The following is a 72,089-nucleotide window of genomic DNA, read 5'->3' as shown; positions in this document are numbered from 1 at the left end:
CCTGATAGGGTCCCTCTTTTGGCCTGCTGGGCATGATGTCTTGTGAAGCATTTGGTCTGGTGTCTTTCATATTTTTAGTGGCCGTGGTCAAATAATAGCTTTTGCTCAGTGGTGTGCAATTTGTGTCCTAAGGCACTTTAAACACACACACACACACACACACACACACACACAACTTCGGCTTAGTAGATTTTTTATTTTATTTATTTATTTATTTATTTTAAAGATTTTATGTATTTATTTGACAGACAGAGATTACAAGTAGGCAGAGAGGCAGGCAGAGAGGAGGAAGCAGGCTCCCTGTTGAGCTCCCTCTTGAGCAGAGAGCCCGATGCTGGGCTCAATCCCTCGACACTGGGATCATGACCTGAGCCAAAGGCAGAGGCTTTCACCCATTGAGCCACCCAGGCGCCCCAGATTTTTTATTTTTAATCCCAAATGCTTGCTTTGTGTCTCGGACTTTCCATGAATTCCCCACTCCCCTCCTGCTTCCTGCCGGGCCCACCCACCCAGTTTCTTAGGCTGCAGTTTCTTCCCTCTACAACCGCCTGCCTTCGCTCTTCCTTGCTGCAAGACCTCTCTCCAGGCACAGTGACACCTGGCAGCGAGAGAAGAAATGGTCTACTGCAGCTGGGAAATATTTCCCAGCGATATCTGCAGTACTAAAATTTCAGCCTCCTGTCAGGGAAAGAATGGAGCCTACTCCTTGCGGGAAGGAGTTTCTCTTTCCAGGCTGAAAAACACGTCAGCAAAGAGCACACAAAAAGGATGAGGAAAACATTGGATAATCAGGCTTTCCTCATAGAATATCGTTAGCACAGGAATCCCAAAGTCATAGGGTTTCAAAGGGCCTTCAGGGGTCATTTAGTTCAATCCCCTGCCGCCAGGCATGATGGGATCTGAAGTCTTTTAGACATGTGCTCGTCCATATCTGATTTTAAATGGCCTTCCGGGAGAAAATTCCACAGCTTCTCTTGGTAACCAGTTCTAGTTCATAATAACAGCGATGAAAATGAGGATGGTTTACTTAGAGATGTCAGTCTGATGGCATTACTGTCAATTTATTGAGAACCTGTGGGCAGGGCTGGACTGTTGCACATTTGATTTTTCCAAGTCGGTTCCTCTTTTCCAACTCTCATTTTAGCCTTCATTTCACAGCCTCAACAGGCCAAAGGCCCTTTCTTTCCTGCTCTTAACACAGTTCTCTTGCTGCTTTTTGAAGTAGTTTCTTTTTGTTTGGGCCTTAGGGGAGAGGAGGCCAGCTGGCTCCTCTCTGCTCTGGGTTATCTTTTGTAGACGAAATTGTTCTTGTTATTTCTGATGTGTCTGAAGTTTGTACTTTATTGCATATTCCATAGAACTGGCATTATTAATGGAAATCACAACAAAAAATTAAGAAAGAGCTGCTCATGATCTTGCCACATCAGTGGCTCAAATATTTCATTTTTAGGGTGTTCCTTCTAGTATTTGTCCATATGTATATTAAACTTCCAACATCATTTTTATTAGATAAAAATTAATGTTCTGTTTTTCAAAACTGAACAATTATATGTTAAGTATTTGCTTTTTTCTCAGAACTATTTTATAAATTAATGCATACAATTACTGTATTGGTTTCCCTATAACTCTCATAACCATTCTCTTCTTATTTGGTCATTTAAATAATTTCTACTTTTTAAAAAGAAAATAAGGAAATTGAGGGCAAATAGAACTCTCCAGCAAGCCCAAAAGAGTTTGGAACGAGCAGACACAGACTTCCAGATAGCTATTAGAAACATGTTCAAGAATCTAGTGGAAACAGTAGGTAGCATGTGTAAATAAGTACAGTTTCAGTATATACAAAAAACAAACAACAACAAAACACCAAGGAAAATGGTAAAAGGAACCAAATGGGAATGTTAGAACTGAAAAATATGTATCAGAATTGCTTTTAATAGCTGGGAAAGATCTGCAAATGTGAGGAAGGCTAACAGAGATTATACAAGCTGGAAACAAAGCAGAAATAAGGATGGAAAACCAAGAAAAGTACATCTGAGACCTTGGGACACTATCAAATGATCTAATAAGTACAGAAGGAGTCCTAGAAAGAGAAGAAACAGAGAACAGGCAGAAGGAATATTTAGAGAGATAATGGCCATGAGTTTCCCCAAACTGAGGAAATAGAACAACCCACAGGTCTAAGAATCTCAATGAACCCCAAGCAGGATAAATTTGGAAGAAATCACAGGCGAACAAAGTCAACTTCTGAAAAACAAAGAGAAAGGGAAAATTGTAAAATTAGCCTGAAGAAAAAGACAGAGAACTTATAGAATAATGGCAGATTTTTTTTTGCCAGGAATAATGTACATAATGGACATATATCTATATATGTCTATATATTCTGTAAAAGATTATTGACTATTTAAAACACAATAATAAAAATGTACCGTGGGACTAAGATGTTTATAGAAAGTATGGAAGTAACTTATGTGCCAGATTCACAAAGGCCAGGAAGGGTGCTAAATACTAGATGGTTGTAAGTTTCCTGAATTATTTCTAGGGTAATTTGGCATTATTTTACTGCTATAAACGAAGATTCACGTCTAAATTTCTGGATCTACCATTAAAAAGTAACACAAATTATATTTTTTTAAATAGAAGGGATAACATGGAATACTAGAAAAAACAAAACAGAACAAAACTTGAATAACTCAAAAGGTGGGAAATTAGGCAGAGGAAAAAAGAGAAAAAAGACATAAGAAAAAATATGAAGATTCTACCTTAAATTCTACTGTAACAATAATGACACTGAATGTAAGTGAACTAAATGTTCTTTGTAAAAGACAAAGAATCTCAGATTATATATGGGAGCAAGATCCAATTATATGCTGTTTATATGAGGCAAACTTTATTTAAAAAAAGGTTGATAGTGGGTGGGCACAGATATACTATGTAAATAGTAAGCATAAGAAAGTTGGTCTGGTTTTAATACAATCAAAAAAAATAGAACATATTACAGGAAAACTACCAGAAATAAAGAGGAAAACTTCATAATGATGATGAAAGGTTCAATTCATCAGTAAGACAAAACAATCCCTTAAAAGTGTATGTATCTGATGAGAGAGCACCAAAATATTCAAAGCAAAATTGGTAGCACTAAAGGAAGAAACAGACAAATCTGCTGTCATGTAGGTTATTGAAAAGTCCTGCAAGTCCCTTTGTATTCCTAACTCATACATGCACATATGGACACTCCCAGACTGATAAAAATCTCTGGGACTTTTGCAGGTGGCTCATGCTTTTAGAGCGATGAGAGAAGAGGAGTTTTGGCCATGACGTGAGCAGAGGAGTCCTGTACAGACTTCTGGAAGGGGTCACAGTTGTGGAAAAATATGGATACTCAGATCTCCTAGTCTCCCTTTACCCTCAGCAATGAAGGAACCTCCCATTTCCCCCAGTGATGATGATTTACTGGTGCACAATAATGTAGAAAATGTAGGAAAACTTTTGTTATTTTATTCTCTCTGGCCTCCCGGATTCCTCCCACAGACTTATTTTCTAGGTGGAACATTCTATGGTGCCCCCGGGAGTCTGAGCAACTAGGGCCCTGACAATCTGGGGCTAACCCGTGGCAGCCATTGGTGCCATACTGGGCCTACTGTTGGCTCCAAAGCTTTTCCCCAGGCCATTCTGGAAATGCTGTGCAAGTGTGAGGGGACTGTTTGAAGGAGTGAGTTTGATCCAGCCCTTGGTGGTGCCATCCACTGCGCAGGAGTGGGTGGTATGGGCTTTCTTGTAGGGAGAAAGAACCTAGTATAACATTTAAGAAAAAGTAAAATTTCTGAGTTCAGGGATATTAAGAGATATTTTAAAGCACTAGAGTCCTTTTCGAAGAAGGCCAACCTTGAGACCAAGTTATCGGTAATGCTGAGCCTTAAGGCAAATAATAAAAAATGGAAAACATTTCTTCTTGAGGTAAAAATAGACTTGTCAGTAAAAGAGTAAAGGCAAGAGAAATCAAAATGTCTGGGATGAGAGGTGATGAGGGTCAAATCACAAGGATGCTCAGTTGCTACCAGATGAATCGGAAACCATTTTATACCAAGTGGCTGAGGCTAAGACATTTGTAAAGTTCTGTTAGAAGAGCAAAGAACAATTAAATGACAGCATTAATTAAAGTGTGGATGAATATGCCCATCTTCAGGAAAGCATAACTACTTTCAGAAGGATCAAAAGGATGCAAGGAGTAAAAAACTCAACTCAGTGGGGATCCTGGCTGGCTCAGTTGGTTAAGCATCTGCTTTCTGCTCAGGTCATGATCCCAGGGTCCTGGATTCAAGTCCTGAATGCTCAGCAGGGAGCCTGCTTCTCCCTTTCCTTCTGCCTGCTGTCCCCCCCACCAGCTTGTGCACACTCCCTCTCTCTCTGTCTCTTGCTCAAATAAATAAAACCTTTAAAAAAATTTCAACTCAATGAACAGAAACAAATGGCTGAAGGTTCTAAAGTCCAGTTCTCAAACTTTTTGGTGTCGGGATTCTTTCCATTCTTAAAAATTACTGAGGACCCCAAAGGGCTTTTGCTAACATGGGTTGTATACGTATTGATATTTACTGTATTAGGAATTATAATGGGGACAATTTAAGGATAGTATTTATACATTATTGCATTTTTTATAACAATTAGCTATACAATTATTTGTGATTTATGTATTTATTATCATAAGCCTCTTACGTTTTAAAAATAAATCAAACCTTTTAAAGAAAAATTGAAAAAAATTTTCAAAAAACAATGAGAGGATTGATGTTATCCTACATATTTACAATGTTTTTTAAAAGTCTGTGTTTATGGAAGATTGTTGGATTATAACTTGTTTCTGCATTCAATATGTTGCCGTATGTTGCATAACTCAAACATATGAAGAAAATCCTGTCTTACACAAATACTTATCTGGAAAGGAGGAGTATGTTAATGACCTTTTTAGATAATTGTGGTATTCTTCTTTGTTACTATACTAAATCTTGACAATTATTTTTGAAAGGGTAGTTGCCATGTGGAATGTGAAATTTTCATGCTCTGTTACATTCAAATTAATAGTCTCTCTTGCACTTTGAATACATTCTTTTTTAATCTATGCATGATTTTGTGACATTATGTATTGGCCATTTGAAATATATTGGTTCGCTGACTTATTTGAATTTTCCAAATGTTGACATATTTCATTATAAAATGTCAAAATATTTTACTTGTTAATAACACCACTGATTTAATCAGAAAAGTCTTTTTTTAAGTATTGGGAAGCTGTCAAGCTCATGTAACAGATACAATTTTTTTTCCAAAATTAGAACATTCATTTGAAAACTTCAATTTTATCATTGACAAAAAATACCGTCAGTTGTTTTCCTGGAAGTGACAGGCTTGCTTTCTATATTTTCAAGGAAATGTCTGCCAAATACCTAAGTCTGTATAGTTTGTCAGTTTTTCTTTCAAGTAAAAATAGTGTTCCATGGAAAAAAGTGGCTAGTTCAGCTTGCAACTCAATCAGTTGCACACATGCTTTTCCTCCAGATAATCATCCTATTTTAGCATGAAGTTGAAGTGTTTTATGTTTTGTTCCCATTTTGTTCAAGACATTAGAGCAAAATGTATCAAAGGGTCACACTTTTGGTAAAATTTGTAGGTTTTGTTTCTGCTTCATCAAGTCCATTCTTAAACAGAGCTGGCTTAAAAATTTTTTTTTTTTGGAGGACAAGGAGTGTTAGAGAGGAGAAGGGAGTTGGGGTAAATTGGAAGGGGAGGTGAATCATGAGAGACTATGGACTCTGAAAAACAATCTGAGGGGCTTGAAGTGGTGGGGGGGTGGGAGGTTGGGGGTACCAGGTGGTGGGTATTATAGAGGGCACAGATTGCATGGAGCACTGGGTGTGGTGAAAAAATAATGAATACTGTTTTTCTGAAAATAAATAAATTGAAAAAAAAAATTTTTTTAACCTGAAATTTAAGGTGATAAAGAATACAATGACTACTGTGTACAGTTTAGTGTCTTACCTTGATACATGTTAGAGTGTCACCAATTTTCCCATCATTGTTTCTGTATCAGTGCAAATGTCACCTGCAAAAAAGGAAATAATATCTTAGTTTATTAGTATAAAAATAGCCTTAATCTCATAGCCCCTTTACAACAGTCTTGGGGACCCTGCAGGTCTCCACGGATCACGCTTTCAGAACCACTGCTCTAAAGCATGGGTGGCAAAAGTTCTACATGAGAAGGAAAGTCAAATCAAGACTCTGATTATAAGGCTGCTGAAGATAGTAGTTTTGGCTGTTGTCCTTTGAAAAGGGCTTGAATGATCCATAACCAGTCAATGTGAACTTCGAGAAAATTGATTAATGCTGCCAAGCGAAATGCTTTCTTATAAATCCTTGAAGTAAAAAATACCCAAATATTATACATATGTGTGTGTGTATATATACATATATATACACACATATATACAGATACATTTATTTATTTATTTAAGAGAGAGGGAACATGAGTGGGGTGAGGAGCAGAGGGAGAGGGACAGGCAGACTCCGCCCCAAGCCCGAGTCCAACGTGGGGCTCAATCCCACGACTCTGAGATCAGTACCCCAGCTGAAATCAAGAGTCGGATGCTCAACTGGCTGAGCCACCCAGTTGTCTCAGCAAATATATATTTTTAACCACCTTCAGAAGAGAAAGCAGGCACTAACAGATTATATCGCAACTCTACAAACAAACAAACAAACAAACAAAAATTCATTGTCAGAATCAGAAAATGCAGAGATTTACTTTGTTTTACTTTGATTTACTTTAGCTTCCAAAACTTGAGCATGATCTTAAAGACCAAAGTATTTCAAGGTGGTGATAAGAAATCTCCTATTAAATTATCCTGTAAAGGGAGAAGAATGATTTAAAGACTGAAGAGAAAAGTTACAAAGCATGGCATGGGCCATGCCACCAAGAGCTGGACGCCAAAGCGAAACAATGAACAAAATAGGGCAAAACCTAAAACAAGAGAAAGTTCTAGGAGATGAAACGGAAGGACTTACTTGTCTTTTGAAAAGCTAGCTCATTTCTCTTGATAACAGCACTTAAATGACAGGTGTAGTTTAGTCTGGCCAAAGGAATCTCTCTGACTTAGGGAAGAAAATGCTTGTGAAAGACCAAAATCAACTGAAGAAGATGTTAAATTTGAGATTTTAGAAACAGACCTTCAAGGCCTCAGTGATCCAAGCATTTGGCAGAGGCTCCAGAGAACTGGAGAATCCTCTGGGTCATTATGTTATCAAGACAGGAGGTCTTGATAATATAAGGATGAGTTTAGGGATTCAAAGTTCACCATTGGCCTGCATCACCAGATGTTAGGGGATGCCATCTTCACAGGATCTAGAGCCCAGGATAATCTAGTGTCCATCAGTCCATCCATATGCTGGTCCAGCCTCCCCATGTGCAAGAAGGAGTTTACCCTTTTGCTTCAGGAACTGGTTCCTTTTCTGCCCCAGTAAGACTCATAAGTTTTAATGTTTTTTTTTTTTTTTAAGGTTTTGTTTATTTATTTGACAGAAAGAGATCGCTGAGCAGAGCGTCCGATGCAGGACTCAATTCCAGGACCCTGAGACCATGGCCTGAGCTGAAGGCAGAGGCTTAACCCACTGAGCCACCCAGGTGCCTTAATGGGGCTTTTTTTTTTTTTTTAGGGAGCATTAGGTCCATATCTTTAAAATAGGGACTGATGGGACCCGACCTGGAGATGCTTTTGGTAACTTTTGTCATCCTGATATATCTTTACCACCTGCATGAGAAGCTGGTACAGGCTTTTTCCTTCAACCACATCATCCAGATGAAGGTCCCATGCTGGGAAGGGACCCATGGGAGTATAAGAAAAGGACCCCTTTTATCTTCCTCTCCTCCAAATGACCTGTATAAAGTCCCAAAACTACTTCCCACAGGGGATTTTCCTGACCCTCCATCCTCTACTAGAGCTGAGGAACATCTACCCACGAAGAAGCCTCCTTGTGACTCCTGCCAACAACTGCATTTTACCCTTCCTGCCCAGGGATTAGTTCTCTAGGGCTGAGTCAGCCTGCCAGAGAGCCTCTTTCTGTCTAAACCAGGACAATCATGTTAATAATGTTTTTGTCACTTTCTTAAAGATATTTTGAATTTTTATTTAGTTTAACAGCTGCTGTTTAAGTGATTGTACATTTGTTCAAATGAGTTTCATAGAATTAGAATTCTTAGGGTAGTATTTTGTAAATAGTGGAGTTGTTTTATAAATTAGAATCTTATGAATGAATTATTTCCATTTTATTGGACTCTCTAGGTAGTAGAAGATTTGTATTTTGACTTGATTAACCAGTCCAGCATAATACCAGCTATAATAGGCATTTTGCACAAACAACTGTGCACATTTAAAACCATGAAGGCCATTTTTCTTTGCTAAGAACTGTGTTTTCTATTATAGTATTGAGAACATTGTGAAAGTTGTTTGAAGTTCCCTGAATAAATTTTCCTTGGTTTTAAAAAGTAGTAAATAAACAAATACAGTGGTGTCAAAGAATGCTTTTTTGTTTCAGAGTTGCTGCTGAGGTGAAGGTGTTAAGTGCCTATGCATCTAAAGAAGGTGCTAGATCACCTATGTGATCCTTCCTAAAGGGAAATCCAAAGAACTAACTCTGCCCTGCATAGCTCATCACTCACCTCTATTCTATATGTATGGGAAGGCAGAGGAATTGGTGATATTACCAGTGGGACTCTGTGGAGAGCTAAAGGAGTGCTGTTTCTTCCCATTCCTCTCCCCGCCCACACCTTAGGCCATGTGAAGGAGGCCTTAACAGAACTGCAGGCATGTCCTGTGTTGGGGAACATAAAGACTGGTGTCTGGTCCATACCTAAAAATATCTAAAGATGAGAGGCTAGTCATAGCTTCGCTTGAGGTCAGAACATTAAGAGAGTAGTTTCAGGAGCAAGTGGGCATGTTCAGTGGTGGTTGGAACAAGGGTGCCTCTTGGAAGGTCGCTGAGCTTGTTCTGAAGCATCCTGCCCAAGAAGTCTGCCTGTGCCGAAGTGCTACCCCAACAGCAAGAGTGTGTGCTCAACTGGTACCATGTAGTGGGAGGGTGATGAGTAGGGAATCCTCTCCAAAAGGGACTAAAGAGAAAGGATGACTAGTATTGAGGTATCTCTCCCCAGTGGCTCTGATCCCAGACTTACATTAGTCAGGTAAGAATTTTCACCTGCTTTACCTCTCTTCTTTAGCTCCCACCATGAACAGGGAACTGATGAAGGAAATTAGACAAAATAGAAAAAGCTGTCTCCCTTCCTCCTTGCCCACCACTGCCTCTCAATTTTTGTTACAGGTTTCTAAGCTCAGATCAGAACAGAAGTTTTAAATTAAATGAGATTAAAGTTTTGATTCAGATTTTGTTAAATATTTTAATACCCCCAAATAAGACAATTTTCTGTTTTTAATACTTTAAAGTGACTGATAGTCTATAGGATCTGTTTCAAGTATCAACTAAGTAAGAAACAAGTGTTTAAAAAAGGAAGATATTTCAATATTTTCCTCCCACTAGGCTTAGACTGTTAAATATGTTCATTATGATAATGATGAATATCCTTGAGCATGGACTTTTATTCTCTGTTGGTGCATTATCCTTAAGTTGAATGCCCAGGTGTGGAGTAATTGGTCAAAGGTTATTAACATCATTATGGTTTAAGATAAACAGTTGTTAAATTGACAACCCATGTGTTTACCAATATAAACTTCCACTAGCAACATAGGAAGAATCAATTTCTTGCCAAATTTCATTGAACTGTCATCACCCTTGTGAGATATCTCAAGTCAAGTTCATGATAATATAATGTAAAAAGTAGAACCAGTGTTCAGAGGTTCAAGTTCTCACTTTGTACCTATGACTATTATCTTTTGGAAAAAATACACAGATATTCATATAAATTTTTTTTGCAAAAACAAAAATTTGTTTATATAGTACATACTTGTATTCACTTTGTTGTATCTTCCCACATCAATACACAAGTGCTGCCTTAATGGATGTTCCAATTTCTTTTAATAAAAACAATAATATACATTAAAAATTCAATGCTGGGGGAAAAAGCACATTAAATTTCTCATAATTAATTAATTAACTGGTTTTACAAACATTAAGGTCTTTTTTTCCTTCCTCCCCTTTCTTTCTTTATTACTGCATCCTATATTATACATTCTTATCAGGGTACTATGTTCTACCACGTGGCATTCATTTATTTAAAATATAGATACTGCATACACAGGCTTGAATTAAACAAATATAGCATCTGCCCTATGAGTTTCCATACTAGTGGAGTTCTCTTTCACTTTATATTTTGCCTTCTAAAGGTAAACTTAATACTTAAACCCAAAAGTTTGGCCCTTAATTAGTAGTGATGTTCCTAGTAGCCAACACAACATGGGAAAATTAATCAGATATATAAGTTACAGTTGCTGAAGAAATGCAGTTATTCATAGTTCTGGGAATGGAGAGAATTTTTCCTATGGGTCTTCATTAAAGAGATACCTTATGATGCAGAGAACAGTGTTCTCAACATTATTTCATTAGCACAAACTAAATTTCATAACACTGTTTTCTATTCTCTTTTTCAAAACAGATCAATGACCTAATGCCAAACACAATTCAGGGAAATAAGTTCTCTAAGGAGTACAAACCTTGTGGACAGGCACACAGGTTTCTGACTTAACCCAATGACATAATTTAGAGGGTCCAGGTCTAGATTTCAGATACTAGAAGAGTATATGAACCACACAGTTTTCCTGGAATCCTCCATTAATAGTACCTTGTACAACAGAGCTCTTTATGAGAACTGGGTGGCAGGGTGGTTTGAGAGTATACTTCATGATGAGTGTAGATATTCTATGTCACTAATTGACAATGCCTAATGATATTTTAATAGGCTCTACAATGTGTTAAACACCATACTAGGAATGTGGTTAGAGAAGTGGATTAGATACAACCCTACTGCACAATGCTCATAGTCTCGAAGGGAACCAAGATTTATACACAAATAACTGTAAAATACTAAATTCCAAGGGCCATAAAAAGAGTCCAGATAAAGAGCAATTCATTCATTCACTTAACAAATAACTATTGAGTGCCTAGTATTGCCAGGTACTGTGTTAAGTGTTGATGATAAAAAATACCTAACAACAAGATGCCTAGCAACAAATTTTAGAAAATGAAAAAAAAGTGTCATTTATAAAAGCACTCAAAGTATTAAATGCTTGTTAATAAACCTAAAAAAAAGACATGAAATATCTTTACAAACATTGCAGAGAGAAATGAAAGGGAAAAAAAAAAATAAAGACCTAAATAAATGGGAAGATATACTATGTTCATGGATTGGAGGACTCAGTATTGTTAACATGTCAGTATTCACCAAGTTGATCTAAGTTTTATGTAGTCTCAATAGACATTATATTGGTTGCAAATTATCAAGTTGTATACATTAAAATATCTATAGCTTTTTGTATGGGGCCAATAATTACATTAGAAAATTTTTTGGTAAACGTTGATAAGCTCTAACATTAGTATGGAAATGCAAGACACTTAGAAGAGCTGCAGTAAGCAAATTGATACTTGATACCCAAAGATACTTGAGTCTTAATCTCTGGAATCTGTGAGTGTTATGTTACATAGCAAAAGGATTTTGTAGGTATATTTAAGTTATGGGTTTTAAGACAGAGAGATTATCCTGGATTATCTGAATGGGCTCAAATGAATCATATGAACCCTTAAAAGTAAAGAATTTTCTTTGGCTGGAGGCAGAAGAAAGGCAACAAGGAAATTAGAGATTTGAAATATGGGCATCAATGTGACATTCCTGGCTTAAATATGGAGGAGGCTACCTGATAAGGAATGCAGGTGGTCTTAAAAAGCTATCAGAGGCTCCCCACTGACAGTAAGCAAGGAAACCAAGACCTCAACCTTACAGTCATAAAGAACTGATTTCAGCCAACAACCTGAATGAATTTGAAAGAAGTTTGTCCGGGGGCGCCTGGGTGGCTCAGTGGGTTAAGCCGCTGCCTTCGGCTCGGGTCATGATCTCAGGGTCCTGGGATCGGATCCTGCATCGGGCTCTCTGCTCTGCGGGGAGCCTGCTTCCTCCTCTCTCTCTCTCTGCCTGCCTCTCTGCCTACTTGTAATCTCTCTCTGTAAAAAAAAATTAAAAAAAAAAAAAATAAAAGAAAGAAGTTTGTCCGTGAAAACATGCAAATACAAGCCCAGGCTGGCTGATGTCTTGGTTTTGGCCTGGGGAGACCCAGAATAGAAGAACCAACTAAGCCTATTCAGACCTCTGCTCTACAGAACTGTGAGACAATGAATTTGTATTGTTTTAAGCTGCTAAATTTGTGATCAATTGTTAAAGCAATAGAAAACTGATACAATACCAAAGGCAATCTCAAGAACAAAGGTGGAGGCTTATGCTCCAGAAATCAAAATTCTCACCTTCCTGAAATCTACACTTTAATGTAACGAGAACTTAAGGAGGAGAGGGTACTGCATTTATCAAAAATTGTCATGAATTATGTGGGTATTTGCTCAGTTAGGCTTTTCCCAGTTTTGGTCTCTTGGTCTCTATCATCTTAATGGGCACTGCTTATTTCTACTTTGCCACTATCATTGTTCCACGCTGAGTGTGGAACTCTTTCTCTCCTTGTCCTAGCTAAATTCCACTAATGATTCCAGGCAACAGCCTCTGTAAAAAGCAATAACAAGAAGAACAACAACAAAATGTAATTTCTTTGAATATTTGGACCACATTGATTACATTCTTTTTCTGAGTCTTATTATAGTTACAAAATCATTGAGTTTAGCACTTAATTAATCTCATGGGTGTTAATGTGATCAGTCTATTTTGTGGTACCCTCATGTCTAAGAACTGTCCCTCTCTCTACCACATAGTGCCAGGTGAAAGAATAGCTTCGGAGGCTATGTTTGTATCTTATGACCTTTTCCTTCTCTGGCCACAACTTATTGGGTTGGGATGGCCAGGATCTGGGCTGATTGGATTCTCTGGAGAAATCAAACCAAGTACCCCAGAGACAAAGTGTGGTAGTGTGTTAATTAGTAGCTTCCAATGTACCTCACCTTCTAAATAGGGGGGATAAATCCCACACCCTTATGCAGTCCCCTCCCTGTGAGTCTTGGCTTTAACCAAAGAATGCCACAGAAGTGATACTGTGTCTGTTTTACTACAATGACCATGTGTTCATGCTTGTAATTGGAAAAGACATTAAAATGCAAAATGGAGCTAACGGCACCATAAGGTTGATATGAGAGTTAAATGAACTTATGTTCGTGGAGTGCCGTGCCTGGTGCTTGCTACATGCTTGATAATTAATTGGGGTGTAAAAATGCGAGTTGCATTTCCCAAGTTAATACTTGGAGACCGATGACTTTCTGAATTGTTCTTCAAGTAGTATGGTTATTGAATGCCCAATTCCCTTAGACTAAATATGGTTATGTATGCCATAGCTGTTAAAAAATTAGATGGAGGCTGTGGCCCCAGAGAAATGCCAGAAAAATCTGTTAAAAAAAACACATACAATCAGATCATATCAGAGATTGTGCTACATGAGTGTGACAAGCCAATGGAGCTAACCAGTTTATAGCTCATGGGTTAACCCATAATAAACCCAGGGCTGCTCACAGAAGGCTCTTTACCTTCCCTGCTACCATGTGAGGAGATAAATCTTGCCCTCCCTTAAGTGCCAAGCTTGGAGCTGAAGTTCAGCTCTTTAATCCTTTGCTACCTTGTGGAGTTGTGTATCAAGGGATAATAAACTGAGAACTCGCCATGAGCTGGATAGTGGTCTAATGGACTGATGTGCATTCACTTATTTCATTTTCCAATATCTCTCATGAGATGGCTACTTCAAATAGTCTTATTAATAGATGAATAAACTGAGTTAGGAGAGGTTAAACCACGTTACTTCAAACAACTAATTAGTAGCAGAGCTTAGATTTGACTGGGGCAGTCTACCACATTTGTGTTTTTATCACAACATTTACATGATTAGTTATGGAATGAGAAATCTCAGCATGAAAATTCCCTGGTGTCACAAATTATAGGTACCCTGAAAACAATCACCAAACCCTGCATTTCTCTACTTACTTTAGACTATTCTTTTCCAGCCACTGGAAAGAACTGTATCTATGACCTTCTCCTTGTCTTAACTTTGTGGTATTTCTCTACCTTCTAGCACATAAATATCAAGGATGTGGTGGGCCACTTTCTGGGCATATCTTTGTGTCAAAAGTAGCTCTTTTTGGAAGTTTCCCAGGCCTGTGATTGTGCACTATCCTTTTAGGTTCCTGCACTTGAATTTCTCTCCCTGATGCCCACCACGGTAATCTCTACAGATTATTTCTCTAGTTACTACTCTGATTAGCCAAAATATAGGCATGATTTTGTATCTTTAGTTTCTTTTGTTCATATTTTTTCCTCTACTGCCTGACTTCCCTATTTTTCTGTTTCTTGTCAGTTTCTGACATTTGAACACTAATATCTACACTACCTCCATCTATGTTTTGTTTATGTAAAATGACCCTTGCATACGTATCTGCAGAAATGGAGTATTTGTCACAAACCATTCACCAATGTTTTGCTTTTTCTACAGTAAATTACTCTTGATAGGACATTCATTTAGACATTCATTTATAACAGAAAGTGGACTTTTTACAACATTAAGATCTGAAAACTCGCACTGATTTTCTCCAAATTCCCAGCTCTTGGTATAATCTGGAGTTTTTCATATCTTTCAGTAGTTTAGTTCTACATAGGCAAAAATTTGGGGACCAAAAGAGATGGATTCTCTTCTAAATCAGACAGATCAGTATTTTCCTACCTAATGTTTGCTCACAGAATGGAACCTAATCTCAGAATTCCTGAGTTATGTTCTGAGATCCCTGATGAGTTAAAGTTTGATGGAGTGGGAAATTAATCAATTTTCTGCCTCCCAAGTTTCTGTGAGTGCTGCCAGACCATGCAGCCTCACGGAAGCTTCTAACTGATATAGTAATAATATGCAGGAAGACAGAGGCATCTCCAGTGGGACTGTGAGTGGTCTTGGAGTGTAAATGGCTTAAGATTCCAGATTATGATATTGGTGTTGGCATACCTGCTCATCTGTTCAGGAAAGCATACTCTTAAAAAGATAACTTGAAGGGAGGTGTCCTAGCTTGGGGTCCCTAGAGGCAAACCCAAGACAGATTTGGGTGCATGAGACTTCAGGAATAACCTGTCAGGGAGTAGAGGAAACAGGGTTGGGAAGGGGAAGGATTCAAACAAGGCAGTAATTTCAGGAAAAAGTCTAGCTTGGCTTTGATCCATGGGAGTTCTGGGTCACAAATAGTGCCACAGAGTTGTCTTACCTTGAGGCAAGGGGGTGGGTGATTATGATTATTTATTATTATTACTTACACACTTATTAGTCAGTTACCTCCCATTGTCTCCCTCCTCCTTTGGTTGTATCAACTTCTAAGCAGCTCCTGGCCAGGTGTCTCTCTTCAGCCAAGTACAATTCTCTGGCTGAAGTTACTCAGATAAGCCATTAATGGCAATATTGGTGCAGCTGGGGGATGGGCATGCCACCTGGAAAGGGTTTTGGCTGATTCTATTCCTAGTGATGGCTCACTTCCAGGCTGGTGATGACATCTTCTCACTTCAAGGTCAGATAGTAAAATGGCAGAACTGAATCAAAGCTTAGGTGTTTTCTTTCTACAAAACTCTAGTATGTAGTTAAAGACAGGGAGGGTTTCTGAGTCAGACTAAAATCTTCCACCTCTATTTTCCTTTTTACTTCATGGTCATGGTCAGAGATAAGAATTTGTATGTGAGGCTCTGTTAACAGGTGTTGGATCTCATTTTAGATTTTAGAGAGCCTGGCTGTGCAATCACACCAGAAACTTGAATGGGGATCTTTATTGGATGGGGATAGGAAATCTTTTGGATGAAGAAAAAAATAACTTATTGTATATCCAAAGAAAAGGCAATTACAATGGTATGTGTCCATAGCACTTTGGTTTTAGAGATTAGGTTTACTCAGGAAATGAAGGAATTATTTAAGTCACACATTGATTGTACTCTCAAAATAAGAGCGAGTAGAAGAATAAAAGGGAAAAAAGAGAAGATAGTTCATTAAAGTGGAAAATGGAAGAATTTCTTTAGTAGAATGACTGAGATTTTAGCACATAGTGTAGGCAGATAGGAAATGGAACATGAGATCTTGGAGGCCAGATTAAACATATCTAAGAATGGATGGGAGAAGCACATCCATCTACATATCCCTTCTTAGTGAAGAGATTGCTCTATAACTGCTGTAAGACCAGAAAAGGTGAGTGATCCCAGAGCGGAGATGGTTATAATTCCCCCAAGGTTTCCCGAATTTAGGAAATGATTGGGGGATATCTCTATGCAGCTTCACATAGAACAATTGAGTTTGTACCCCTTGAGGACTGAGACAGCTGTGCAATATTTGAACAGGTGTGACTGAGGAGACCCCAGAAGCCAGGCTGAAACACTCACAGCACTGAGTCATGAATTGGAGGGTGGTATGGTTATTACAGATGGGGAAGCAGGAATTGCCTGTGCCCCAGGGAACCTGCCAGGGAGATTTATGGAATTAGGATCTTCTCAAGGAAAGGCATAGGGCAAATGAGAGCTACTAGAAGGGAGTCAGGCGAGATAAAAATAAATGAGGTCAGTCCTGAGTTGGCTATTGATCTGATGAGGTCATGCCTCCAAGTGGGATTGAACGATTTAGGAAAGTGAAGATAGATAAGATTTGTTTCAAAATTGTATGCTTTGGAAAACTGCTCATTTCTTGACTTGGTATCAGATACTCTGGGGGACCCCAAAAGACAAACTCTAGAGGAGTCAGTTAGAAAGACAAATGTCTGGGCCAGAAAAGCAATGTGAAAGCGAACAGAATGAAAGCACTAAGGCAGCAAGCAGTTTTCAAATTCTCAGTAGGGAAGGCTAGCGGTCCCTTTAAGAAGCAAGGTAAACTGCTGACTTCTGAGCTAAGGCTACTGATGGGAACAGAGGGACATGGAACATCAGAATTTGTCACATCCAGAATTTGTAAAAGCAGAAGAACGATAGGTTCCCCAGGAGCATAAAATAGAGGAATGGTCTTAGTGGGCCCCTGAACATAGGCCTCACAGATATCCCTAGCAGCACGCTGAAGATGCACCTGAGACTGGCAGAATCCATTCTGGTGAGGAGGTTGTAGACATGAGCACAGGCCATCTAAATGAGAGCAGAGATTATTGCCAGAGTCTGCTGTTGCAAGGGAGTCAGCCTCCATCACTTTGGTAGAAAGTCAAAGGGGAGCACAGAATGGGAGAACCTTATAAGGAAGTCTTCAAATGACCTCTGATTGGAGGTCATTGGGATGGGGAATCTAGAAGTGGTGAAACCGGAAGTTAGACATCTTGAGCCCCTGATTTGCCTTTTTCTTATTGGTGCTGAGAGCACATACTTGGGAAGCTGGCATGACTCTCTGAGCTGATTGCTTCAGAAGTTGTGGGTCACGGTTCTGTTTTCATCTATTCTCTGGCCATGGGCTGTTTGTATATTTGGTCTTTTAAGAGTGAAACTGCCCCAGAGAGCAGGTTTCATGGACCGAACATTTTCATAGCAGGAAGATTGTGGCTTGGAAATGGAAATGGCTATTCACACACAAAAATGTAGAAGTGAGATCCTTATTAGGAACCCATTCTCAATGCTTCACTGAGGTGTCAGGGTCTAGTGGTTCGGAGGGAATGGAAAAGATGAGGTTTTGAATATGCGAGACAAGAAATTAAGTCACCTTCCATAAGACCTGGTTCTTGGGACTGTCACCATGGCAATTTCTAGCTTGCCACTCTCTAAGAAGAGAGCAAACATGGCTGGATTCCTCCCCCTCTGAAAAATATTGTATCATAATTTAATTTCTTGATGTGTGATATTGCACATTTAATTCTAGGGTTACAGATCATGGATTCTGGACAACTTGTATGGTATGACCAGCATTCAAGCAAGGCTCAGACCAAGAGGGCTTTTTCAGGCTACCTTATCCTCAGATGACATGGGGGCTGTGCTATGCATTTTTATTAAAATAATGAAGATTAGATTAAATACTGGTTTCTGGGTATGCCATTGTGAGTAGGATAATTCACAGGTAGAGACTTTGTTTGTATTTTTAAAATTTGTGGATGTATGGCTGATGCTGAGATACTCCTGTGCCCAATTAACCCTTGAGACTCTTTAAAGTAAAGTTGCATGATGGATTTGTGTTCCATTAAAGCAACTTTGGAGTTTGGAAGGAATTGTTCTCATTGCAGTGGACAGCAACACAGTTGAGCACTGATGAAACTCTGTCTTGAACTGAGCAAGGCCGTTTGAGATGAAGCAGAAAAATAACCTCAGGGAAATTGATTTGGGGATTTTAATCCCTTGGAACTCTTACTAAAGGACTTTGTATTTAAGTTCTTTGGGCTTTAATTTATTCTGAGACTTTAATAATGGAGAATGGTTGTATTTAAATTTGGAACACTATTATATTGTTGTGTGATCTTTTAACTTCTGTAACTCCATACTGGATAACATTGCTGCACACGAAACAGGAAAGTAAATCTAACAGGGAGGGAACTTTCAGTCTAGAACAGCAGGGATTTAGCATAGTTATTTAATTGATTGTCCTTGTCTTTCTTTCAAAGCTTTCTTGGGTAAAAACTAGACTGTCCTCCAGTGGTCCCAGGAGATTATGCAAAAAAAAAAAAACAAAAAAAGCACTGTCTGATGTTCAGGGTACTAGTAGTTCATGCAGGTGAGAGCAGAATCTCAGGTCTTTTTAAACATTATTCTGAGAGATTGGGAGACGGGCATTAAAAGTACTTGGTCTGGAAATATTTATCTTGGAACTAAAAAGCAGTGAGTGAGTAGGCTTTTCTAACGGCATTGTTTTGGAAATAATTGTAAAAGATGTGAGTCCTCCCCATTTCAATCAACAAATCATCTCAGGTTGGATCCTCCAAAAGCAAGCCTTGGGATAAGGATTGGGGTGCAAGTGGTTTATTGGGAAATCAGGTGTAGGAGTGGGGAAGATGGGAACAGTGGAGATACTAATTAAGAGAGCATTCAGAGGAAGGACTGCTGTGGGCAACTAGGGGTCGGTTCTGCTAGCAAACCTCTGAAAAGCATGCAGAACACATCCCTGAACTCTCCCCCTTGGAAGTGAGAATGCAGGGGATCCACCCACGAACTTCTACTCCCCAGTTGTTGGGAGTTGTTCCTGGCTTGCTATCCTCTCAGTGTACTGGCTAATTATTCTTCTGTGGCCAGAGAGATACAGGGGTTAGAGATGGGAAACCATCACTGTATATGAGAGCTCTCTTCTTCCTTCCTTTTTTTTTTTTTTTTAAGATTTTATTTATTTATTTGACAGCCAGAGATCACAAGTAGGCAGAGAGGCAGGCAGAAGAGAGAGAGAGAGAGAGAGAGGGCAGCAGACTCCCTGCTGAGCAGAGAGCCCGGTGTGGGGCTCGAACCCAGGACCCTGGGATCATGACCTGAGCCGAAGGCAGAAGCTTTAACCCACTGAGCCACCCAGGTGCCCTTCTTCCTTCCTTTTTAAAGATTTTATTTAAAACAATTTCTATGGATATATAATTAACATAAAGTATTATATTAGTTTCAGGTGTGTAACATAGTGATACAACAATTCTATACATTATTCAGTGCTCATCACCGTAAGTGTACTCTTAATCTCCTTCATCTATTGACCCATCTCCCTTCCCACCCCCACCCCCACCTCCTCCCCTCTGACAACCATCATTTTGTTCTCTATATTTAAGAGTCTTTGGGGTTTTTTTGGGAGGAGTCTCTTTTTATCTTTGTTCATTTGTTTTGTTTCTGAAATTCCACAAATAAATGAAACCATAGTATTTGTCTTCCTCTGACTTATTTCACTCAGCCTTATAATTTCTAGGTCCAACTGTGTTATTACACATGTAAACATCCATTCATCTGTGGATGGACACTTAGGCTCCTTCCATATCTTGGCTCTGGTAAATAATGCTGCAATTAACATAGGGGTGCAGATATCTTTTCTCCTTAAGTTGGTGGTGGCGTCCAAGGTGGTCCAAAGGAAAATGGGGAGATGCTGATGGAATCTACGTAAGTCCAACTGCCACCCCAAAATCTAACATGGTCTTTTCTGTAATTTAACAAGCTGATTCAAACATTCATTTGGGAGACAAAATGCAGTAGTAAATCCAGGAAACTTTTGAAACACAAAATAGTGTAGGGAACTTGTTCTGCAATTATAAAAACGTACTATAAATCTCTACTAGGTCGAGCATTGGGGTATTAATGTAGAAAGAAAAAAACATTTGATGGAACACAATAAAAAATTCAGAAACTGACAAATACATGTAATAAGAGTTAGTATATGATAAAAATATTTCAAATCTATAGGGAAAAAGGTCTATTTAATAAATGGAATTGGCATAACTTGCTATCCATTTGGGGAAAAAGCAAGCTATGTTCCTAGCTCACAACATAACCAAAATAATGTCAGATGAATTAGAAAGCCAAATGTATGCAAACAAACAAAAACTCAATATGAACCTGAAAGTGTCAAAGGAAAAGACTGATAACTTTGACTAAATGCAAAAACTTCTCTATTTAAAAAGACACAATAACATTTAAAAAGTGAGTCAGAAATAGGGAGAAAATACTTGAAACGTGTAATAGAAAAAAAAATAATTAATACCAGAATAAAGAACGTGACATCAGTAAGAAAAAGACAACCTAAAAGAACAAGCAATTGGCAAAAATTAAGAAATATAAGTGCCCAGAAAACTTTCTCCACTTCACTAGGATTCAGGAAAAGATGGGAGAGGGAGAGAGAGAGAGAGAGAGAGAAGGAAAGGGAGGCTTCTTTTTCCCCTCTCCCTCACTCATTTAACTGGTTGTCATCAATCTCTTTAATTTCTGCTAGAGTTGTGAAGTTGAAAGAGAAGATATTTTCCTTCCATGTTGGTGCAAGTATGATTAGGTGAAATTTGTTTTTTAAAGGCATTGTAAGGTATCACCTGCTTTAATAATTATGCATACTCTTTGAACCAGCAATTCTGTTTCAAGCTACTTTTCCTGAAAGATCTAACTTTTGTGTAAAGAGAGACATAATGCAAAGGTAGTGTATTGCAGCATTATTAATAAAAATTTAGACTGGAAACAACTTAAAACACCCAGTAATTTGGGAATGGTTTATAAATAGTGGCATCTTAATATTATGGCATGCTACGTAACAGTAAAATGAATATGCAGAGGTGCCCAACTGCTCAGTAGGAAAAGCATGTGACTCTTGATTTGGGGTTATGAGTTCAAGTCCCACGTTGGGTGTTGAGATTACTGATAAGAATGGATGTCTGATGCATGGTGAAAAAAAGCAAATTTTAGAACAGTATGTTTAATATTCACTCCCAAGGCATATATTTTCTATATGTGCATGTGTGTTAATATCAACACATAGGAAGAGGTCCGGGGTGATAGTCACCAAACCTGGGGAGAGGGGGAAAGATACTGAAAGGACTTTAACCCTGTATGGGATGGATTCTTCGAATGAGCATTTACTCATGTATTACCTGAAGAGTCGAATTTGTAATTTTAACTATTTTGTTTCAGACTTAAAAAAAACAAAACTTATGGTTTATTTATTTTTAAGATTTTCATGCTTGATATGCTGGAGTGTCACACAGACTTGGGTTCAGTTTCCAGTTTTGCAATTTAATTATTTCTCTGTCTTTAAATAACTACTGAAATCCTCTGGGACTGTTTTCTTATTTGTATAATAAGGGAAGTACCACCTTCCTCACAGGGGTGTGAGCATCAAGTGAGATAACATATCTAAAGCACCCCAAACTGTTTGACATATTATAGCTACTTAATAAATATTAGTTCTCTTTTCTCCTTATATTATTGCTCTGCTGCAAGACAAAAGTCTTTCATATTTATCCAACAGAGAGATCTTTTTTTGGAAATTTTGCTCTAGTAATTTCAGCTATAGTCATTTGTTCATTCACTCATTCGTTCATTCATTCATTCATCTGTTCTCCACTATTGTACATATGAACCGGTCTCCATTTATCTCTTATTTTGGCATTGCCCTGAATCCTTGATAACCATTTTCACAAAAGGGAAGTTGATATTAATTACCTATCAAGTGTCTACTTGATAGAAATAGAAGTACTGTGTAAGGTATCGTGAATGAGGCAACAGTAGAAATAAATTAGAAATACTCTTTGTCCAGTAGGAGTTTACGATTTAATCAGGAAACCAAGATATGTACTAAAAAGAACTATCACTAGAGGATATAGACAAGTAATGGCATGAAAAGTATGTACCAGATAAGGTCTAGGTAAAGACATATTTATACTGAGGATCAGCATAGTGTACATAATGGAGAAGCTCATTGCTGTGTTTATAGTAAGAATGTGGCTGAAGATGTTGTTGATTACATTATCTTCCCTTTTATAACAACATGAAGGAGATGTATTTTGTCAAAATTTTTTTTTAGGAATAGTTGTGCTTCTTCTAAGCAATTTTTAAATGATTTTTATAGGCCCAGAAAGTCTGGCGACTCAATGCCAGATTCCCTAATACTTGTCTGTTTAAAGTCTGTGAGACATGACAACAGAAAGATGTGTGTGTTGTATGTGTGTGTTATTAATTTTTTTTTATGGCTGTGGAAGGTAGTCTTCATACATTATACACACAAAATTCTGTCACAGTAGCAAATGTCATTGTGCTATCTCCCAGCTGATGCCATAATTGCATTTTCATTGGGCCATTTCAGTATTCAACTCTGCTAGCTTCTTCTAGGTCATGGGGACATGTGAAGACCAGTAAATCCTGTGAGTGTTGAAGCTATTACTGTGGTTTTTGTTTTGTTTTGTTTTGTTTTTATAAAATGAATTCCTGGGTCAGAAATAATGTTGTGTGTGGATACTATAACCATGAATAAGGTGTTCTATAAGGTCATGGATGTTGTTTAGCTCTAAACATTGAGAGCACCGAGGGCAAATTCATTTTTTTACAAAAGATTCATTTATTTCTTTTAGAGAGTGAGAGAGTGCATGCACACACAGTTGGGAGGGGCAGAGGAAGAGAGAGAGACAGACTCTCAAGCAGAGAGATGAGTGTGGAGCCTGACGTGGGGCTCAGTCCCACTACCCTGAGATCATGACCGGAGCTGAAATCAAGAGTCAGACATTTAACCAGCTGAGCCACCCATTTGCTCTGAAGGCAAATTCATTTTGACAATAAATATCTGTTAAAATGAATTCATCAATGCCACTTTCATGATGGAAATAGTTCAATGAAACCAGCCTGCTGTCCAGTGACTGGCTGGTCCCTATAGGGACTAGATCCATGGATATAAGTTTATTTTTTCTCTCCTGCTGCTTTGTTTTTGGACAATTGGAGTGTGATGTGTCTAGGTGTCCATCTCTTTGAATGTTTTCCACCTGGACTTCATTGAGCTTCTTGAATGTGTCAATAAATGTTTTACATCAAATTTGGGAAGTTTTGAGCTATTATTTCTTCAAACTCTTTTTGTTTCTTGTTTCTTTCTCCTTCTGGGTTGGACTCCCCATCATGCATCTGTTGGTATGTTTGGTGGGGTCTCACAAGTTTCTGACACTCTGTTCATTTCTTTTTCATCTCTTGTCTTTCTCAGACTGGATCATCTCCGTTGACTTGTTTTCACATTCACCGACTCTTTTTTTTCCAGGTTATATCTGCCTTTGAGACACTCTAGTGAAATGTTCACTTTAGGAACTGAATTTTTTAACTCCAGATTTCATATCTGGTTATTTTTTGAAAATAATTTTAAATCTCTTTATTAATATTCTTTGTTTGGTGAGATGTCATTCTCATTCTTTTTTCCAGTTCCTTATACATGATTTCTTTTAATTCTCTGAACATATTTTTATTTTATTTTTTTAGTTTACATCTTTCTTGTGGTTTTTTTTTCCCAATTTATTTATTTTCAGAAAAACAGTATTCATTATTTTTTCACCACACCCAGTGCTCCATGCAAGCTGTGCCCTCTATAATACCCACCACCTGGTACCCCAACCTCCCACCCCCCCGCCACTTCAAACCCCTCAGACTGTTTTTCAGAGTCCATAGTCTCTCATGGTTCACCTCCCCTTCCAATTTACCCAAATTCCCTACTCCTCTCTAACGCCCCTTGTCCTCCATGCTATTGGTTATGCTCCACAAATGAGTGAAACCATATGATAACTGACTCTCTCTGCTTGACTGATTTCACTCAGCATAATCTCTTCCAGTCCCGTCCATGTTGCTACAAAAGTTGGATATTCGTCCTTTCTGATGGAGGCATAATACTCCATAGTGTATATGGACCACATCTTCCTTATCCATTCATCCGTTGAAGGGCATCTTGGTTCTTTCCATAGTTTGGCGACCGTGGCCATTGCTGCTATAAACATTGGGGTACAGATGGCCCTTCTTTTCACGACATCTGTATCTTTGGGGTAAATACCCAGGAGTGCAATTGCAGGGTCGTAGGGAAGCTCTATTTTTAATTTCTTGAGGAATCTCCACACTGTTCTCCAAAGAGGCTGCACCAACTTGCATTCCCACCAACAGTGGAAGAGGGTTCCCCTTTCTCCACATCCTCTCCAACACATGTTGTTTCCTGTTTTGTTAATTTTGGCCATTCTAACTGGTGTAAGGTGATATCTCAATGTGGTTTTAATTTGAATCTCCCTGAGGGCTAATGATGATGAGCATTTTTTCATGTGTCTGATAGCCATTTGTATTTCTTGATTGGAGAAGTGTCTGTTCATATCTTCTGCCCATTTTTTGATGTGTTTGTCTGTTTCGTGTGTGTTGAGTTTGAGGAGTTCATTACAGATCCTGGATATCAACCTTTTGTCTGTACTGTCATTTGCAAATATCTTCTCCCATTCTGTGGGTTGCCTCTTTGTTTTGTTGACTATTTCCTTTGCTGTGAAGAAGCTTTTGATTTTGATGAAGTCCCAAAAGTTTATTTTCGCTTTTGTTTCCTTTGCCTTTGGAGACATATCTTGAAAGAAGTTGCTGTGGTTGATATCAAAGAGATTATTGCCTATGTTCTCCTCTAAGATTCTGATGGATTCCTGTCTCACGTTGAGGTCTTTTATCCATTTTGAGTTGATCTTTGTGTACGGTGTAAGAGAATGATCGAGTTTCATTCTTCTACATATAGCTGTCCAGTTTTCCCAGCACCATTTATTGAAGAGACTGTCTTTTTTCCACTGTATATTTTTTCCTGTTTTGTCGAAGATTAATTGACCATAGAGTTGAGGGTCCATATCAGTGCTCTCTACTCTGTGTTTTTTAAAAATTTAAATTCAAGTAGTCAATTTATAGTACATCATTAGTTTTTGATATAGTTCTGAACATATTTTTAAGACCTGGTCTAAAGTCTTTATCTAGTAAAGCCCAATGTCAGCTTTCCTTGGGGACAGTTTTTATCGGCCATTTCTCCCCCTCCTCTTCATAGTGCTACACTTTCTTGTCTCTCTACAATCTTAAAATTTTTATCTGTTGTTGAAAATGAAACATTAAAAATATTCTGTGAGAACTCTGGAAATCCGATTCTCCTCTTCCTCAGGGTTTGTAATTGTTGCTGTTTGTTGTTTCTGTTGCTATTTTACAGATGCTGTTTGTTTGGTGACTTTCCCCAACCAATTTGGTAAAATCTGTATTCTTTATCATGTGTGGCCTCTGAAGTCTTCGTTCAGTTATCTTTGAGGTCAGCTAATGATTGCACAGACGTCCTGAAATGCTTTGAATCCATAAATCTTCTAGCCCTTGGAGAGGGACGTTGTGTACTTGTCCAGGCATACCTTTGATGCTCAGGCAAGCATTGTTGTTTGTCTTTTCTCTCTCTCCTTTTTTTTTTCTTCCTGCTTTAACCTTTACTTTCTGGTTAAACAGAGCCTCAAGGTAAGCCAGAGGTGAGAGCTTGGGGCTGCTCCGTATTTTTCTGGCCTCGTGCATAGTCCTGGGCATGTGAAGAGCCCCGTGCATATATGCATAGCCTTCTAGATTTCCCAGAATGTGTCAGAGCTCTTTAAAGATCTTTATGAACTTTGCTTTACCTTTTATGTTTCTTGGTCAGCTTGTTGTTTGTCCTGGCTGTTATTGCTGCTCCAGGCAAGGGCAATATTAAATTGCTGCTGATTCTGTCTGATAAATGCCCCAAGGAAAATGTTGTTCACACTGAGTGAACTCTGAGTCAAGTCACAGGAAGACCTGCTAGCAAGAGTGTCCACGGAACTGCCAGAGGGGTCAACTAATGATGATTCTCTGGAGTGGTGATTTTGGGGAGCTCTAAACCTGTTTTCTCCAGTGGATGCTAAGCTGCTAGCTTTCACTAAGATTGTAGAACTATGGTTTTTCAAGGCCACTTTGGAGCTAAGGATGGGGGATGGGAACAGGGCAAGTTAAAATACCACAAAGCTAGCTCTTCTTCCAAGATTCAGGTTTTTTTTTTTAAATAAACACTCCTTTGATTGTTGCCAGCCTTTGGTTAATTTCCAGTGTTGGATAAGTTTGTGTTCACAATTTTGCTGATGTTCTCATTGCTTTTATGGAGAAGCAGACTTTCAGGGCTTCTTACTCCACCATTTTTGCTGCAACCCTCTTTACGTGTGGTGTTTTTGATTCTGCTTCTGTAATATTTACTGGAATGTGTAATGCTTGTACCTCTTCCACAAACCTCTTCTCACCAGTTTTCTAGGTTGTTTTTGTCCAGTTCCCCAACCATGTGGCTAAACCATTAGCTGCCACCTACGAATTGGGATAGACCTGTTCCTTTCACCATCTCTGTCCAGACAAAGTGGATAATCAGATGTATTGCTTAAAGTTTTGTCCAGGAAAGGATTTCTCATTATTTTCCAGACACTTCAGTATGAATCAGTAATACTTGCTTCTGGCTTATATCTCAATATCTTCCAGACTATCTATAAACCATATCTGAGTTTTCTCTTCTTCAATCAAATGGTCACAAGAAACCTCCATGAGGCTGTAGGTATGGATTGGGGGATTAATGGCAATGCAACAAGAGGGATTGCTATGGGAGTGTAAGCCAATGCAGCATACTTGTACTTTTAGGACAGATTAAGGATAGTTAAGCCTGATGTTAGATAAACTGCTTTCATAGGATGATGGGATTTGATGATGCACATTGCTGAGCACACCCAACATTATGGTTGATGGGTCAGATAATGGTGGAAAGTTAATGATGGGAAACTCAGACAACATGGTCACTTGATTCCTTTTGGTTAGATGTTCAGTTTCTCTTAGGACATAGCAGTGAGCCAAAAAATCAGAATCATTAGTGACAGAGGAAGACATGACATCATCACAAATTCTATGGGTCTGGTCTCTAATTCACCTATGAAGGTTTACCAGATGTTCCATTAAACATCCTTATTTGCCACAACACTTTGGGTACCATTGTAACTACTGGACCAGTTTGCATTGTACCCCGGATGTGTTGTATAGACTTCTCTTGCTCTGGGAGCCTGTAGATACTAGGAATTTTTTTATTTGAAAGATTGAACATGTGATGTATATTGCTTCCAAAATACAAAGAGGTCCAGCAGTTGTGCTTCTTGCTTAGTGTAAAGTTTCATATTAAAGGAAAGATGCCACCATGCTCCAGACCACTGTGCCCCTAGGAGCTTCACTTAAAATGTAGGCCCCTGTTTCAGTGGGTTTATCTTTCGTCCCCGGACATGTCTGCCTCTAAACAAGACTTTTCCTGAAAAGGAAGTACTTTTTATTTTCTGGATTCAATTGACAAGACATCGTCAGTGTGGGGGACCAGTGTCATACTCAGGAATGGCTGGTTGATCAAGAGCACTCAGACTGGGTAAAGAGCAGGAAAGTTAATATAAACCAGAAATATACATTTCTGAACATGCTGTACATCCATGCCAGCTTATGCTCTTTTCTCATCCAATTTTATTTATTTATTTATTTGAAGATTTTATTTATTTATTTGACAGAGAGAATGCAAGTGGGCAGAGAGACAGGCAGAGAGAGAGGAGGAAGCCCGGTGAGGGGGTGGATCCCAGGACACTGAGATCACGACCTGAGCTGAAGGCAGAGGTTTAGCCCACTGAGCCACCTAGGCACCCTCTCAACCACTTTTAAAGGTTATATGAATAAATGAATGATTTTGAATGGGTAACACAGGTGAATAACACAAAGTTTAAAATATACTTAAGTATTTTTAGGTAAAAGTGTATTTCCGTGTTACACTGTACCCTAGTCACTTAATTCTTCATCCTAGGGACAACCACCACTTTCCAAATTCTTGTCTATCTACCCAATAAGAATGTCGTAAGGAAGAAAAAATATACTCACGCACACATATATGTTGATATGTCTGTGTATATATGTCTGTGTGTACACACATATACACATACACGCACAACCACATACATATATATGCGCACACATATCTTTATCATACACATAAGAATATACCATTCATAATGTTTTATACTTTGCTTGCTTTTCATTTAATACCGCTTCCTGGAGATCATTCCACATCACTTCTTATAGAATTTTTAAAATAATAGCTAAGAAGTATCCATTCTGTGGATAGGTTTTTAATTATTTAACTATTTCCCAATTGATTTAGATCATTTCATTCTTTTTTTACTATCAAGAGCAATGCAGAAATGAATATCTTTTTTTTTTAAGATTTTATTTATTTATTTGACAGAGACAGATCACAAGCAGGCAGAGAGGCAGGCAGAGAGAGAGAGAGAGGGAAGCAGGCTCCCTGCTGAGCAGAGATCCCAATGTGGGACTCGATCCCAGGACCCTGAGATCATGACCTGAGCTGAAGGCAGCGGCTTAATCCACTGAGCCACCCAGGTGCCCCTGAATATCTTTTCTATACGTCCTTGTGCACATACATGCTTGTATCCACAGGGTAAATTCCTACAAGTTCATTCATTTATTTTTAGTTTAATTTTACTCTTTTTGAATATGTAAATCCCTGTGCACATAAATGATTATATCTACAGGGTAAATTCCTACAAGATCATTTATTTCAAATTTAGCTTTAATTCAGACTGCATATTTAAGCCGCCTTAAGACCTTTTTGTAACATTACAAGGTACAAATAAATAAGTAAAATAAATGAAAAGAATTGGATACTTCCTTAGCTTAGCTACTATTTCTGTAATATTTGTTGAATTGTGCTTGGCCAGCATGTACCTGTTTCCAATAAAGTTATCTTACCACAAGGTTAAGGAAGAAAAGATTTCAACATAGTAAAATGTTCACAATTTGCTAAACCAATGACGCAAGTTGCTAGGTGTCTTTCGCCGACCCCTCTAGATCTCTTCCATGTGTTTTCTGCTTTGCTTCACATCCTGGGAGGCCAATGCACATGGTCTATGTAAAAGGTTGGCAAACTATGGCCTACAGGCTAAATCTGGTCCCATACATTGTTTAGATGTTGTCAATGGCTGTTTTTATGCTTCAACTGTATGTTTGAATATTTGTGACAGAGACCATATGGCCCACAAAGACTAAGCTCTTTGTTGTCCTGCTCTTTACAGAAAATATGTGCTACCCCTTAGTCTGTGCCACTGGTTCCTTTGCCCTCTTGGTTCTCATTGGGTTCAGTCACTGGAAAGCATAGCAAGAGACTGAAGGGAAGGAGAGGGAAGCTGTGGACTTTATTCCTTCTGTTGCTTCCCTGTGTGGTTGCCACAATGTGGCTCTGTTTCTTGATTGAAGGTCATAGGCTTTTTCGGGGTCTGTCTCCAGTCAGAGCTCTCTGCCTTCGGGTTCTCGTAATCTCACCCCATCCTACCTCTTCAGCCCCAGAGATAACCTCTTCTTGCTGTCATCAGGCCTGGGGCCCTATACTCTCTCTCCTGGTTTCCTGAACCTTTGCCTGGTACCTATGCACATAACCCTTTATTAAGCTCTTCTTTCAGGACATCTACTCCTTCTGCCAGACTTGGACTGATAAGAGCAGATTACAGTGTTCCCTATATATATAAATATATGTGTATACATGTATGTATACACCTATATTGTGATACTAATCTTATGGAAAAGAAGAAGATACTAAAATTAATTTTGCAAACATGGTTAACAGTGATTATTTATGCATAGTGAGATTATCGGTGATTTTTAGTATACTTTTCTTGCTTTTCATTAAATCTATATGATCAAGATACAGTACTTTTGTAGTAAGGAGAAAGCAAAATAAAAAATATAATGAAAAACATGTCCAGAATTTTAGGCCTTATAGTTAATTGTGTCAAACCTGGCTATGTCCAAAAACATCAGTGACTGACGTCGCCTTTCCTGGGAAGCAGTGTAGAGAATGGAGAGGGCACTGCCTTTAGAATCAGGAAGCTGACACTCTCACTCAGCGTTGGTCATGAAAACGGACAGAAGACACACACACACATAGATCTCTACGCATGTGCACTTTTGTGCACGCTCGCACACACACGCCTACACTTAGAACTGCATCAGTTCAATAGAAACTTTCTTTCAGTTGTTGCACACCCAGTGTGATGCATACACGCCGTGCTGGCAGCTGGAATGGTGCTCCTATTCAGCAAGTCTCCGCTCAGTGGCAGTCCTCCTGTCTGCTTGGCCTCCCAGTTCTTGCACGCTTAGCCATTGGTCCCCAACCGACACCAGTGTACTGGGCCTCCAGCTCCTGAGGGACTTACACTGTTGACTATGTGCTGTTCCAGACCGAGCTGTCTCCCTAGACCTACAACTCTGCTTAAATTTGGATCACAGGCACAGACTCCTAGACTCCCTTCTGCACTCCTGTCAAGTTCTTCTTTGGGGTACCAGTGGCCAGGACAGCTCTGACCTCCGCTGGTGGACTTCCGGAACTTTGAAGCCCCAGGAGCGGTGGCTGCGCCCCGCCTCTCTTCCTCTCTAGAGGACCTAGACCTCATGCCAGTTGGTGTCTGAGGCCAGATTCGAGTAAAAAGAGGCCTGCTTTTGTCAGGCCACGATGACCTTTCTGCAGGCCGAGGATCTCTGTCAAGAGTTGAGCCGGAAATAGCTGAGCTTCCTAGGGTTGGGGTGGTCAGTTAAAACACCAAGCCCAAATGAAAGCAGCGGTCAAGTCTTTAATCACGTACTGTGAGAGTATAAAGCAAAAGGCTAAACAGGAAAAGTTCCAGATCCCCCAATGTTCTGTTTATGAAGTGTCCCTGGGTGAGGGTCAGGCCAGTTAGCTCAGATGCGGGGATCATCTTGCTCCGGGGAGCCCCGAACAAAGGCTCCTGATGTTTTATGGAGCTGGGGGCAGCAGGGGAAGGAGCGTGACTAGGGTTAGGAGTGGAAAAGCCCTGAATATTGAGTCAAGAAGTGTCTTCAAGGCCCATTAGATAAGGCAGTTGTGGCAGAGGCACCTGAGAAAGGCATCGGTTGAGGGCCCCCCAGTAATAAGGCCTCCAGATGGGACGCCTGGGCGAAGAAGGCAGGTGTCGGTACCTGGCCGTTGACAACAACTCCCTCCAGACTGTGCATCCAGACTGGCCTGGGAGGACAGCTTTGCCCCCTGAGCCTGTCAGAGAAAGCCTCTGTAATGGCCCGCGGTCAGATCTGAAAGATCACATGTAGGATTTCAGACTGGAGTTGGATTCTTCAATGTCTGTTTTTCCCACACTGAATAAACTAGGGGAGAACATTCTTGTGACTGCTGTCTGAGCAAAGAAGATTACTCCAAGGTGTCTTATTAATGTCTGCCTCTCTCCACACCAGAAGCAGATCCCAAGGCAAGATTTCCAGAACAAGCCTTTATTTGGGGGAATGCAGGAAAACAAAAGGGGTGCGGGGAAGTTGAAAATAGCATGACATGGGGCTAAGGGCTTTTTCTGTGTCATGTCACCATTATTCCCACTTTACAGAAGAGGAAACTAAAGCTTAAGGAGGTGACATGGCTACCCCGAGGCCCACAGATGGTAAGCAGCAGAGGGGCTTCCAATGACAAAGGCCGTCCTGTAACCACAGTGCTCACGAGCTTCTGCCCCAAATAGAAAAGCAAAGATAAAATGCAAATGAAAAGCTAAAATAAGGGCAACAAAATTGTTTTTTTCCCTTTCTTCTTCTTTTTTTTTCCCCCAATGTAATGTTTCGATTTAAAATTGATTCTCATTTTATTTTTTTTTAAAGTGTTTATCCTTTTCGTGGTAGCTCTGGGAAGCTCATAAATGCTGAGTACAAGCTTCTGGAATATGTAGTCTCCCCAAGAGAATGCATTTTGCTAAAAGACTGGACCGCACAGAGAAGAATGGTAAAGGAACCATGTTGGGCAGATAAAATGCTGACAGAGAACCAGAGGCAAAAAAATATTCAAAGAAAGTAGGAGAAAGAAATGAGGCCACTGAGAATATCCATGTATGTCTCTGTGGAAAGCAAAATGCCTCTGATTTCCAGGTCTGAATACAACTACAGAAAGTGCTGGCTCATAACCTTCTTTCTAGGAACGAGCATCAGCAGGGACAGAAAGCGGGAATGGCCTGAGACAAGACCGTGAGATGCTACCACGTCCTGGAAACTGTTCTAAAATCATGTGCCCATACTTTGCTCTTCTGTGGTATGTGGGGAAGAGCTCACATTCAGGGAGGGGTTAGGAAAGTAGCCTCTGAAGTCCATTTCCATCTTAATTGCAGCTATTTCCTTAGAACTTGATATTTTCAAGAATTTCCTTGAGAGCTTCTTGATCTAGCTCCCAGTCCTCCCCAGTTATGTTTTCCTTAATTCTTCCTTTGAGTTTCTTGTTCTATCTCTCTCCCCCAATCCCTCAACTCTCTCACAGACTTTGAGGGTATGGACTTGCCTCTTTAATTTTGTTTATATTTCCTATGGTTTGGGGTTCTAAATTATACATATATTTTGCTTTTCGTAATTTCCTGTTGAGAGATTGAGTTGTGACTGCTCAGTGCCATTGATGTATCCTACTATTTGTGGAGCTTTTCTACTAGCAAAGAAGATAAATTTCTGGAGAGTGTCAAAAGGAGGAATTTAATTTAGCAAATACTTATTGAGTGCTGGCTATGCGCGAGCGAAGACAGAAGCTGCAAGGAACTCCCAGTGTAGAAGAGGAGATAAAAATGCATCGCCAAATGATCATTAGGCTTAGGAAGGCAGCAAAGGCAAGATATAAAACAAACTGAAAAAGCAAAAACAACAACAACATCAACAACAAAAAATAACCCCAAAACAGAATTTAATGTTTCAAAAAGAGAAAGCATTAAAATCCTCCAACTTTATTTACACTTAAAACCAAATTAAGCTTAACTATTACATCTATTTTTATAGTTTTTCCTTTTTAATTTTTGGGGAACATCATCATCTTTTTAGTCTAGGACACTTAAAAGTCCTTATCTGGAGTCCCTGGGTGGCGCAGTCAGTTAAGCATCCGACTCTTGGTTTTGACTCAGGTTGTGATCTCAGCGTTGTGGGATGGAACCCCAAGTCCGGCTCTGCGCTCAGCTCAGAGTATGCCTCAGAGTGTCTCTCCCTCTCTCTCTGGTCGTCCCACTTATGCTCTCTCTCAAATTAATAAGTAAATCTTTTTTTTTTTTTTTTTTTTTTTAAAGAGTCCTTACCTAGCCATGGTTATAAAGTGCAGGGGTTCCTGTAATACTCCTCACCTTAACTGCTAGGCATCTTACAGTTTGCATAGTGTCTCCAAACATATACACTGTAGCAGTTTTGGCAGAGAGGCAATCCAGGTGATGTCCCTATTTCACAGATAATAAAGTTGAGTCTCAAATTAGATGATTTCCTAGTGGCTAGTGAAGACTAAGCAGCTTTTTAAAAGATCGGCCTGTAAGCAAAGAGCCAGCTATGATCCAAGGGAAGGAAAATCCCCTGGAAGGCATTGCGGAGGTAGGAAGGTGTGTTGGAGGCAGGATTTAAGAACAGCCAAAGTTTCAAAAGGGAAAAATGGGAAGAAGGCCTTCACAGGTAGGAATAATGTCACCACCCGCAAAGACAACTAGGTGTGGGGTTAGGTGGCTTGTTTGGGGGCACAACATGTTGCCCAGTTGGCTCAGCGGTGAGTAAAAATGTGGAGAAAAATGAAGAACAAGGAATAGCAAATGAGTACCATTATGCCTTTTGAAATTACTCTCTAATGAGCTAGTTCCAGCCAGGTGATCACCTCTTGCCTCTGAGGGTTGAGAAGGAAGGGCAGGCAGAAGTGGTGGATGGGAGATGGTCCAGAACTGTTCCGTAATGGAGGGGTGAGGAGAGCTGTCCCTCAAAGCAGGCTCTCTGACACTCTCTTTTGCTTTCTGTTTTCGTCCTGGTATTCACCCTCCTCCCACCCCTGCACCCAGGAATTCTGTTAGTTCGGCATCTTCCCCATGATTTTAGAATTAGAATTCCCTCTGCTTCTTTCCTCTGTAAATGCTATTGGTGGCCTTAAAGGAAAATCATACCACTCTGTAATAAGAATAAACGAGGCCCCTTAATCCACCAGAAGATTGTTTTTGTTTGATGTGATCGTACTGTAAAACCATTAAGACCAGACTCTGAATCACATCGACTCCCTTGGCCTTTTCTACTAAGTCAAAATCAAGGACACTAATGATCCCGTATATAGGTTTAGAGATAAACCAATTAAGGAAATATGCTAGTAGCTTCTGCTCTTCCATCTGCTCACTTAAAATTAAGCCGTTTACCTAGATTCATCCATCCATCCCATCCATCCATTCATGCACGCGCTCTCTGGTTCAGTGGAAAGTCATTGAGAAACTACAAGGTATCAGAAACACTCGCCTTTTCAAGATCTGTACACAGTTCTGTGTCTCTGTCACAGCTGCTTCTGAGATGTGTTGTTGACAACCAGACCTGGGATCTGAGACACCCGGGGCTGAGATGGGGATGACGTGTGTTTCTTTACAACCTCACTTTTCTGGTCACTCTCCATGTTGATTAGTATGTAAGACTGGGTGTCTACCCGGGTCCTATTGACTCCCTACTCCCTTCCCTAGACTCCCCAACTTCCTCAAGTCTGGGGTAGGTCCTGATCCCGGGGCTCATCCTCTAGTACCTGTCTTGTCCTGGTTCACAGCTTAGGTCCTCCTCTCGTCTGCGCTGTGCTTCTGTGGATATTCCCATGGTGCCTTGTTCCTAACTTGTGACAGCAACTTGCCCGTCCATAAAACTGCATCTCCAATCACTGCTAACCAAATACAGCCCTCAGAAAGCTGAGAACCACTGAACAAAAAATACATAATGTAGCAAATGGATAAATTGGTCTTCATTTCTCAAAGTTGGCTGTTAAGCCAAAGAAAATCATTTCTCAAAGTTGGCTCTTAAGCCAAAGAAAATCACAAATCCTTGGAGAGAATCGTTAAGGAACGCTAGTCTCGGCTTGGTCGTGGGTCCCTGTTCTGTGAATTGTAACCGATGAAGCCTTTTGTGATTTGGCTTCTCTCCTCTTCATAGAAGCCTCGAACCCTTGAATCACCTCGAGGCGTCTATCTAGAGAAGAATATGACTCCTTTCTTCTGGGTGACCTATCAGGACCAGACATTAATGCACAGAGTCTGACGCTGTCGAAAGGACTCATGAAAGGGAAACTGTGAGAGCTGGGAGCACTTCCAAGATTTTGCTTCTTTAAAAATCCTCAGCTATAGATCCCTCCAGTCAGCAAATCTAACACATCATCCCAGGGAATGGTTAGGGCAGCCTTCAGAATCTGACAGCTGACTCTGGCTGCGAGATTTAACTCTTCCCTAACGTCCCAGACTCAAGTAACACTGTCCTCCCCCGTACGAAAGAAACTTCCAGGTGGTCCAATGAGTCCCAGATGAAACAAACAGGAAATTTTCCAACTTAAGTTTTTTGAAAACTTTTTTCTTTTTCTTTTCTTTCTTTCTTTTTTAAATTAATATTTGCTTGCCAAGTGAAAGAAAAACATGTTGTTTCCTTACTTGTCGATCTGAATGAACCATCTAGAATGAGCTGGACAAATGTGGAGGAGGGAAGGAGCTAGGTTTTTCCTGCTAGCATTAAAGGACTTTTATTCTCTGCTGTTTTGCCTTTGCCTCCCATCCCTACACAGCGTGTTTTCTCCATAACAGCCAGAGTGCGCCTTTTCAAAATTGAGTCTGATCATGTTACTCCTTTGCTCAAAACTCTCTGGGGTTTTTCTACCTCCTTCAGAGTAAAATTCCAAATCCTTACAATAGCTTTCAGATCCCCACCTAGATGTGTCTCTGGTTACTCCTTTGTTTCTCTCTGTTACCAGGTTCCATCCTTTACCTCCTGAAAGACTCTGTTCTCTACACATTAACTGTGCTGTCTTTGAAAAATCACAACATGTCATTACTCTGCTTAAAATCCTCCAGTGATCTCTGAAGTCCCCCAAGTGAAAGCTAAATTCTTTATAGCCAGAAGAACTTGCTTTTTTGCCCCTCTAAGAATTCTTTCTCTTCTGTGCACTGCTTTATTATTTTTTTCCATAGAATTTATCACCAGCTAATACACTGTGTACTTGTTTACATGCTTTTTTTTTTTTTTTTGCTGTCTTCTTACGAGTAGTAAGCTCCATCAGCTAAGAGATGTTCTTGATCCATGGTTGTATCTCTAGTGCCTAGAATAATGTCAGAGACTTAATATTTGACTCAATAAATATGTAAATACAGGGACGCCTGGGTGGCTCAGTTGGTTGGACGACTGCCTTCGGCTCAGGGAGTGATCCTGGAGTCCCGGGATCGAGTCCCGCATCGGGCTCCCAGCTCCATGGGGAGTCTGCTTCGCTCTCTGACCTTCTCCTCGCTAGTGCTCTCTCTCACTGTCTCTCTCTCTCTCAACTAAATAAATAAAATCTTTAAAAAAAAAATATGTAAATACATGGGAGGGATATACAGTCAGGTTCACCTGGCAGCTAGTTAGTTCTTTATTGAGAAACAGGGTAATATTTTTTATTCATGCTCTTACTTTTTCCTGTTAATTGTGTTTTATTTTTATTTATTTATTTTTTAATTAGCATATAATGTATTATTTATTTTAGGGTATAGGTTTGTGATTCATCAGGCTTACACATTTCACAGCACTCACCATAGCACATACCCTCCCCGGGGTCTATCCCCTAGCCACCCACCCCTTCCTATCCGCTCCCCTCCAGCAAACCTCAGTTTGTTTCCTGAGATTAAGAGTCTCTTATGGTTTGTCTCCCTCTCTGGTTTCATCTTGTTTCATTTCCCCCTCCCTTTCCCTATGAGCCTCTGTCTTGTTTCTCAAAGTCTTCATTATGCAGCCATCAAAAAACCCCCAAATCTTGCCATTTACAATGACATGGATGAAATTAGAGGCTATTATGCTAAGCAAAATAAATCAATCAGAGGAAGACAATTATTATATGATCTCACTGATATGAAGAATTGTGTTTTATTTTTAAATCTGCAATTATGTGTTGTGAAATACCAATAATTTTGTCATCAATTCTACATTTTATTCATATTTTGTCCTTATCAGAGGTCAGAGCTTCCAGGATAATGAGCATGATGCTGGTGATAGTGTCCTGTTTTGGTCCCAGTTTTAAGGAGGATGCTTCTAGGGCAGGAATTCTCAATTTTGACACTATTGACATTTTGAGGTGGATAATTCTCCATTGTGGGGGGATGTCTGGCACATCATAGCCCACAGAGCAGCATCCCTGGCTTCTGCCTACTAGAAAGCAGGAGGTAGGTGGCTATCAGTAGCATCCTACCAGTTGTGACAATCGAAAATGTCTCCAGCCATCACCAAGTGTCCCCTGGGGGTACAAGTGCCCAAACAGAGAATTGCTCTAATGTTGCAATGTTAAGGTCATTGTTTTCAGGCCTGATTTTTATGTGTCCAGTGAGAAAGTAATACTCTTACTCTTCGTGGGATGAAAAATTAATACAAACTTTCTGGAAAGCATTTTGACACTGAGTACCAAACATTAAAAAATGTTTCTTCCCTTTGACCCAATTATTTATTCTCTAGCAATTTATCCTAAGAAAATAGTCAGAGGTGTGGACAAAGATTTATGTGCAGGGCTGTCTATTGCTGCATTATTTATTGTTGTGGAAGAATCGAAATCAGCCTAACTGTCCAATAATAGGAATTGCTCAAGAGATTATAATATATCATAGAAGATGGGGTATCTTCTCCCTATCAAAAATTATGCTTTAAAAAAAAGATTTTATATATTTATTTGAGAAAGAGAGAGTGAGTAAGAGGGAGAGGAAGAGGGAAAGAGAATCTGAAGCAGGCTCTGCACTGAGCTCAGAGCACGAGGGGCTCAATCCTACAACCATGAGACCATTACCTAAGCCAAAACCAAGAGTTGAATACTTAACTGAGTGAACCTCCCAGGTGCCCCCAAAATTATGTTTTGAAGAATATTTAATGACATAATATAGGTCATATGTATTATGTATGTGTATATACATAAAAGATATCTTGATCAATAACTATATAACATCACATGTATCATGATGTATCATGTGTATTAAGCTTTATTATAAATACCTTCACACACACACACACACACACACACACACAGTATGATTCTAAGTTGGTGGGAAGAGAGAAACAAATGAAAACACAAATTATGGCTTTGCTAGATTTCGTCTCACCTTTATTTGCTTATGGGAGTTGAGGATGTGGGACATCTATAATGGAGACTGGATGGCTTTCATTAAGGATAAGATCAAGAAGTGGTGTGGCCGGGGCGCCTGGGTGGCTCAGTGGGTTAAAGCCTCTGCCTTCGGCTCAGGTCATTATCTCAGGATCCTGGGATCGAGCCCTGTATCGGGCTCTCTGCTCAGCAGGGAGCCTGCTTCCCCTCTCTCTCTCTGCCTGCCTCTCTACCTACTTGTGATCTCTCTCCCTGTCAATTAAATAAATAAAATCTTTGAAAAAAAAAAAGAGATGCAGTGTGGCCGTGAATCTATGGCCTTTACCAGGCTGCATCTGTTTAAACATTGATCCTTGTCTGTTCAAATAGGTCTCAGTTTTGGAGTGGGAAGAAGCAGTGATGGATTATTGGCCTGGTAGGTGTTCCTACCCCAAGTCCAACTTGCTCGAATTGAAGCATCAGTTAAAAATGGCAAAATGAAATTAACCTCTCTAGGAAATACACACAATAGACACTTTTTTCTTTTTTTGGTGAACAACTTTTTGCAATAACTTGATGAAATAAAAACATAAGTACAATGATATACCATAAGAAGTACCACTTGGGCTGTATGGCCTTTCTCAAAGAGATTTATAATAATTACGCCAAACGCAATAGTGTTCAATTCTTGAATGCTTTTTTCCTCATGTATGTTGAAACTATTACATGCAGGTGAGGCTTTTTAAAAAAAATGTGGTAATTAGTTACAGAGAGGTTATTTCAGGATGGACAGGGGCTAATGACACAGTACTCTTATCAAGGATAATTTTGTTTTATAATAAGAACTTTTGCTCACAATGTCAATTTGCCATATTATTTTGTGGGGTGTAGCAGGATGCTGTTTCTTTTTTTCTTCCCAGTTTATTCCCTATCTCAGTCATGTCACAGAGCCACACCCTTTGGGGGTAGTCATTTACCGGGGTAAGAGAACAGAAAGGGTTTTTTTTTTTTTAAAGATTTTTTATTTATTTATCAGAGAGAGAGAGGGGGAGAGAGCGAGCACAGGCAGACAGAATGGCAGGCGGAGGCAGAGGGGGAAGCAGGCTTCCTGCCAAGCAAGGAGCCCGATGTGGGACTCGATCCCAGGATGCTGGGATCATGACCCGAGCCGAAGGCAGCCGCTTAACCACCTGAGCCACCCAGGCATCCCCAGAAAGGGTTTTTTTAGTGTAACTCAAAGGTGAGAGGAGGTAGACATTCTCACGGCATAATAACACATAGATGTTGTGGTAGGGTGCGATCTCTCTTGATGGGTCAATATGTGGGACTGTTCTCAACAGTGCTTCCCAAACTACTGTTCTAAACATCAGAATCATTTGGACAATTTTTCAAAACACAGATCACTGGACTCCATTCCCAGAATTTCCAATTTAGCAGGTCTGGGTTGGTGGCCAAGAATTTGCATTTCCAATTTCCCAGGTGATGCCGATGCTCCTGGTCTGGGGATGACATTTCAAGAACCACTGGTCTTAAATCAGATCAGTGCTGGCTGCTTTCCCTTCATCTACCTCCATCGTCTCCCACCTGAGCGGTTCAAAAGCTTTCTCTGCGTCCTCAGGTGATTGAAAGAAATGACTGACCACCCAAAATGAAGACAAAGAAAAAAAGGAGGTAGGACCTTGGTGAGGATTGGGATGGAGAAGAAGGCTTAAGAGATCCATGGGGCTAGAGTTCTTTCTCAGCTGAAAAAGGGGTGAGCATGTGGGATACCCTAGAATACAGAAAATTGGATGCCACGCTCATCCCACCTACATATGGGTAGGACCGGCTAACTATGAACTGCTTGCCTTTCACTATTTCAGGTGCACTCAATTTGTACCACAACAGGTGTTCTGAATTTGAGGGAAAAAACTGGCATATTTCTCCAGGTACTGTGGGTGTCATTGTTCTTGGTAATGGGATTCATTATCACCCTGCCAACATTGTTTATGGTAAAAAGAGTTTCAGTAAGGCTTGTTTCTTAGAAAGAGGGAAACATGATAACCATGTTTATAATTAGTACGGAGTTAGTGTTACAGAGCTTTCAAAATCAAATAATGTCGTCCTCCTGTTTAAAACCCTCCAATACAGCAGTTTTCGGTTTTCAACCCTCGCTGTATGTAAGGATGACCTCCTGGGGAGTTAAAAAAAAATTCCTATTCTTCCTACTACACCTCATCTCAATTCAGTTGAATGTGTGTGCAAACAGCTAGGTTGAGGCTGGGTGCTAGCAACGGGCTGCAATGCCTGTGGATGCCCACTATGTGAGCAGAATCAGTAACGTGGCTGGGTGGGGACTGTGGCAAACAGGGAACATATGCCTCTCTAGGGGGCAGCTGCCCACAGGACCTTGGGTCCTGGATAGGCTAGATCTCCCAATTTTAAGAGAAGCCAGGCATGTAGTTTTTTTTTTTTTAATGAAGTTTGTGACTTTTTGAAGGTTGATAAATAATACAACTTTGAATAAAAAAAAATAACATCTTTGGACAAAATTTAGCCTCAGAGTCACCAGTTTGTAGTCAGTGTTTCTTTTTCTCAATGTCTACCTCTTTTCATGAAAAGGACTCAGTTTACAGGGATATTTCCATTATATATTCTTTTATTTGTTATGTTTTTAATACATGTTTCCTCATCTTGACCATAAATTCTAGGGGGCCAGATGCTGAGCTTATTTTATTAACTTGTTACCAGTGTTACCATTTACCAGTGTTACCAGTGTTAGGCATATATCAGGTTCTCACAAGCCAGTTCTGATGTTAACTACCTAGAGCTGGTGCAGACTTCACAGGTTAAGGGCACAGTTCCCAGTTAAGCTGCCCTCACTTCAACACCAGCTGTGACTCTGCGGTCCCCTGGACCACCCACTCTTCTGACCAACTGGCTACAAACTTGAGGGTTCCCATTATCCTCAGGTTGGATAATTTGCTAGAATGACTCACAGAACTCAGAAAAGAGTTACACTTATGATCATGGTTTTATTATAAGGGACACGAATCAGGACCAGGTGGAAGAAGAGACCCATAGTGTAAGATCTGTGAAGGTCACTAACATGGAGCTTGTGTGTCCTCTCCCTGTAGCATCAGAAGACGGCACCCTGACAGCATAATGATATATGATTACCAACCAGGAAGGCTTACTCAAGCTTTAGTGTCTGGGGTTTTTACTGGAGTTTCATTATATAAGTATAATTAATCGGACAACGACTGCGATGTTGAATTGGTCTTCAGGCCCTCTTCACCTCCCCAGGGCTTGGGATGTATCATGTGACCCCGGACCCAACCGTCTAATCACGCAGCTGGTCTCCCAGTACAGTCAACCGCCCCCCCCCCCAAACTATCTCTGGCCTCACCAGGTGTCACCTCGTTAAACAAACTTAGGTGTCGTCTCAGGGCCACCAGGAAACACAAAGACTCTCCTATATTTAAGAGATTCTGAGGGTTTAGAAGCTCCCTCCCAAGAACCTGGGACAAAATCTGGATGCTTTCTTTATTTACAATAGCCCTTGATAAATACTGAATAATTTTGAATATAAATATTGAGTGAATAAGTGAAGGCGATACGGTAGAATGTCAGTTCTTTCTAGCTCCAGCATTCCGTGCTGATGCTGGTGATAATAATATTAGTAATAATTGATGCTTATGGTTCTCATGTTTTTGTAGCCATCAGGACTGTTTAAAAATGCTGCTTTTTCTCTCCTTTCAGGTATATGATACGTAATACATGTTGGTCACCCGCTATGAAAGCAGGCATAGCTATGTGACTTGCTTTGACCAACTAAATGTTTGTGAAACTGGTAAGAGTCATTTTTGGGTGAGATTGTTAAAAGTTATGTGACTTCTGCCCCATTCTTTTTTCATTGTACGAGCATGTATAGAGAAGCTAGTGATCAAAATTGGACAAGCCGCCTGAATACGAAATAAACTTATTTGCTGGGTTAAGATTTGGGGATTGTCCATTACTGATGCATAACCAGGTACCTCCTGACTTGCGTGAACACTGTGCACGCATTATTAAATAATTTTCGTAATTTAATATTTTCTATAATCCATGAAGTAGCCATAATTAGTACCTCATTATTGTGGATGAGGAAATAGACACAGAGGGGCTCGTGCCTCTAAACTCATATTACTGGTAAGTGGCAGAGCTGAGTCGAGGATTCAACTTCAAGGACTGGTCTCCAAGTCTAACTGCTAAATAGTACAAACCGGCTAACGATGAGGCAGTGGGAGAAAGGTACACAGGACTCGGTGGTGACAGTAGGTGGAATCTTAAGGAGAAGCAAGGTATGGGATGGTTTTTACACTCTGCTGCTGTGTGTCGTTTTTATTTAATTGCTTTGTCCTTTCAGTTACCAGCTCAGAGAAGAGGAGTCTGGAAGTGTGTCTAGATCTGCTTTTGACATTTTGTATTTTATACCCATGAAATTGTGGAGATTTTTAATTGTTGGTTGCTTTTTGAGAATAAATACAGAAGTTACATTCAAAGGGTTTCTGCATGCCACATGGAAAGTTTTTGATGATGCCTTGGCATTTGAGGAAATAAGCATTCAAAAGAATAAATAGCTATTGCATGCCATCGAGCAGAATTTAAATGGCAACATGGAAGGACCGAGAAATAGCTATTCAGGTCTCTCCTGGCCCTTGTAATCCTTTGAATACTTAATTGGATTTTCCATCAAACACCTTTTATTGTCTTCTGCAGTTTGAATGAGAAGCAAACTCATCAAGTATATTCATGAATTATGAATAGTCCCGTTTTGGCTTCAGTCAAGGCTCTGGAGTAGAGCTGAGGAGAAACATCCTGGGAGACTCTGAGGGGGAAAGAAAGGGTAAGCGATGGTTCAGCAGCTTATTTTTCTCCCAGGCTTCAGGGGTTCTCTTTCCTCGGAGTCCTCCTGGCATTAACATTGGTACCAGTCGTCCTGTATCAAGCAAGTACTGACTGCTCAGTTCTTAATTTGAGTCCAAACTATCCACAGGCCCATATGGACATGTTCTATATTTGACACTTTGATATAGTCCCTGATGTCGAGCCCAACAGGTAGTAAACAATAACTGTATTTATTATGCTTGACTAGGAAATAGAGATTTCTTGGAAAGGAGGATTGGAAATCTTTTATCCATTACTGTGGTGTACTCTGAGAGGTGTTTCTGTAGGAAAGAACTGTGGGTTATCAACACTGCAGAAAGACCACTAGAAAAGACTGTTGGCCAAAGAAAACTAAGTGTATTAAATTTATTGCAGTTAGGGGGAACACTGCCTTGACCCAATCTTAGTAATATTGCGGAAGGGGAAGTCAGGGAGGGTATTTATTGGGTTTAGGACCTGGGTTGAAGATTTTAAGGAGAGCTTATAAGGCGAAGAACTCACTGGTATCAGGCAGAGTTCATGACATAGTATATTCTGTAGCAAAGGGGAGAGGGTGTTGGGTTGTGTATGTTGGTGTGTCAGTTCTAAGTTTTCAACAGTAAACTATTTAATTGTTTCACAGTATTATCACCTAGGTGCAAGTATTTCTGGATCACGTAACTACATCCCCCCCCCATCCCAGTATTCTTTCTCATTGAGGTGAAAAAAAAAAAAAAGTATGTGGGTAAATATTCCTCAATGAAGTGGGTGAAGAAAGGCAAGGGATGTCTAGTCCCAGAACTGCTTAGTCCCAGGCCAGGAAAGTTTGCTGCTTTCAGTTCTCTGGGAGGCAGAGAACCTGGCAGTTCTTTTGGAGACTCTGTATTGATAACCCAAGCCATTAGCTAATATCTTTTCTTTAACTCTTCTCACAATTAGGATTTGTGCAGTTCACATGGAAGCAATTATGGAAGTCTGACCTGAATTATTTGAATCCACTGGGATTGAGTTAAGGTGATAATAGAATCCTCCAACAGAGAAGACTTCATTTTCCGCTTTTAAAAATCAGTGATGTTTTCACAGCCTAACAGAGCCAAGTATCTTTCAGTGGGCGAAGTGATCTGTTTATTTTGTTTCTGGTCAGTCAGAAGTAATTTGACATTGACATTTCCTCTTCAAAAAGGTGAGGACCACACATCATTATATAGATGGTTCTTAACAAAATGGTGGTGTGTCCCAAAAAGAGTTAATAAATGTGATTGCTCCCTACTCTTCAGTAAAAGATTCCTTGCTCCCCACATGTAAAAGGGCAAAGACCTATTTGTTAGAGAGTACAGTGAGCATAGTGGATTATTTCAGTTATTTGAAACAACTGGCCATTGCATCCTAACCCAAAGATGGTGTGAAGACAGAGTCGAAAATCATTTGTTTAAATGTTAATAATTTTATGCAAGGGTGATTTGTGTAATGCAGGCAGAGTAGAACTGAACAATAAGGAAACACGCCTATGCCCATAGAAAGATAAATTATACAGTTAGCACCTGGAATTTAAATGATATGTTTCCTGTTCAGATGCAAATAGCAGTTAATGGTGACAAGGGCAAGTCATCCTAATGTAATTTCCCTTCTGGAAATACGTCTTGAAAATAATGAAGCTATTTTCAGTTCAAAAGGTGATTTAAAAATAATTAACTTAAAGGGCTACCAAAACCAAACCAAACCAAACCAAACCACACCAACTCAAGAGTGAATTAATTTGTTTTCTTTGGAAAAGCAACTCCTTGTTCTCTATTGATTCTTAAGTTTTCTTAGGAATATCAGCATTGTCTCTACATACTAAATAAAATCATTATCAATATAGTTATGTCATTTGTTGAGTAACCACAATGTGATAGGCGTAGTGTTAGACTCTTTTTTTTTTTTTTAAAGATTATTTATTTATTTATTTGACAGACAGAGATCACAAGTAGGCAGAGAGGCAGGCAGAGAGAGAGGAAGGAAAGCAGGCTTCTCGCTGAGCAGAGAGCCTGATGCGGGCCTAGGATCCCAGGACCCTGGGATCATGACCTGAGCCAAAGGCAGAGGCTTTAACCCACTGAGCCACCCAGGCGCCCTAGACTCTTTAATTGTATTACTTTAATCGATTCTGTCAACTCTGTGAGGCAGTCATTATCACCCCACTTTACAGATGATAAATTTGAGCATCAGAGAAATTGTTATTTTCATCCCACATTATTTCTCTCTAAGACTCATGAGTCACTGAATGTTAGAATCAGAATGCAATTCAGAAACCATCTAGTGTCACAGACAAGGAAACTGAGGCATAGAGAAGGGAAATGACTTGAAGTAGAACCTTACTGTGGGTTGTGCATTGTGGTAGACATCGCAGTTGAATATTCACCATCCATTTTAGGTCACCGGTAGTAATTCCTTTCCTCTCATCGATTAGTGATTCAGGAATGGATGATTATGGCCAGTGAAGTGTGAGGGTCACTGCAGTACAGGGCTTTCAGGAACATTTCACTGATCTTTAAGGAATTACAAGAGGAAAAGGTAGCCATTTTTCCATTAGCCTGAGAATGATGCCAACCACCAATGTAGGCAGAATGGAGTGATAGAAATCATTTGCATTCTTTCTTTTAAGAGAGCATGTGCAAGGAGGGGCATGGTGGGCAGAGGGAGAGGGAGAGAGAGAAACTGAAGAAGGCTCCACACTGAGATGTGGGGTTTGATCTCAACCCTGTTATGACCTGAACTGAAATCAGGTCATGATTAACCAACAGAGCCACCCAGAAATCATCTGTATTCTTCATGACCTTAGCAGACCTCTGATTCAATTAAACTTGAAGCTCATCCTATCTCTAGGTTCTGTAGTTATATTCAAGGTCTATATAGTTATAAGTATAAGGTTATAATAAATTTCCTCATTACTTAATTCAGCTTGAGGCAAGGTTTTTACTTGCTGTTGAAAGGATATAAACATTTAGCTTGTAGTTTCCTGTCTCCTGCCCACCCCCCTCACAATGTCTCTCTAAATCTCGTTTCATAACAAACATTAAACTCAACGAACTCAATGAAGAAAGAAACAAATTATTTTATATATTCAAGCTTGTAACAAAGAATTTGAGAAATTAAGAATACCATATATAGAAACAGAATAAAATAGACTTAGAGGGCAATGCGCAGAGTAGATGATGTTTCCGAGTGTAAGGTTGGTGCGATGGTCTCTCAAAGATTAATTTTGAACAGAATTTTTAATGTGGGACTGGATCAGCATCAGGAGACTAGAGTCTTAAAATAAAAAGCGAAGCTTCAAGGACCATCATCATTTTTATAATTTGGGCTGAGTGAATAATCAGACAATGAATGTTTCTGCATCTGCAGGCAAGACATTTGTGAGATATTTAGTCTTGGCCCACTCATTTCTATCTAGAAGTTGGAGAAATGTAATGACACAGTATATTCATTTGCTTCTTTTTGCCTTGCAAAACATGGGCTTTGATACAAAAATAAGGTCTTTGTTTGAGTTCTGCCTGCAATATTGAACTCTTCTCACATACTTGTCTCCCTCTCACCTCCTTTGTAAGAAGTCAGAGGTTCTTAATTAGAACAAGTATGCCTACTCACTTCACCCCGATTAGAAATCCAAGAGCCCACGAGGCCAGGGCACTGGGTTCACTCTTTGGTGGGCCACTTAGCAGTGTTCTCTTGTATAGCCCTGTCTGGCTTTTCATGCGACCAGGGCCTCAAGGACAAATGGGATTGTGGTAGACTGTCTTCAAATTCAAAACCATCCAGGGCCCGTCTCTTGGGGAGGAACATGTATTCCCAGTCTGTTGTACTTAGATATGCTCACACGGTTGGCTTTAGTGGAAGTGGTGTGTGTCACTTCTGGGCAGAAGCTTCAAGACCAGGTGTGTGAACTGCACGTTTTATGTTCCTTTGTCCCTTAAATCATGGAAAATGGAAATTGAGATGGAGATTCCAACAGCCTGGGTTCCTGAGCGACTGCAGGGAGCAAAGTGCTATAGATGTAAAGCATTGTTGTGGAGAAAGAAACTTTGTTGTTTTAAGCCATAGAAATTTTTACCTTATCCGTTACTGCAGCATGACTAGCAAATCCTGACCGATATGTTGGCGGAAGTGTGGAGTTATGGAATATGGTTATTATCATTCATGGGAACCAACTAACTCAGAGACGGTATGTACCTTAAAGGTGGCCAGTTTTTTTTAGACATGCTTGTAGTTTTCAAAGGAAAGATGTGAAAGAAAAGATGTGAAAAAAAAGTTAGCCCTGACAACAAATTCAAGGGCTGATAGACTGGCACAGTCACAGAAAAAATTAAGTTTCTCTACTGCATAGTCTGTGGATTTTGAAATTCTCACCTCCAGCATCTCCAGGTGAAAAGTTTCTAATTAGATTTGGACAGATGCTCTGAGATCTCTGTGGCCACAGCAAACCAACATGGAGAGAAACGATCTGTATCTGTTTTCATTAATTTCTCTTAGAAGATTCCCATTTTATTTCTCGCCCTTCCATCTCCCCCAGGGACATGTACATATTAGATTCATCTTTCCCAATGCTGATTATTATACAAAAGGAGTGATTCAGTCTTAAATAGTTTGGGCTGATGATTAAACAAATCTGAGAGCGGCACCTTGGTGGGTCAGTTGGTTAAGGGTCCCACTCTTGGTTTCGGCTCAGGTTGTGATCTCATGGGTCGTAGGATCAAGCCTAGCATTGGGCTCCATGCTAAGCACAAAGTCTGCTTGGGGTTCTTTCTTTCTCTCTTTCCCTCTGCCCTTCCTCCTGCGCTCTTTCTCCCTAAAATAAATAAATTGAAAAAAAATCTGAGCTTCGGGGCGCCTGGGTGACTTAGTGGGTTAAGCCTCTGCCTTCAGCTCAGGTCATGATCTCAGGGTCCTGGGATGGAGCCCTGCATCGGGCTCTCTGCTCAGCAGGGAGCCTGCTCCCGGCCCCCTGCCTGCCTCTCAGCCTACATGATCTCTCTCTCTGTCAAATAAATAAATAAAATCTTAAAAAAAAAAAAAGTATCTGAGCTTCATTTTCAGAATACCTCCAGTAGCCTATAGACTTGTACAGACTCCGTAATATGTCTACTAGTAAGTCATTTATCTTTTAAGGCTTCAAGTTTCTTATCTGCAAAATGGGAATAACATTACCAGTCCTACCACATTATCATTTTGTTGTGCTGCTTTATAAATGGTACCTTCTACACACATGATTGTTTATTTCTTGACTGTCTAGTAAGTATTGGCTATGATTACCATCTGTATAACACTTGCTATTTGTGAAGCTAATTAATACACATTACTTATTAAACTGTCATAGTGTTTTGCTGTAGTCAATGGTAGGGGTGGGGGATTATTTGTAATTCTTCTCTGCTTTCCTCTTCCTTCTCCCTGAGCTCCTTAGTTTCCTCCCTGCTCCTTTCTAAGGAGCCTTTGGAGCTGATATGGTTATGTGCCTCCGGTGCCTTTGGGTGTGATGGGGGAGGGTGCTGAATGAGAGAGGAATGGAATTTTAAGCAGGTCAACTTCCTTTAAGTAGAAAAGAATGAGACTGGGAGGGATAATCTGAGATGATGAGGAAACTAGCAGGAGCTGGGAGGCGGGGGGAGTGGGCAGAGGCAGAGAGGGGAGGGGAAGAGGAAAGGGAAGGGAAACAGGTGCTGGCTTGGGTAGCTTTGGGGAGAGATGAATAACAATTATTTTTTGGAAGTACTGCTGTGTTGTGCTGTGCAAAGCCCTAGTCTCCAGCTTCTCAAGAGACATTTCAAAATTCAGTTTGTCTTGTTCTAAAAAAGTATCTTGTCGGCATTTTTATTCTTATCACATTACATTACGGATATAGATTACTTTGGGAAGAATTGACAGTCTTCCCATACCAGGACGGGGTATGCATATTCATGTCTTCAACTTTTCCATACTTACCTCAGTTTAAATTTCCTTCGTACAGCTTGCATAGTTCTTGTTAATTTGAATCATTTCTGTCCCAATTTATTTCTTGATATTTTGTATTTTTGTTGCTCTTGTAAAGGGTGGTTTCTCTTCTTTGATATTTTCTAAAAACTTGTTTTTCTATATGCATACTGTCTATTTTTTGTATCATTATTAGACATGCAATCACCTTTCCTATTTTCATGGAAATCATTATTTAGCTGATTCTCTTAGGATTTGCAAGTATATAGTTGTATTATCTACAGGTAATGGTAATTTTCCCCCTCCTTTCTAATTTTTTATACCTTTGATTTGATTTATTTTTACCTCTCCTAAGTAATTGTATGGCTAGCACCTCTATAATGCAACATTAAATAGTGTGGAATCAGGGAATGGCATTGTCCTGCTCCCAACTTTATTGATAATATTTGTTGTGTTTCTCTGATGCTGCCTTTTGAATTGAGATATATGTCTATCAGTAGCCATGTTTGTCTCTATCTCTCTTGTTAAGGAAGTATTCATCTATTTCTGTGAAATTAGTGTATCCAACCTGTCCCTTTTGCCTGGGACTTCCCGCTTTTAGCCCTGAAGGTCCAGTATCCTGGGAAACTCCTCATTCCCGGACAATTAAGGACGAGTGGTCACTCAAACTAAAATCAAGAATGGATGTGAATTTTTTGTTTTGTTTTGTTTTGTACTTAATTGCCCCATATGTGCAAGGCATAGATATTTACTTGTTTTTATTTATTTTGTTATTATTGATATACAGTTGATATCCAATGCTATGTTAGTTTCAGGAGTACAACATAGTGATTTGACAATTCCATATATTACTTGAGGCTCACCAAAGTAACTGTAGTCACCATACAATATTATGACATTATTGACTATATTCCCTATGCTGTACTTTTCATCTCTGTGATTTATTTATTTTATAATGTGAAGTTTGTACCTCTTAATCCCCTTCATCTACATGAATGGATGAAAATCTTACATGATCATTTTTCAGCCTTTATGTGGATGGATACCTTATGATTTTTCAATTTGGCTGATTGATGTGATTAATTGTATTTATATGTTTTGTAATATAGAGCTGCCTTTTCCCCTTCCTGCAAACTCCAATTCATCATTTTATGTAAGTTCCCTAACTGATTTCTGGATTATACTTTCTAATATTTTATGTGAGGTATTTATGTCAATAATTGTGAGATTGGTCTGTGGTTTTCTTTTTTGTGTTATTGTAGTTGGGTTTTGGTACCAGTATTGTGAGTTCTTAAAAAGAATTTGGAATCTTTGTTTCTTTTTCTATATTCTGCAACAATTTAAATAACACTGGTTTTGCTCTTCTTTAAAGTTTTGGTAGGTTTTCCCTGTAAAACCATCTGGAGTTGGTGTTTTTGTGATGGGTAGCTACTTGACAAGTTTTTTTCCTCCCCCCATGAGTAATTGCTCTGTTTAAATTGTCTCTTTGGGGTTCAGTTTTAGTATTTATGTCTCATTGGGCAATTCTCTGTCCAGATTTTCAAATGATTTCATGTTCATGTTTTAGAAATATTTGAATAAAATTGATCAAAGTAGTTTCCTATGATTCTTCTAATATACTCTATATATCTGGGTATCTTTTCACTTTTTATGCTTTGTGCCTTTATCCCTTAACTTAGTGTGTTATTTTCTGTTGTATTGGAGGTGTTTTTTCTCTCCTAAAACAAATGTCTGTCTGTCTCTTTTTCTCTCTCTAAAAGACTTTTTAGGGGCTCCAGGGTGCCTCAGATGGTTAAGAAACTGCCTTCAGCTCAGATATTGATCCCAGGGTCCTGGGACCAAGCCCTGCTCAGCCAGAAGTCTACTTCTCCCTCTCCCTCTTCCTCTCTCTTCTGCTCATGCTCTCACTCTCTCTCTGTTGCAAATAAGTACATAAAATCTTTTTAAACAATAAAAATATTTTAAAAATTAATTAATTAATTAGGAGAGTGAGCAGGGGAGGGGCAGAGGGAGAGCGAGAATCCCAAGCAGACTCCCTGATGATCGTGGAACCCTTGTGGGGCTCGATCCCAAGACCCTGAGATCATGACCTGAGCTGAAACCAAAAGTCAGATGTTCAACCAACTGAGCCACCCTGGCACCCTCTTTCTCTTGTCTCTTTCATATGTCTCTTTATATAACTTTTCCTATTTCCTATTATATAATTAATTGATTTCTGTTTTTATTCAATAGTTGTTTCCTTCTGCTTTTAGACATTTTTTTTAACCTCTTGAGAGTGTGCATGTGTGATTCATTTCTCTTCCTCCTTTCTTATTATAACGTAAGTGCTTAAGATTATGAATTTTCTTTCTGAGCACTCCTTAGCTGTAGCCCATGGATTCTGAGATGTAGTGTTTTCAAAGCCTTTGTCGTTCATTTCTAGTTTAGCTGCACTGTAATCAGTGAATAGTACCCATAGAATTTCCACTTGAGGACATCTGGCCCTGTTACCTTTGTCATTCTGCAAAATATATGGAAGTTCCCCTGCCAGCTCCTAAATGCTGTCCTGATCCAAAGAAAAGATTGTTAATTTTGTGCCTCGGGGTTCACTGCACGCTTCATATTTTCAGCATCTTATGGAACTGTTTAATTTTCTCTGCATTGGGCCACTCTTCCTCATACACGTGGTTCAGCCCTATAGATGCTCCCCGCTTCTCTCAGAAATGGACTTCACATTCGGTCTCTCATTCTTCTTGTCGTTTTGGGTGATTCCCAAGAGAAAAGGGTGGGGGTCAGAAACTTTTGCGCTCTGCCATCTTATAACTAGCAGTCTTGGGCATGTTGTAATTCTAGACTATTCTGCAAAGGATTTTGAAAAGTCATCTGTTTCACACTCATGCCTCCAGGCACCCCAGCAAACCGTACTCCGGTGTCTCTGCCAAGCCTGGTCAGATGGTCTCTTTCCATGTGTGTTCCCTCCCGACTCAGACAAATCGGATTCAGCTCTCTCAGTTGCTTCTATGAAACGATTTGCTTTCCATTCCTTTCCTTACCCCTCTCCTCAGCTCCTTAGTGGATGAGCGATGGTGGCAGACTATCGTAGCAGGGCACAGTGCCAAAGCCAAAGGCTTCTCCTCGGCTATCCCTACACAAGGCCCCACCGCAGCAACTGACCTTTCTGGAAACTGTCCCTCAATGTATCTGACAGCCACCCCTCACCCCGTTCCTAGCTCCTTCCCATTTGCATTTCCTCTGTCCACCCCCTTGCTCTACAGGCGTCTGTCCTCTGCCTCTTTGTGTGGGCTCCAAAGTCTGCCTGGCTGGCCCTGTCATGTACATGGCAAGAACTCTCACCAGGGTTCAGGCATGCCCATGGCTCTGGCCTCCTGCTCAGACCTCCTTGGGGCATCTGCTCCCAGTCGCTTCCCCAATATATCCCAATCAACATGCCTGAGTGGGACTCGCCAGTGGCCCTGAGCTCATGAGACCAGCCCTGCTCCCCATGCAGCCTGTTGGTTGGAGCAGCACCATCAGCCACCTAGTCACCTGAAGCCAAAGCCTGGGAGCCATCCCCACTGTCATTCTGTCCTTTACCCCATGGTGCATCAGTCATACCCCCCACAAACTCTGTCTCACAAACACTTCTCCATTCTCGTCCTTCCTCCCGACTTCCACCATCACTACTCACTCCGCATCAGATTCATCTTCCTGCCGACAGTCTTTGTCTGCCCCCAGTTCCTTCCACCCTTTGTCACAGTTATCTTTTGTTTCTTCATTTTTAATTTTTTAATTAACATATAAAGAATTATTAGCCCCAGGGGTACAGGTCTGGAAATCGTCAGGTTTACACACTTCACAGCACTCACCATGTCACAGTTATCTTTTGAAAATGGTCCCTTGGGGGCGCCTGGGTGGCTCAGTGGGTTAAAGCCTCTGCCTTTGGCTCAGGTCATGATCCCAGGGTCCTGGGATCAAGGCCCGCATTGGGCTCTCTGCTCAGCAGGGAGCCCGTTTCCCTCTCTCTCCCTCTCTCTCTCTCTCTCTCTGCCTGCCTCTTTGCCTACTTGTGATCTCTGTCAAATAAATAAATAAAATCTTAAAAAAAAAAAAAAAAAGAAAATGGTCCCTTGTTTCTCTTGCATACCATCCCCCTGCCCCAGTGACCAAAGACCAAAGACCAAACAGGCAGAGGAGTGTGGTGCCAGCCACTATGATTAGCTGGTAACCAAAGGCCTTCTGTTTCCCTTCCTTGATGATATGCTAACCTCCTGGAAATGAGACACACTCCAGGGAAAAGTGGGGAACAAACTCCAGGTTAACCATGTTTCTGCTGCCAGGACAGAATGAGGGCTAGAAATAGAATAATGTTTCGTTAGAGAAGAAAAATACAGAAGGCTAACACACCTGAGATTCAGACACTACACTGGTTGTTTCTGTACCTTTGTTTTCACTAGGTGGGAAGGCCCTGAGGGTCAAGGTCTAATTCATCTATGTGATCCTTGGGTCCGACTCAAAGCCTGGAATATAGTAGGGGGTCCATAAACACAGAATTTTGATGGACATTTCATACCTCATACTAAAGGGCTCCTGACCTTGGTCAGTGAGAGAATCCTTGAGAAACATGTTCTTCCCCTTTCAAAGAAGGTTGGGTTAATGCTGAGAAAGGCAGCTAGGAAAAGGAGCAGGAGAGGGAGGCAGGGAGGTAGTGGGTGGGAGAGAAAGAGAGAACTTTCAAGTTGGACGGCTCTGACTGTAAGAATTGTGGGTTATTATTCAAGCAACTCAGACAGGAGTGAAAACTAGATACTTTTCAGTGGATCGACTCTCGGGCTGGCAAAGAAGAATCTGCATAAGGCTGAGCAGGATTCACTCAAATTGTTTATTCCTTCTCATCATGTAAGGAAGGAAATTATCCTTGGCTGTGTCCATAACCATGAACTGGAGCGTGCAGTCTTGGCTAAAACTAATGTTATGGAGTGGACCAGCCTGAAGTGGCCTTGTCAGCTGCCAACAAGCTGCACCTTGCCTTCTGGCAGCTTCTTTCCTGTCTAGCCAAGCCAAGGACAGCCTGGGGAGCCTCATATTTCCTCAGGACCTCACACACTGTGTTCCTTCTAGAGAGTGGCCAGAAGGCTGGTATGACTTGTGTTTCCTTCTCAGAGAGCCTTCCTGGGTGGTTTTGGGCTTCCGAAGGAGACGGAAGTGTTTGTTCATAGTCCAGAAACTAATGCTGCAAGCTCAGTCCTGTTGCATATCCTGGGTTTTTTTGGTCTCTTTAAGCTGACCAGTTTGTTTAAATGTTGTCACCTTCCCAACCTTCAAGTGGCACCACTTTCATTTTTCATTACTTGTTTTTCAATTGCGTTTTATTGTATTTTTATTTTTTTTGAAGATTTTATTTATTTGACAGAGAGAGAGAGCACAAGCAGGGGGAGTGGGAGAGGGAGAAGCATGTTCCCCAGTGAGCAGGGAGCCCGATGTGGGCTTCTATCCCAGGACCCTGAGATCATGATCTGAGCTGAAGGCGGACTATAACCAGCTGAGTCACCTAGGCGCCCCGACAATCTGCATTTTATTTACCATGTAGAAGTTTTGCAAAATATAGGGAAAGTATTTTTAAAATACCAGGTTCCAGGCTGTGGACAATATCCGTAAACTGGCGCTTCACTGAAGCAACTTGACAGAACTGAGATACAGTTCAATGAGCAAGATACCTGAAGACTATTTGACCACACAAGGACGTAGCGGGCAGAGTTACCTCAGATAACTCAGGTAACTGAGGTAATCTGGTAATTACGATGCTGTGCAAGTACTCACCATCTCTCACAGGCAGAGATGTGAAGCAAGACATCTAACCTGTCCCTGTGTGTGGTGGACAGTGTCTGGATTTTCTTTACAAGTTAGTTGTCAGGGTTGGCCAGTGATAGCTAACAGTTCTCTGGAGAATTACTCCTGGTGGAACAGCAGTGACTCCCACTGGCCTCCACCCACCCATCCTTCATCCCATGATTGGCTGACCAGGGGGTATAGAAGAATGACCCCCACACTTTGGGTGGGGACCAACTCTGGTATATCTCCTATTCTAGAACCACCCGTGGGATCAAACTGAAGCAGGCTAACGTAGAGACCATGTTCTTGCTCAGCTTCTTCATCCGTCCCATCCTGCTTCCTTCACTCCTGTTCTCTGGAAGTATCCTTCATTCAACCGTGTGAACCTGTCTCTGTCTCAGGCTCTGTCTTTTGAGAACCTGACCCACGACCCTACTCATGTACCCTCCACAAGAAGAAGGAAGATGGTAACCCAATGAGGTGGTGAGGCAAACTAATCAAAAGGGGACAACAGAGATGATGAGGGATCAGAGCAGTGCTTCCTCATCCCCCATCACCCTTATTTCTAGTCAACTTATCAGTCATTTTTGAGTAAACAATCCCTCACTGTTGGATATTTTAGCTGTTTTCATCTTTGGCCGTGACAAATAATGCTGCAATGAATACTCTGAATTATAAATATTCATTTGCATCTCAACTCTGATTCTTCTTTAAATGTTTAAAATTTTTTTTCTTGAATTTGAACACAGGAAATTGGTAAAGAGTATGGGTACTTTTCAAACTGGGTTTTTTTTGGTGTTGTTCTTGTTATTTTTGTTGTTGTTGTTATTTTCAATTTTTTTTGTTGTTGTACTTTTCTTTTCTTTTTTTTCTTTTTTTTTTTTTGAGAGGGAGGAGGGACAGAAGGAGTTGGACAGAATCCCAAACAGACTCTTTGCCGAATATAGAGCCTGATGCAGGCTTGATCTCACACCCTGAGATCATAACCTGAGTTGAAACCAAGGTTGGACGCTTAACCCACTGAAGCCACCCAGGGGCTCCAACTTGCTATTTATTTTTTTAATTATGAAAGTATAATTAACAGAGTACCATATTAGTTTCAGGTGTACAATATAGTGATTCAACAATTCTGTGTATCACTCAGTCTGCTTTTCATTCCCTTCATCTGTTTCCCCCATCCCCCTACCACCTCCCCTCTGGTAACTGTCCATTTGTTCTCTGTATTTAGTCATTTAATTTTGTTGGTTTCTTTTTTTCTTTGTTCATTTCTTTCTTCAATTCCACATATGAGTGAAATCATATGGTATTTGTCTTTCTCTGACTGACTTATTTCAGTGAGCATTAACCTCTAGGTCCCATCCAGGTTGTTGCAATTGGCAAGATCTCAGTCTTTTTAAAATCAAACTCTTGATACATATTGTCAGATTTCTCCAGAAAGGGGATAACCACCTGCTTTGCCCATCTCACAGCTCTGCCATAATTGAGTGTTGGTTTTTATTGCCACTTTTAGAGCAAGATGGTTTTTAGTTTTAATTTAATTTTCTTTGATTACTTTTAGGTTGGATACTTCCCCCTGATTGTTAGATATTTTAATTACTTTTCCTTTCAGCTGTCTGTACATGTCATTACTCATTATTCTGAAGGTCCATTTTTCTTCTATTTGTCCCTAATGGTAATAGTTCCATCTAATAAACTTTTGTAATATACTGAGCATGGAGCTAAGCACTTTCGATGTATTATTTTATAAAACTTAAAGTAATAATGATTTTATGTAACTTTCATGTACTCTATGCAATTATGATCTGGTCATACTAGCTCATATGGCTCTTTAATACAAATGAAAACATGTGTCCATGACCTCAGATAAAGAACTACAGTCATACTCTAGGATCCATGATTTGGTGAATGGAAGTGAGCTGGACTTTAGCTTCTGCTTGCTTCCTCAGCTATGCTTCCTTGTGCAGTGAACACTATGCAACTGTACATGATGCTCTTGATTCTCACAATAATTGTGGGAATTATTTTGTTTATTTTGCAGATGAAGAAATGGAGGCTAAGGCACTATTTACATTGACTTTTCCAAGTTCATACATTTACAAAGTGAGTCAGGATTTGAACACAAGACTGAATGATGCCAAAACCAGAACCCTAATCATGATGTTAGGCTGCCTTTATATATTATGCTTTAAATTAGTGACAGACTTTTTTTTCTCACTTGGTATTTTAAAATTAATTTTTGAGGTATAGGAGATTTGAATCTTCATGCAATCAAATTAAGCAATTAGACTTTTCCTTTGTGTTTCTAAAAAAATTGTTTTTGTTTTTGTTTCCATGCTTAGAAAATTATAATTGTTTTCTATTTATTTATTTATTTATTTATTTATTTTGACAGACAGAGATCATGAGCAGGCAGAGAGGGAGAAGCAGGCTCCCCGCTGAACAGAGAGCCCGATGCAGAGTTCAATCCCAGGACCCTGAGATCATGACCTGAGCCGAAGGCAGAGGCTTTAACCCACTGAGTCAGCCAGGTATCCCTTTAATTGTTTTCATAGTAGATTTATAAGTCTTTTCCTTGACTTGCCATCCCAAATTGGGGGCAGCTTCATCTAAAAATATCCAACATGGTATTTCAAAGTCAGTGTAACATTGCTTAATGTTTCTACAGGTTTTCTTTCTTTTGAGTGACTTTGGGTAATGCTACAAGGAGCTGAAGAATCTCCAGATGAGTCCTGTCTGACTCCTGTTGTTTTAAGCCACTAAGTTTTGGGATAGTTTGTTACAGAAGTGGATAACAAGAACAGATAGAATGGGCAGAAAGGGAACTCTGAGAATGTTAATTAAGCGGGGACTGAAAGTAGTTAGGAGGGCAGAGAAGAGGTGGAAGGCCATCCAGCTCGCTGAGATATCTTTCTCCCTGGATGCTTGAAATAGGATGCAAATTATTTCACAGCTTGCTACGTTTACACAGGCTGCTCCTTCCATGTGGAATAATCCTCTCCATTTCTTCATCCAGCATATTCCTTTTCTTTCTTTCTTTCTTTCTTTCTTTCTTTCTTATTTTTTTAAGATTTTTATTTATTTATTTGAGATAGAATGAGAGCTAGAGAAAGAGCACACAAGCACGGGGAGCAGCAGGCAGAGGGAGAAGCAGACTCCCTGCCAAGCAGGGAGCCAAATGCGGGGCTCGATCCCAGGACTCTGGGATCATGACCTGAGCTGAAGGCAGACTCTCAAATGACTGAGCCCACACAGGCGTCCCTTCCTTTCTTATTTTATTTTATTTTATTTTAATTTTTTTAAAGATTATTTATTTATTTATTTGGCAGACAGAGACCACAAGTAGGCAGAGAGGCAGGCAGAGAGAGAAGAGGAAGCAGAGGCTCACTGCTGAGCAGAGAGCCTGATGTGGGACTCGATCCCAGGACCCTGGGACCACAACATGAGCCGAAGGCAGATGTCCCAATCCACTGAGTCACCCAGGTGTCCTCCTTTCTTTTTTAAAATACGCTCCACATCCAATGTGGGGCTTGAACTCCCAAACCTTCAATGAAGAGTCACGTGCTCTACAGACTGAGCCGACTAAGGGCTTCGATCCCATGTATTCCTATGTGTATCAGTAACCTATTTCTGCATAATAAATTATTCCACAATTCAGTGGCTTAAAATAATAAACATTTATTATCTGAGTTTCTGAGGAAACAAGCCTAGCTGAGAAGTCCTGCCAGGGTCACTCTGAGGCTGTGTTCTGGTTGTCAGCGGGCACTGCAGTCATTCCCACAGGAACTGGAGAATTTTTTCCAAGCTCACTCACATGGTTGCTACAAGGGTCACTTCCTTGCTGGCTGTTGACCTGACGTATGAGTTTGTTTGTTTTTTTTGTTTTTTTTTTTTTAGTCACATGGGCCTCTCCACAGGGCTGCTTGAATACCTTTCTGATGTGGCATTTGGCTTCTTCAGAGTAAGTGATCCAAGAGAATGTGAGAGAGAGGCTTGCTCCAGATGGAAGCTATCAGCAACTCATCACGTAGGGACGACATAGGAAGGAACTATACAAGGATGTAAGCATGAGGAAGTGGTGCCATCTTGGAGGCTGACAACCACTCTCTTTGTCCTTTAAATTTGTTTCAAGACCCTGTTGTCAGGCAGACTTTCCTGGTGCTCTCAGTCTGCCTGGATGCCACCTCCCTCGGGCCCTGCAGCCCCCTGAGTGTTTGTTCTTCTTTAGGATATGGCACGTTGGGTCATCCCTGCTGAATTCCTTGTCTACCACTATAGCTAGTTGCTACAAATAACTTTGCCTTCCGGAGATGACTGTCTCTTCTCTCCACAGGTACATATGCATTATATTAATTACGTTTATTTAATGTAAACCAATAACACTCTATTCATTTAGCAGGAGACACACAAAAGTGAGGCAAACTAGTATTTATGGAACATTTACTATGTGTCAGTTACTATAACAAGGGCTAAACCATTCTCATGTTTAATACAGCACTCCTGGGAACATAGAATTGGTTTATCTTTATTTTTACTAATGAGGAAACAATGGCCAAAGTATTTATCCATGAATATATTGTTAGTAAGTGGCAGATCTGGGATTTGAACAAAGAAAGCTTAATTTTGTGCCATGCTCTTTGGCAATATGCTCCGTCCTGCCCTGTGGATGTCAGCTCGTACTACTGTATTCAGACTTCGAGAAAAATTTTTGGATGGTTTGGTTTTCCTTGAAACATAGTCCCAAGACCATTCAGACCAGAGATGGGTGAAGTCAGAAAATGAGACAAAGAATTAATCTGGGGGTTAAATCTCTGTACGAAACCTGCCTTGACCCTTCACATCTCTTTATAAGATTTAATTAAATATTGTGACATGGTCCCAGATTCCCAGCCTTGTTCCTGTTTTTACCAAATCCAACACCTTACAAATGCCCCCAGATCTTCTCTCCCTGGCTTTCCGCTGATTTTCTCCCCTGTCACTGAATGCTGATTCCTTTTCCTTCCCCTGACTGCACTCCTGTCTCTCCTGCAGATTCTCCCTGCCTCTTTTTTAGGAACAGAAGGCAACGATGAAATCAGGTGGAAGTCCCCAGCCGCAGAAAAGGAAACACTGCTACCATCTACTAGAGCAATGAGGTTAAATATACATCTTACAAAAGTGAGGGCTGAGACAGCACCTTCCTGCCAGGATCCCTGAGGCGCTGACAGCTCCATCACCGGGGCTTTTGGGTGTGAGGCCCACGAGAGGAGCCGATCAGTCACTGGCATTTTGTGAACAGCCACAGGGACGGGTGTAGACTGTAGGGAGAGCGGCTTGCCCTGGCCTTGTTTCTGGTCGCTCCCACACCCGAGGCTGCTGTGCCTTTGCCCACGTTGCATCTTCTCCCTTGAAAACTCCCCCTCCCCTCCTTTCCAGAACCTGCATTAATCAGCCACGGTCCCTCATCTACTGAGAGGCTGTTTAACAAGGATGATGTCACACTTGAGTTATGGAACGTTAGCTCTGGATGCTAAGAGGAAAATCTCACAAATCGGTCTACTTCTTGCTTTTTCCACTGCCACCGTCCAATCCAAGCTGCCATCTTATCTGGCTTGAACGGCTACAATAGCTTTCCAAGCAGTCCCCCTACCTATGCTCTCCCCGAGGGGGAAAAAGTCATCTTCGGAAAACTGACTGGATTATTTTACATCAAAGGCTTGTTAATATATTTAGGATTAAATCCAAACAATTCCCATGGCCGACAAAGCTTGATAGCAGCTGGTTCCTGCCCACTTGCCAACCTCACTATTTCAGCTACTGAGGCTGTGGCTGTCCCATGTCGCTGGAAAACATCAACACAATCATCATTTTCCTCACAAATACGCGATTTGAACAGGGTTTGGTAGACACAGCTCCTTTCTGCTTCTGTTGGCATTAGCCGGGGTGGCTTGAAGGACGGGGGCTGAAATCACCTAATGTCTTGTCTTATCTCATGCGTGCTGGTTGATGAGGACTATCAGCTGACACCCTAGCTGGTGCCATTGCCTGGGGAACCCACACCCAGCCCCTGCAAGTGGTTTGGGCTTTCTTACAGCATGGTGGTGGGGATCCAAGGGCAAATTCCCTGAAAAAGAGAGAGAGAGAGAGAAAGAACCAAGCAGAAGGCACATTGCCTCTTCTAACTCAGCTTTGGAAAACATGATCACTTCCACTGCATTCTATTGCGCAGTTGCAAAATCTTGTCCAGTTTCAGGTGGGTGTATGTGTGTTTGTGCATGAGAGGGCTGTGGAGGATAGACTCCATCTTTTGAGGGAATGTGGGAAGGTTCTAGAAGAATATGCAGGACTGAAAATGTTACTGTAGTTGTTTTTGAAAAATAGAATTTGCCTCCCTCATCTTCAACAATTTCCTACCCAGCTTGCTAAAGTCCATACACATGTTCACTGAACTAAGTTAAATGGTTTTGGAAAGCATGTGCTATATGGTTTGAGTGTTTGTGTTTCGTCAGATTCATATGTTGAAAACTTAATGCCCAGTGGTATTAGGAAGTGGGGCCTTTGGGCGGTAATGAGGTCATGAAGGTTAGCCCCACCAGGATCATGAAAAACACATTTCTGTTATTTATAAGCAACCCACTCTGTGGTATTTTTGTTATAGCAGCCCGAACAGACTAAGACAACATGCATTGTCCTTATAACAATCCTTTAGATAATGTATAATTATCCCCATTATAGCTAGCTAGTAAGTGGCAGAATAAGAATTTGCAAAAGCTGTACTTTCTTCCAATCACTGCCCCCAATATGCTGGTTCAAATCTCATTTTCCCTCTCTCCAACCAACATCTGCAGCAGATCTTATCACTTTACAGCCAGCATTGGTTAATAAGACAGTTCATTTCAGCATGGACAATCTGACCATATTTGTGTTTAATACTCTGATTTTATATCCACAGTGAAGATTTCCTTCTGTCTCCCCCTACCTCAGCTCAGCTGAAACTGGGATCAAGGTACAGGCAGCAGAGAGAGGATAAGGGACATTCCTTCCCCTCTCCTTTCCCTGCTTCAGGTTCTAGAATGTTCCGTATTTCCCAATGAGAAGAAGGACAGGGGAAGGTGGCAGTGTGGTTTCTATTGGTTGGTTGCCATTGGTGGGAGTTGTTCCTGGCTCCTGGTGATCTATGTTGATAGCAAGATTTTCTTGAGATGCTATCCACCTTTACATCACCCCCGCCTTGATAAGGAACCCTTAGACAGGGCAGCTGTGGGCTGTTTCTTTCATTGCCTTCTCTGTGCTCCGGGCCCCTCCAAATGGGTGTTCCCTTGGATTGCTGGCAGCTACCTGTGCAGCCTCATGGCTTCTGCCTACTCTTCTAACCTCTCCGACATTCGTGTGCAGTTACAGAAACTTCTGCGGCCTCCTGACCCAAGAGCCCTCCAAACAGGAAGACGCTGGCTTCTATGTTTATTTCCTGGGGAGATTGCCAGCGCCACCCGGAACTCCCCCCACCCGTGTACTACAGTGGGCATCTGGCCATGGAGTAAAGTCTGGGCCCGCTGCTCTATGTGAGGCCATTCCCTATCTTTGTGAGGGATCCCGGGGAGTCCTTCTCACTTGCACTTGGGTGCAAGGAGAACTAGTTTATAGTGACTTTTTACTGAGACTTGAAACTCGAGTTGTTTCTTGCTTTCTTTGGAGTTTTCTCAGGGAATGGAATTCTTAGTCTCCTTCTCTCCAGCTTTGCTTCTGGTCCTCTACTCCAGGGTAGTAGGAAACTTCCCATTTAGCACCCACTTATCGTCATAAAATGGCTCAGGTGGCTTCTCATTCACACTCCACATTGTATAGAGTAAGGAGCCTCTCTTCCCCCAGCCCCTGAAGGAAGGTGGGCCTCACTCTCCTTGGACGAATGTGGGTCATGGGCCCACCTGCAGACATGGGGCTGCAGAAATGTCTCACATGGGTCGACTTAGGCCCAGGAGGCTACCCTGAAGCTGGGGGTGGGGTCGTTCCCATCCCATTGCTGGGCTGTTAGTTCAACAAGGCAATGTGAAACGATGTTGGAAGAGGCATTTGCAGATACACCTTCTTGATGCTTCCAGAGCAAACACAGCCCTTCAGACACTGACTTACCTTCTTTCTGCTCTGCCTTTCCTGTGCAACTAGCAGTTCCTCGAAGGCAGGGGCCATGACCGTTTGGTCCACCACTCTAAACGATCCCATGTCCAGCCTCATGCTTGGCATGTCACTGATGTTGCAGTAAATATTTGTGAAGCTGAATTCAAATAAAAGGAAACAGAAGTTGGGACTGCTAAGAGATTTCTGATCCGCCTATCTCAAAGATTAATGGGCTTCATTTACATGCAGAGGCAGCATCTACTCTTCAACCTGTTACATTTTTCTTCTTTATTTGATATTTCCTAATGGACCCCTAGGCTTTGCTTCTTGCCTTCTTTGTCCCCCTATTCTATCGTCTTTGGTTTGCGTGACAGTTTCTGCCTGTGCTACCCACATTTGCGAAGCATTGCCTGGCGTGCCTAAGGAAGATCAACTCTCTAACATCTGTTTCTTGGAATGTACTGCATTTTAATTGCATCTTAAAAGCGGAGAAATCCTGTATGGAGTTACCTTTGGGGAATTTGGTGTGGAGTACTATTGATTTATTTATAATTCATAGCCTACTCACTTCTGCCAAAAAAACCCAAAACAAACAAACAACAGCAACAACAACAACAAAAACCAAAACCAACAACAACCCCCCCCCCAAAAAAAAACCAAACAAACAAAAAACAGAACAAAAGCTTGAAGCTTCTGGCCCAGGATATTTATTTCTGGTTCTCTCTAACTCACCATGTGACCTTGGACAGCTCACTTGACCTTCCTTGGCCTCAGTTTCCTTTATCTGTGAAATGGAGGGCTGAGTATGTTGGAGAGGGCGGTGGGTGAGTGGATAGATACGTCTGAGGTGCTGCTTACGTTTCCCTCCCACACCACATTCTTGGATGCTCTAAGTGGGGATGTGTCAGAAACCTTGTCTGATATGCACAATTACAAGACAGTAAAGTACGAAATGAACTGTGGAAGCGCAGGAGGAGAGCTCGCTTATGAAAAGTAACCCTTTTGGTGATTCTGCATCGTGGCACGTTTGTATTGATTGACAGATGGCTTCAGGAACCTGCTAAATGCCGGCATTAACAGCATTGCTAGCGCATGTCAGGACTGGAACCCCTTGAATATGATCCGACTTTATTATTTTTCTCTCTGTTTTTGTTTTTAATAATGATGACACACCACAGATAGATAAAGACATTTTAATAACTCTCTTTAGCAAAAACGTGTTCCGGCACCTGCATCGTTGCTGATAGCTGAGATCATCCATACGGTTTTCAGAGATCATGCCGAGAGAAAGCCGACTTAGCTTCTAAAGCAAAGTTATGACTATAATTTTCCTCAATTGCAGTCTAGTCTCATTTGATTTCTGCTCAAGGGCACTTCAATTGGATTGATTTCCACCAGTTGGAATATCTGACTATAGCTGGAAGCCTGAAATGGAACTCACTGCACTGATTCTATTAGAAACCAAATGCATTTGGTATCCAGAGTGACCAAGGAAACGGTCTGCAGATTTGAGGGGAGTCAGGGGACAGGGCAGGGGGCTTTTGGCGGGGTACTGGGCATCAGTATGAACTTGTATGGTGCCTTACCCAGGCACCAGAACTCTCTAGGTGCACTGTAGCTTCTCCCTTTTGGTAGTAATTTGCAGGCTTCCCATGTGTCATTTTCTTCTGTCTTCCAACTGGAAACCAGCAATGACCGTTTTGATGATGAGAGAAAAGCTGACACGAGCATTTGTCTGTTAAGAAATCCCTATAATTAGGTACGTTAGTTAGTCAGCATTCTGCCTTGTTTCTATTTTTATCCCAAGACCAGCATCCTCACAAACATCTCTTCCACAATTTTCTGTGTTCTCTTTCTTGCCAAAAGTTTGCAGAGTCCATTTTAATCTGTGATTAAATCACAAGGAATCTTCCACACTGTTCCCAAGCCCCTTGTATCTCTGGCAAACAGAGAAGGTCATACATCAAACCCAGACAGTCCCTCAGCACCAGGCGGCTGGCAGCATTCAGAGGGAAAGTGGGTGACCAATGGAGCTGCTCTAAACCAGCATCTGCTAGATGCTTCTTTTTTTTTTTTCCTTCTTATTTTATAATAGAGAAAGCAGACATCAAAATGGATTCGTATTTATGAATATTTTGTCACTTGTCAGGATTATTTTCCTGTTCATCTGAAGTTGTATAAATTCATCTAGAACATTAAGTTCTTAAAGATAGTTTTATTCCCTTGAACCTACTGTAAAGGATTTGTGAAAGAGGAAAAAAAATTATGGCCCATAACAGAAAACAATTGATGAAAACATAGAGCCATGCAAGATATATATTTTAAGAAAAGGTTTCCAAAGAGGAATCTGTCATGGCAGAGCTATAAAGTGTATACTCTATCACAGAAGTTCTAGACTGTAAAATCAAGATGCTTATTTTTTTCTCCTTTAAAAAATATTCTATTCAGGACATAAAACCACAAGCATTTTTTAATAGTGTTAGCTGATGGTGAGAACACTAACAAACAATAATAATAAAAAAAAAAGCCAACTTATTGTCTGTAGCAGTGGGAGTAGAGAGAAAGGAGGATGAAGAAAATTATTTTCTTAGAGCCTGTGTCAGGATAATTCTTTTTTTTTTTTTTTTTTAATATGAATGGAGAAGAGGGCTCACAGCAGGGCAGAACTTGCAAATTGGTCAGTGTAGGCTAGGTTATGCTGCAGTAACAAAGGACTTAATATCTCAATGGCTTATAACAGCCAAGATTTCTTCTTGTTTGTCTTACATGACCTTGGCTGTAGCTTTGTGCCATGTCATCCTTGTCTTGGGATTCAGGTTCAACAAATAGCTTCTATGTAGGACGTTGCTGGTTGTTGAAGAAAGGGAAAAGGTGAACATGGCGAACTCCATGCTGGTTCTTAAAGCATCTATCTGGAAGTGACACCTTTCCCTTCTGCCCACATTTCATTTGCCAAAGCAAATCATTTGGCCATGCCAGAGATAGCAGGATGTATGGCTCTCCAGCAGGGAGGGTCCCAAATAAGAACGGCCATTGTATAGTCCATGAGCAATCACAAGAGTGGCTTCCCAGAACTTGTAGGATAGGACGTGTAAGTGATGGAGGCTCCAGCTATTGCACTTTGGTCTGTGTTTGTACCCAGACTACACTTCCCGTGTTTGGATATAGACATAGTTATTTATTTGATACTGCACTAAATCGGTACTAAATCAATTGTTTGGAGTGTCTGTCCCCTTTATAGCTCTTTGAAAGGTGACAGACACACTCGTGGCCTCCTGCTAAGGAAGATAGGCTCTCAGCAGCCATGTATTACACCATGTAATTTTACCTCTGCCTAAGGTATCTAGATCAGTGGTCTGGATCAAAAAGCAGCCAATAATAGACTGTGAATCGCCTATGCAGTGATGCTGTGTGAAAAGCTCTGTCTAAATACATGCAATAGTGATTAAAACGGGGTGCGGGGGGAAATCAATCAATTCTCTTGGGATTTAAACTAGAACTTGCTTTAGTTAGGTTCCCGCAGAAGCAGATGCTGAGACAGTAACTTGGGTGTAGATAAACTTGGGTTTATTCAGGAGGTGTGATGATTGATTTTGCATTAACCTGACTGGCCTAAGGGATGCCTGGATAGCTGATAGAATGTTATTTCTGTGCACATCTGTGAGGGGGTTTCTGGATGAGGTCAGCATTTGACTCAGTAGGCTGAGTGAAGAGATCCATCCTCAGCAATGTGGTCGGGCATCATATGGTTACTCGGGGCTCCAAATGGAACAAAAAGCCAAAGGAAGGCCAAATTCTCTCTTCTTGAGCTGGGATATCCATCTTCTCATGCCCTTTGACATAGGAGTTCCTGGTTCTCAGGTCTTTGGAATCTGACCGAGTTATACCACTGGATTTCTTGATTCTCCAGCTTACAGATGACAGATTGAGGAGCTTCTTGGCCTCCATAACTGCATGAGATAATTCCTAGAATTCCTTCCTCCCTTTCTCCCTCCCTTTCTTCCCCCATTCCTTCCTTCATTCCTTCCCCTCTCCCTCCTTTCCTTCCTTCCTTCCTTTCTCTCTCTCTCCCTTCCTTCCTTCCTTCCCTTCTTTCTCTCTGTTATCTATCTACCTACTGACCTACTTATCCATCACATTGGTTTTCTTTCTCTGGAGAACCTGAATAACACTGGAAGTGATCCAGGAACCACAAATAAGGACTGGGGAAAGTGAGACATGTAGGAGAAAAAAAATTAATCAAGAGTTAATGAGTGGTGAGGCACCTGGGTGTCTCAGTCAGTTAAGCAGCCGACTTTTGGTTTTGGCTCAGGTCATGATCTCAGTGTCCTGGGATGAGGCACACATCCAACACCATACTCAACATGGAATCTGCTTGAGATGCTCTCTCTCCTGCTCCTCCTCCACTTGCTTGTGTGTTTTCTCTCTCTCTCTCTCAAATAAATCTTACAAAAAAAAAAAAGTTAAAGAGTGGTTACCACTGTGGGGCACCTGGAGCTCAGCTCTGCTGAGAACCCTTTGAGAATCCATATAAGACACATGTAGAAATTGTCCTGCTGAAAGACATGGAAGCTGGACAATTTACTCACTGAGTACTGTCCCCCATTAGCTGTTGCTTCAAAAGCATTAAGTCCTTCACTCTTCTGGGTTGCAACTGCCACCGCTGAGCAGGCTTCCATGAATCAAGATGGAGAAGTTGAAAATTGCTTAAACTGGGAAGCTCAGCCTGCTGAAAACAGTCTGCTACAGCTGGGGTGAACTTGAGATAAACTGACAGCATCTACGAGGACTTACAAGGAGAGAAGTAGGAAAAGAAATAGAAAAGACACAAAACAGCATAAAGCAGAAAGCCCCGTAAGTGAACAAAAATTATCAAGAAACTGACACCATGAGCAAGAAACTGAGAAGTAAAAGACATGAAGCAGAGAAAACATATATATTGAGAAGCTGGTGAGTCCATTGGTTGATTAGTCATTGGGCTGTTTACCCAGAGATGGGGAGGAGCTATTTCCCCATCGAGGGGTGTTGACCCTTATTTTCTTCTCCATCCTCTACCTTGCAAGGCAACTTCAGTTCTTTTTAGTAGATAACATTTTTTTGTGACCTTTTTATTACTGATTAGAGATGAAGTCCCTAGTTCCAAAAAGAGGCTAGAAACTGGAAGTAGATTTCCCCCCTAAATGAATTTGTTTTCATGAAGATTCTCGGGGTATGGGTAAAACATGAACAAGCATTAACACTGCCTTCTGAGTTTCTGAGCCCCAATGGGGGAAGAAAGAGGAGCACTTGCCCAAAAATGGAGTGCAAAGTAGTTATGGTTTCTCCTCATCCCTGTTTCAGTGCTGTGGGGTGAGTATCATTGACATTTAGGGTGCAGTTCCTTCAAAGTTTAGGGTCCTGCCTTTGATAATAAGGAGAGAGAAGCTTTTTGCAGTGGGTATCTACAGGTGCAGCAGCAACACCATAACCTTTGTGTGGGTCCTATTGCTTAGGCTGCCCAGTGAGACCTCTATGAGCTCCTTGCTCTCTTTGGGACCAGGTGGGTAAAGGTCTCATTCTTACCAAGAATGGCTAAGCATTCAGAACACAATATCCCAGGCCCAAGTGAGCCACTGATCTTTTTAAAATACCTAGCTAAAATCAGTCATATTCTTACATTTTAGAAGTAAAATTCATTCTTAAAAGGAAATCATTATATTATTGTCATAATGCATTCTTCAGCTTTATGTTTAAGGTCTATAAATTTCAACTACTTTAGGGGAGAGTTTGAGGACCAGAGAAAGTCTTGTTCTATAGTGGTATTTGTGTGGCAGAGGGAGGAGTTGCTTAGGACCCCTCCAAATAGATTGCCCTCGAGATTAATATAATGATAATATCTTCTAAGCTTTATCTGCTACCCCTTCCTTTTTTGGCCACTGATGGAACATGACACCAACAAAATATTCCAAACTTCTCTTAGGTATTCTCTTCCCCCAACAAATTGTACCCATGCAGTGTCCCATTACCATGGTGCTTATCTGAGGTGGTCAGGCTGGGAGTGGCTTCTTTTCAGGGAGAGCCCTTGAGGATGCTGTCTGTCCCAGGTTGGGTTGTCAGGGAAGCAGATGTTGAGATAAAGTTGGAAGGGCAATGAGCTTACTGGGAAGTTATACCTGTGAAAACAAAAGAATATGAAGCAGGATTGCACAGAGGGAACTATCAGACCATGATACAGATGGGATAAAGCTTCTGTCAGCACAATGAAGAACCTCAGAGCAAAGAATGGCCATTATAATTATAGGAACACTGTGTTGGGTGGAAGTGACTAGATCCTCTATCACCATCTTGCTCAGTCATTGCCTGAGGTCCACCCTGAGGAGAACATGACCTTTGCTTGAAAGGGTAGGGAGACCCTAAAGACATTGTCAGCTGAAGCCTGTCAGTGGCCCACACCCCTTGAAGCTGACCAGTGAGTTCTTTCTCAGAGAGAGATCTGAGTGGTACATCTCTGTATCTGCCTCGGTTGACTTAATCAAAGGAAAGATTGTATAACGTGGACATTTTAAGGCATTTAAGGTAGGCTGAAGAGAGAAATCGTTAGTGTTTATAAATTATTTATTCAGGGCCTACTTTGTGCTGACTGCTTTCACAAAGCATGTGCCTTCTGGCACTTTGAGCAAAAGAAGAAAAAAGAGAGAAGAGATGGCTTTTTTTGTTGTTGCTCCCTTTCCCACTCCTTGTTGTCTATTGTTTGGCTGTCTTGCTTTGCAGAATATTTAAATCCTACTTATCTTTCAAGGCTCAGATCAGGATTGTCATGGTGACAAAATATTTGAAATTGGGACTCTCCCAGAAAATCAGGGACTTACTTGAAAGCTTGTGCCTTCAAATCACCAATGCTGGCCAGACTTGTGGCTTTTCTGTAGATAGAATTATTATTATTATTTTTTTAAGATTTATCTATTTAATTGAGAGAGAGAGAGAGAACATGAACATAGGCAAGCAGGGGGTGGAGGGGCCAGAGGGATAGGGAGAGAGAGAATCTCAAGGAGACTACTGTTGAGTGTGGAGCTGGATACAGAGCTTTATCCTACCATCCCAAGATCACGACCTGAGTCAAAATCAAGAGGCAGAGGCTTAACAAACTGAGCCACGCAGGTATCCCAGAATTTTGTTTAATTTTTTTGTTTTCTTTTGGCCTTACTAATACCTTAACTTATTTTATGTTTCCTAACACATGACTGTTTTCCACGTTCATCAAGTTCATGACTCCATGGGGCAAGAAGAAGTCTCAGTGTTCTTATTAGGTACCAGTGGCTTGTACTAGGTCAAGTCTCCACATTTTTAGGAACAAATTTCCTGCTCTTTCTAGATACATATTGACATCTATCTTTCCACCCTCCACAATAAAGATAGATTCAGAGAGGAGTTTTAGGTAATAAGTTTTGTCTTTTTTTAAAAATTATTCTTCTCTGTATCATCCATTCTATGGCATTTCCTCCTCCCATTCTTTTCTTTTCTAAAGATTTTGCATATTTGTTTGACAGAGGGGGAGAGAGAGAGGGAGAGAGAACAAGCAGGGAGAGCAGCAGGCAGATGGAGAAGGAGAAACAGACTCCTCACTGAGCAGGGAGCCCAATGTGGGGCTCAATCCCAGGACCCTGAGGTCATGGCCTGAGTCCAAGGCAGACACTTAACCAACTGAGCCACCAAGGTGCCCCAATCTCTCCCATTCTTTGTGCTTTTTAAGAATCCTTCCATTCTCTCATTGAAAGTGAAGTCTAATTCACTTTCCTCTGAATCTGGGTGGGCTTGTAATTACGTCCATCAATAGAAGGTAGCAAAAGTGATTGTGTGTGAATTTTGAGGTTAGGTTACATAAAACCATGGAGTTTCTTGAGTCTTTTGGGATACTCACAGTTGGAACCCAGCTAGCATGCTGTGAGGAAGCCCAAACGTCCCATGGAGAGGCTCACATAGAGAGAGGCTGAGGTCCTGAGCTCACATGCCTGGGAGAGCTCTAACCCCACTCCAACTTGCCAATCATAGAAGTGGGCTATCTTTTTTTTTTTTTAATTAATTAATTTATTTTTTAAATAAACATATAATGTATTTTTATCCCCAGGGGTACAGGTCTATGAATCGCCAGGTTTACACATTTCACAGCACTCATCATACTCAAATATTCTCTTGCTTATCTTTGTTTTACTCACCTCTGGGTCTAAGTGTAGTTGGTGACCAAAGTTTTAAAATTTCTTTTTGTAAAAGTTTAATTAATTTTAAATGTGGTAATTAAACTCCACACAGATAGTGGGGCTTTTGCCAGGAGAGTGGTGGTGGTAAGGAAACCCCAGGGAAGCCTTCCTGGGAATTTTCCAGAGACAGATACCCTATGAGAATACTAGGGTGTACAGTCACCTTAGAGCAATGGAAAGACAAGATCAGAGTATGCTCATGAACAACACGATTCCTACATTGAAAGAAGGAGTGGGGCTCGTGTCCTTTTACATTTAGCCTTTAGCAGGTTTATCCCTTTGCTACTGAAATGGCTAGTTTTCCTTTCTCTACCTGTTAAATTCTTTCTTGCTTCAGTTTCAAACTCACCTCCCATAGGAAACATGTTCAGGCAAGGCAGGGCTAGGT

Source organism: Neovison vison, chromosome 6, assembly GCF_020171115.1.
Source record: "Neovison vison isolate M4711 chromosome 6, ASM_NN_V1, whole genome shotgun sequence".
Lineage (NCBI taxonomy): Eukaryota > Metazoa > Chordata > Mammalia > Carnivora > Mustelidae > Neogale > Neogale vison.
This window is presented reverse-complemented; position numbering follows the sequence as displayed.